This window comes from Nymphaea colorata, chromosome 12 (assembly GCF_008831285.2).
Source record: "Nymphaea colorata isolate Beijing-Zhang1983 chromosome 12, ASM883128v2, whole genome shotgun sequence".
NCBI lineage: Eukaryota > Viridiplantae > Streptophyta > Magnoliopsida > Nymphaeales > Nymphaeaceae > Nymphaea > Nymphaea colorata.
This window is the reverse complement of record NC_045149.1, coordinates 8,600,220-8,663,729: the sequence shown is the minus strand read 5'-3', so window position 1 is coordinate 8,663,729 and position 63,510 is coordinate 8,600,220. Positions and strand designations below refer to the sequence as shown.

The following is a 63,510-nucleotide window of genomic DNA, read 5'->3' as shown; positions in this document are numbered from 1 at the left end:
TATATATATATATATATATATATATATATATATATATATATATATATATATATATATATATATATATATATACATATAGAGAGAGAGAGAGAGAGTAATTGGGATGAAATGTTTCTGAAATACAATCACCTCACACATATACAAGCATAGCTCTCTAAGTAAAATATATCTATTACTAAATTTCAATTAGTGAGAGAGAGCCATACTCACATTTAGGATCAGATATAAGGTACAAACCAAAATCTATATTTTACTGGTAATTGGCTTTGGATAACTACGCAATGTGGTAAAAAAAAAAAAGTAACTCTTGTTTTTCATGTGATTACTATTTACATCACATTTTCTGTTGACTAGTTAAAATAAATCAGGTATGCATGGGACAATACACCAACCATTTGGTACCTGTTATACCCATTCTCTCTCTCTCTCTCTCTCTCTATATATATATATATATATATATATATATATATGTGTGTGTGTGTGTGTGTGTGTGTGTGTGTGTGTAGATTGTATGGCCTGACTATGAGCTATTCAATCAACATAACTGATAAATCACATAGTTTTACATGTAATGCTGATTTTTTTATAAAAGGCAAACGACAAGTTGATTTTAAAAACACACTTCATATGTGTGACTTACGAGTAATCAACCAAATTGATAGAATTGTCCATCATTAATCCACATAATTTACGTTTACTTAGGGCACACATTATTAGAATGTATGTACTAAGCAAATACTAATTATGTGGATCTTTTAGAAATAACTTAAATGTAGTACTATGTGAATTATCACACACATACGTAAGAAAATCAAATCAGATCTTAATAACTTGTTGCTAGGACAATTGGACAACAAACCTATCTTTTTACTTTTTAAAATATCTATTTCATAAATAGAGGCGGGGTCAGAAAATTTTCATGAGGTGGGCCAAGTTACAGTTTCTAAATTTTTATTAGTGTCGAAATATCATTTTTCAAAATTTTTATATAGAACAAGTGAAAATTTTTAAAATTTACATGTATAAAAATTGTTAAATAATGTCTCCACTTCTGTGTCTGCACATATATATGTAAGCATGAGATCGCTCATATATTCTCCTTTTTTTTTAAGAATGATAACTCGTGCAAACATGACTCACATAGCTTTTTTCTTTCGATTTGTATTTCATCAATGGCGATTCTGTAAGAATCTAATATGTGGAAGCTCATGGCTTAAGGTGCTTGGTTCCAATAAAGTAATATAAAAGAGAAACTGCTACATCACTTGAAGAATATTCAAACATGAAGGAATATGCTCTATAAGAACAAGTTTCACCAAACATATTTGATTTTTGTCAATGAAGTAATTATTGTCAGATGCGACGCTTAAATTTATTGATAATGAATTTATTACCATCCTACATATTCAGATACACTTGATTCCTTCCATGTATATCGTCCACAATCAATTATCCAACAGTTTAATTATTCAATATACATACATACATACATATATATATATATATATATACCAGCTAGAAGGTTCGGAGGCAGGTGTGGGCGATTGCCCACACGAACACCAAACATGTTGTGTTCCACTATATAAGTGGAATTGAGACTCAAAAATCCAAGAATGGAACATTAGTCCAAGGTGTTCTTGGTCTGTCCTGGTTGTTCTAGCATTAGAGTTCCACCTAAACAAGTGAAACTTTTGAGAATGAGAGACACGGTCATTAGAGTTCCACATACACAGGTGAAACAAAAAGTTTCAGGTCATTACACAAGATGTGGTAGGTGGAAACTAAAACTTTTATTTCACCTGACAACTACCCGCTACTAAATATAATGCCATACATTTTAATGCCACATATTCAAATGTGGCCCTAGTGTCCACTTATTTCTAAAACATTATGTGGTTCTATTTGTAGGACAAAGATTCTAGAATACATTCTTGGTAATATAAAGCAAGATTCAAAAGCAATCAAATATGAACAAACAGGGTTTACCTTTTTCAATTCTCAAATAGGTGTTTTTATGCTTACATAAAGAAGAAAACGCTAAACACTTATTTTGCTACAATGGGTTACTTTACTGGTTTGATTACATTTAGCAAGCTCCTACTGTTGTCAGTTTTAGTTCAATAGTAAGGTAGGTTGCTTCAGGATATATAGTTGTTCACCAAATTGTAAGCGGTATTGGCTAAAGCTTAAGGTTTTTTTTTTTTTTTTTGATACACATTCAAAAGGTTTGGACATAGTTGGCAAACCCGTGACTCGGACTCGGATTTGCAGTTGGCGGGTCATTGGTGAGTGAGTTGACTCGCCGACTCGGTCAAGTTTTAAAATAACATGAATCGGGCGAGTCATGACGAGTTAAAATCGAGCCCGGGGTGAGTTGAGCTGAGTCAGGCCGAGCCGGGCCAACCTTGACTCGTGGCTAGGCTTTTTTAGCAATCTGAGCTGACTCCGCTCCGGTGGTTCATGGGCCAACAGCATGGATCTCTATATTCATGTTTTGTGTTAAAAATAGTAGACCTAAAGTTGGAGGATCTCATATGTATAGTTAGGAAAGACACCCTAAAGGGTCCTTTGACAATGAGAATAGTAAGAAACAGTTGTGTGAATTTGTCTCTAAAATTAGGGTAGGTTCCCAAAACATTGTAACATAAAATTCTATGAATCTACCGCAGTTTTTGGACAAATTCATGAAACAATTTGTTATTGTTCTCATTATCAAACTTCCGCTAAGATTGCAAGTGGTCTAGATCTGATTTGAAGACTTTATTATCTTTTAATATACTATATATTAGGGCTGTTCAAGATTCTAACTCGCTAGATAAAGTTGACTCAAACTCGACTCTTTTATTAAACAAGTCGAGTTTGAGTTAAGAAATGAACTCGACCACCTGAAATGAACTCGATAACCTAAACGAATCGAGCTCAAGTTAAGTGGGCTCGGCTCGGTTAAAATCGGTTAAGCTCGAGATAAAAAAAATATATATATAAAATACATCTCATAAAATTATCAAAAAATCTAGATTACTCAAATGGGTATACATGTGACTGGTAGTGGGAGGTTCCATATTTAAGTATAGATGTTGTCTCTTCATTAAAAAAAAAAATACTTTTTTAATGAAATGCTTGCCTTGGCTCAAGTCAATCTTCAGCTCGAGCTGAATCGAGCCAAGTTCGAGGTCCTTTCAAGACACGCGAGTCGTGTTCGAGCTGGCTCAACTCAGCTCGAACTCGCTCATGAACAGCCCTACTATATATGTTTTTGGTCCAACCTTTGATTACCCATTTGAAACCCCAGGGAGGCTTCTTTACTAGTGAGAATGGCACCAAAACATGGGTGATGAGGGAGCCAACATGACTCACATGAGAAGGGAATTGACTGTAATTTCTACATTTTTAATGTGTTAATGTGAAACAAATTTTGTTAAACAGTTTATACTGGTTCCACACACAAAAAGACTAAAACCTCCTTCACTAAGCTCTCCTAAAAAGTCCAAAAAGTGAAAAAATGAGACAACACTTTTAAGAACAAAATGAAAAAAGGCACTAAGGGGTGTTTGATTACTGTATATTTGAAATCCAAAGATTTGGTGTTGATCTGTTGTGACATACTTTTACTGATATGGCAAAAACTCCATGCTGAAATCCATAGTTCATCATACTAAAGATCTTAGGTCAGACCTAAAATCCACACATGAAATCCTTATTTGATCTTTTTACATTGAGAAAATGTCTGATTTAAGATTTGAGGGGGAGGATCCGATCTTAAATCTGCAGTTCTCAAATCTTGAGTATTTTAGATTAGGACAATCAAACACTCCTTAAAGACAGCGTTTCTTTTATCCCACCAAATTAATATGGCATATTTTTTTAGGCGAGTAGAAGGAATATCCCACCACTTCAACAAGAGCCAAACCCTCTTTCCCCTGCTCAGGGGTGGAGCCAAAATTTTTTCATGAGGGGAGCTGAATTAAAGTTTCTTAATTTTGATTATGACCAAAATATCATTTTTCAAAATTTTTATATAAAACAAGTAAAATTTTCTAAAATTTACATGTAAATTTTTTTAAGAAAAAAAAGTTGAGCTGGGGCCAGGGCCCATGCCGTGCCTACCTTAGCCCTGCCCCTACCCCTACCCGAAGAGTCCACGACTGTGTCAAGAAATGAAATAACGATTGTGTACATTTAACTTGATATTGCATCTCGTCCTAACCATAAGCACGATACCTATGAGAATCGAACGATCAAATGACCAGATTTTCATCGGCCTGCCAACTCAACTAGCTACATTATAACCATTAAAGCATATGGCTTCTAAGGTCAACCCGAAATATACAAGGTGGTCTCTTGCTATATGCACAAAAAATGGTCACATGAGTGTTAAATGACCATAATGCCCTTCATCTCTCAAAAGTAAAGCCCCCCATAAGGACAAAAAGGTTGGAAATAAAAAGAAAATTTACTTAAATGTCCATTTTTTTTTTTATAAATGGCCAAAATGTACCAAAATGTCTTGGGCGCATATTTGTTGTGTGCACTATGGTGGTGCATGCAACTTATTCAAGGAGAAGAGAAGTGGGACAAGTGAACCGATTCTTCCTCTAGAAAGACAATTTACCTTCTAGTTTAGGTTATTTAATTATTTTTCAACTACCATTCATTTTTTGTCATCCAAACAAAAACCAGGTTTTAACAAATAAAAATCTGCTTTTTGTTTTTGTTGTGTTATCTAAACACTAAAACTAGGTTTTCAAAAACTCATTTAAAGAACAGTTGTACAAAACCATGTTTTGATAAAAACTGTTTTTTGAATAGGTTCATCCAAACGCTACTTATCTATTTTATAGTTTTTCAACGAACAAAAAATATCAAAACTTTGTTTTGGAGAAAATAAATAAAATATAAGAAATAGTCATAAATGACAAATAGCACTCAATCCAATCAATTTGTTGGACAATTTGTGAGTCTATGACTTCTGATAACACTGCTGAAAAGCACGTACGTTAACCATTTCTATCAGTTAACATGCTATTTCTATCGGTTATTGAAATATCAGCCCATGACAGTAAATTATTTTATAACCAACCTCTACTTGTAATTTCTCAAACATTTATTCTTTCTCTGCAAATGCATCCAAACTCAGGTGGTTCCCTATAAATTTCTTAAATGAGTATTTAAGAGTCACAAACATATATTTTTTGAGAAGATACTAAAAGTTGTGGATAGGCAAAAGTATTAAAATTGATTTTTTTTTTTTAATTTTTGAATACATAAACACATCAACAGTTTATAAATAGAAAAATATACAAAAATGAATTTAAAAAATAAGAAAGCCCTTCAAAATAATTAAATATAATTAACAAATTTGGCTTATTCCTCCTCTTTGATCTGCCGCCGGGTCAAATCAATGGGTTTCAAATCAATGGGTTTGCTACTGGTTGGATTCAAATCAGCTACCAGTAAGTTTGAACTCAAAAACGGAGCTACATGGAACTGGTGTGGGCACCTGCCCACACTAGATCACCATTTTTAATATTTTTATAAAGGTTTTTTCAATTACTTATTAATTTTTATTATTGTCATTGGGCATGAAAACTCTTAAAATAGTGTCCGTTAGCTATAAATTTTAACTCAGCGCTGGTTATTTGCGTTATACTGTGTCCGCCAAAAGGAAAATGAAAAGGCCTTTGAGCTTCTCTTCTAGTAATGGATTGTTAACCTCTACTCACCGAAACAATGTTGCTTTCATCTTATTTTTTTATTTTTAAAACTTGCAAAAACTTTTTAGAGGCCTTTGAACTTTGGCGTTTTTTAATTTCTGTTTTAATGAGAAATCGTGAATTACTTTCCATGGCATCAATTTAAAATTGAAACCTACATCTAAGTTCTTAAAAATGAAAAAGTCTGAAGAAAGGGCCATTTATTGTGCTGTCTTTTAAACAATATTTGAGTAACATATATTCAATTTTCTTATAAATCGAAAAAAATTAAATCTGATATGCAAAATAAAATGCCGTTTTTTGCTCCAAACCAACACATCGTCCGGCCGTTAGCTTAATTTTGCCCTTCTTTAAAACTAAAAACCAAACCATAAAAAAACACACACACACACACTAAAAAACAAATCTTACATACCTGAGCGTTCCACTTGTACGATCGGTGGTGAAAAGATTCAACATTAATTTCTAAAACAACAAAATCTTACAGATCTCAGCGCTCCACTTGTACGTTCAGACTTCTTGCAAACTGTTCATCCTCAGGGCCTTGATTTATTGAAGCATTTGCAATCTTGTTTAGAAAGGTCTCGCCTTTCAGTTGCACTCAAGTGCATGTACTTTTATTTAAGGTAGAAGGGAGATAACCTTAAGAGGTTGAAGTCCCGCCCTATTTTTTTTCTGCCCCTGAGATTCAGGGCTACTTTAGGTTATGGGTAGGAAGCGAGATACCCACAACCAACTAGAGTATCATACATCCACCATTTACATACCAAAATAATAACATTCATGAGAATCAAACTTATATTTCAAAGTAACAAATATAATTTCTCGACTCCCAATCAATTGGTTTAGTTGGTGGGTTCTCACACGCACGAATTGATCTTATATGGTGGCACAGTTCCAAGAGAAGCTTGTAACACCACCAATTTTATTTGTCCTGCTTAGTTTGCTTTCTACTACTTTTCTACTTTTAATTATTAATTTTCAACTGGTTGTGGCCATTTTTTTTTTAGTCTATGAGTCATCAGAACTTTTTTCCACTCACATTTGTTTTTTTTTATGTCGTGCAGATTGCTGAGCACTATTTTTCCTTGTGCATTTCTAAATTAATTATTAAAATGTTTTTTATGCCATCCAACCTTATGCATATAACTTTAAAAGTGATTTGATGAGGAAAATAAATTAAGTTATTCATTGTTTGACTTCAATCATGATTTTTCAAGAATAAAAAAAAAATAAACGGCTCTTATAATATCAAAATCTTGGTAGTAGAAAAATCCATTATTTTTTACAAAAATAACTTGAATCAAAACATGATTTATATTGAATTACTGTTTATGAACATGTTAGTATGTTCACATTTTGTGTACAACATTTTGTCATAAAATCAATAATGTTTGCTAGAAAGAATCTTTCAGTGGCTGAGTGGACTTGATGTCCAAACAGCAGCTAGACTGTCATCTTCAACTCCCACTTTCAAAATGTAAATAAGGGAATGACATTTTGGTAATTTCTTAAAAAGAAATGTCCTCCATATTTGTTTTATAATTTTTCATTCTAATTTTGTCTTTACAAAAAGTTTTTTTTACTTGTTAAGTATAAAAGAGGGGTATTTTAGTCATTGACTATACTGATGCACTAAACATCATGTATGACACATATTACCAAGTTCGAGAAATTAAAGGCATTTAGACAGTATTATCGAAAAATGTCTCAATCTTTCTTAGTTCATTTGAACTACAAGATTACTTGCGACTGTAAAAGCAAATTTTTGGGATGGAAAGGAATAAAAGAACTGTAAAAGCTTAAACGAGCTCGACTCGTTGTTCACCCCTAGCAGTCATGATTCAAACTAAGTAAAATGGCACACATCATGAATAAGGATCTTTCTCGCAATGGAAAGCAAAAGAAGTAAATGACTTAAATGTCCACAAAAAAATATAGACAAAAAATCTCAGACAATTATCCTATCACGTCCTTCCATGATAGCCAAGATAACATTAGAATGAAAAGGAAAGTCATGGAACAATTAAGAGGAAAATATTATCATGTGACATGACATAAGAGCTATTACAGAATAATGAATATAAATATTCCTCAAACATCCAAATTGTAAAAGCTTCATAACCCGAAAAAAATTGATGAATCAAATTGCATGGAATAGCTAAGACTCTTGTTATCTTAGGTCCCAATCTGGCCAGGAAAAGGGTGGATGCATGGACATAGAGCTCAAGTCTAAGCACATTCTCGAGCCAATTCCCTTCATTTTAGTTGGTATCAGTAGATCTCATCTTTGAGTATTTGCATATGCTCCCTATCAATTATTTATTTCAAACTTTAAAAAGAAACTAGAGGTGTTTTTCAACCTGAATTACATAAGTTGTGTTTGTTTCACCGGGGTGATATGAGATACTAGGGATCTCAGATCCATAGGTTTAAGGTCGAAGCATCCCCCACCCCCTCGCACCAACAATCCGGCCTTAAATACATGGTTTTTATCATGTAACATGGATTTAAAGTTCATGCTTCTAATCTCTCAAAACACACCTTTTAATGCAGCCCTCGGATCTTAGCAACCGAAGTGAAGTCCACGCTTCAGCAAAGCTAGAGAGAGAACACTGATTAAACCCAAGATTCACACTTGTTTGAGCTTGTACTACTAAAGAATATGGAAAGATGATTAAATAATTAAAGATGCATTCATTGAACACAAATGAGCCAAGCACGAATGAACAAACTGTTGGGGTTCCTATGCACATGCATGGAGAGATCATGAAACAAGAATTAGCGCTAGAAAGCACTTCCCAACAAATAAACAGTTCCAATTTCCAGTATAGGAACTCTTTGTTCAAATGGCAGGAGTAATGGCAAAATTGAAATCACACTAAGCAAGAAAGGGAATGAACTAGAAAGGATATTTTGTAATCATAAAATGGAAACAGCAATACTTTAACTCTGGTTTATAATCACATTCCTGTGAGAAACAACCAACCAAATCTTCAAATAAGATTATTAACAATATGATTCTTATATTTGTCTGAACATACAAATGAGAACCAGTCAAATTAGTGTCCTTTCAAATATGTAAAAGTACCTTTTGCACCAGGACCTAGTTATCCATAGTAATAATAAACTATTTGGCTAGTTTCCTAGTACATGAATCAAGTACAAACATGCATCCATATAAACACTAACAGCAATACTAATTATGCCACCATCTTGCAAAATTTAAAGAAGAATTGAGTTTTGATACTATTATCCATGCAACCACCAAATGAAGTGCACAAAAAATGAATATTGCCATATAGTTTTTGGCTGATTGAAAGTTGCTTCTCACACATTGAACACCAAGAATATTGCCTTTGAGGTTTTAACATATTATAAGATGTGAGATGAGGCCAGTGGCAGGGTCATAATTTTTTTTTTACCGAATTATAGTTTCACAATTTTAACATGGGCCGAAATTTTTCAAAATTTTCATATAGATTAATTGATTTTAAAAAAAAATTACATGCCTTTTTTTTTTGAATTTTTGAGGGGAGGTCATGGCCATGCCTGCCCCTGCTCCGCACCTGGATCAGGCAAGAGGTGAAAGAAAGCACAAGAAAAGATGGAAGAAGATGGAACAACTCACTGGGATGGGAATTTTACTTAAAAAAATCAAAATGATGTGAAACCACTTTCACTGTTCTTGGAGGAGAATAGAAGTACCAAAGTTCCAAACAGCCAAGGAAGAGTCCAATTGAGGAGATATCCACTTCATATTTGATGTTTCACAATTATTTTCACTGATACTCCTTGAATCTCCACCAATTAGTAGATTAGCCCATAAGCAATTTAATATTTCAAATAAAGCAACTTGCTCCATGTTAGGGGACCTTCTGATTTTTCTTATGCTTCTCCTTCTTTGGATCATGATTTTGAGATTTGATTTTAGATTTGAATCTGGTTTTGGATCCAGTGGAGCTCTATATGTTGGACTTTGGATCTGCATCCCCTATGATATTGATTAGCATCACCAAATTCACCTTAATCCCTTCAAAATAGTTCTTATTGGCATGAAATTTGGAAGACACATCCTAAACGCCAAAAATAATGTCATAATATGGGTTGTATACCCCTAAAATGCTGATGAGTGCATGCAAAAATATGCTAAGAACATGATGCACTTCATGCATCATCATCTTCACCTCAATCTCTTATAGTTCTTTCAACTCTTTTGTAAGTAGCTACACGCATAAATCAAGATTTTGTCTTAGACTATTAAAAATAACTGACAGGAGTACCTGTAACAACCCGGCCCATTCACACATCGGGCTAAAGCTTCTAGTTTGGCAGATCCTAACTCGCTCCCTGACAAATTCAGTTCTAACCCCAAAAGGATAGGAATTAAGACAACTAGCTTCTTACAAATCCCTCTTAAAATTGTTGAAGATTTCCCAAAAACATTAATACATGATTAAACTCGGTGTTACAGCCCTCCCCTTCAAGTTACACAAAGTTTGCATGTAACCCCAAGTTTAAGCGTCAACAATATCTCTAATACCAGTGGAACAACTCAACCCCCTAGTAACTTCGGCTCCATCGGCTCCATTGCTGAGAAGAATAAGAACCAAGACAAACAACTGCATAATGAACCTCCTCATAAAATTTTGAAGATTTTCTAAAATTTTCAATACAAGACTAAACTTAGGATGGAGTGTCACAGTAAAGCTAGTATGTATCAACCTATATCAATGACCAAATCAATACAACACAGATACCTAGTCACTCACTTGAAGTTGCATTTTGTTTTTGTGCTTGCAAGCAGTGTGCTATCTCTTTCCCAATTATATAGAAGGTAACAATATTAGACATGTCATATGTACAGCTAAGAATCAAAATATATCCCAACCAAGATATTATAAGGTCCAAGTAAAGGTAACTCCTACATATATGGCAAACAAGTAAGTAGCATGGCTGGATTATGATGGAACATTCTTTTTTCTTGCTTCCTCCTTGCTTTAGTTGCTAGATGGGCATTATCTCAAGTCAACATGAATGATGGCTTCCTTCACAATGATCCTAGTGATGTGGTATACATTTGTTTGCCTCTTGGATTTAGTGAATGATGAGAATATTACATATATATGTCATCTATAAATCTATTTAAGCCTCAAGCAGTCACGACAATAATATTGGTTTCATAAATCATGACAACCTATAATATCTAGCAATTGGTTTTACTTGAATCAAGGTTGGCTGTATTTTTTTTTTTAATGTAAAACTCTTAGTTTGTTAATATATGTGTCAAACATCTACATTAACAACATAATCACCATTGGGAAGCAATGCAATTGTGTATCATTCAAAGTCATCCATACTAAATTTCAGCAAAAGGATTTTGGGCATTTGAAATGCTTCTTAGGGATAGAAGTTACTTCTTCCAAATAAGATATTTTCTTATCCCAAAATAGTATAACCTAGATGTGCTACACAATCCAAGAGACAGTGTTAGGCTAGTTGAGATAATTCCCCTGGATCAACTAAATTCCCAAAGGCCAAAGAGTATAAAACCTCCCCTACTCAAATTTAGACCATGTTTGTTCTATCTCGGACCTCAAATATGAGGTTTTCATCACATAAGTTAGAAAACTCACTGTTTGTTTAGATAGTAGTTCTCGCAAAATGTAAATACGAGATTATCTGTAGAGTCCGATCTAACAAGTATAAAGCATTTCTCGGGCCCTGGCCGAACATCAGGGGCAGAACCAGAATTTCATCTTTACGGTAGGGCTGGTGCATTGGGCAGCTTGGCTTGAGGTTCGACAAAACTCGGGTTCGGAGAGGCACAAAAACCTTGCTGGCAGACCAAGCCCAGCCTACTTAGTTATGTAGCTGGGTCAGGTCGATACCTCGTTCAATGCACATCCTTATTTGAAACCCTTTAACATTTCCTTTTCTAATATCTAGATCCCTTTGGTGACGCATCAAGAGTTTTTAAGGGAGCACGTACAAAGAGTTCTCAATCTGCAACATGCCAAGAGCTTAGAGAGAGAGAAAACAAAATAAAAAATGTGAAGATGTGGGTTTTAAATATATATATTGGGCCGAGTCAAGCCCTAATACCTGACTTGGTCCAACCAGCCCAGTGAGTTGGGCCGGTGAGTTGGGCCGGTCCGAGGTCAAATAACCAGCTCAATCTCGGCCTATCACGAGCCAGGTACCAAATTACTACCCATCCTACCTATCAGGCATCTTGTATCCGGCTCGATGTCCACTCTTACTCGTGAACCCTAGATACTTTGGTGTTTCGACATGGTGCACCAGTGAACCAGCCCAGTTTCATCGTTCCAATGTGCCGCACCAGTTTTTTTTTTTTTTTTTTTCCGGTGGCGCACATGAGACCTGTTTTCTTGGTAGTGACTATGTTACCACCAACATAAATCTCGTAACAAACACTGGATTTTGTAACTGTGGATTTTACATTATGGGCCTGCTCAAGAGTCTCAACGCTCAATGCACCATTAATAAAGTTCAAGTTGCTCAAGAGTCTCATTGCTTCTTCCTTATTTGTTGCAGAGTGACGTATTGGAAGCGTTAAACTAATGCAACTGGAGTTTCCGATCAAGTTGGTAGTGGTGATGGTGCATGATTTGTATTGTCCTTGGAATCGTTCAAAATTATTGCGTCAATCAATTAATAATTGTCCTTCGCTTGCATTATTTCGACAATCATCCCTTACTTTTTCAATGTAAATTGTTTGTCGGCAGTACTTTATAGAGTATATTTAACGCAAGCTTCAATTGGATGAACTTTAGCATCATCTTCTTGCCATTTACTAAAATGCCCATTGAGCGCGACGGAAAAAGTTGTAGCTGTTTTTCCGGCTGAAATATTAAGAGGCAGCAGTAACAGTTTGTTAACAGAATGTTTCATAAAAATGCTTCAACCTTTTTCATAAAAATGCTTCAACCTTTGTTGTGGATTTGTGAAACAGTAAAAAAATTGTTCTCAATGTCAAACGGCCACTAAGTGTTTTAATTTCAATTAATCGTGTCCGTCCTAGTTTATTCAATTGTAACGGACCGGGTTGGGATTTGGATGTGGATTTGAACTTTATTCTTTAAAATCAGTTCAGATATGACTAGCTAGCTAGCATAAGATCTTTGGATTTGTATTAGATCCAAGACTCAGATTCTGTTATGAATCTTTGTTATCGAATTTAATTAAACAGATGTGAGATCAAAACGGTAATAGTAGGATATATCGGATCCAGTTACATCCCTAACTGTCTTATAGCATCGTAACAATTTATGCCTGCTGCACTCATTCTTCAATAGTTAAACATCAGCTAAACTCAAGTTTGTATTGAAGTTTAGTATATCCAAAGAAGACAACGTTCAACTCGTTTTTATATATATATATATATATATATATATATATATATATATATATATATATATATATTTTATTTTAAAGTGAGTAGTTATTTTGAACTAGCAATGCTGCAAATTCACTATGGCTATGTTTAATATTCAAGATTCAAGCCTGCATAAAAATGTGTGTTTTAGGATATCTTCAGAAAACATGTTTTTTTTTTGAAAAAAACACGATAAATTAACTGGTCGTTTAAAATAAAAAAAAAAAACACACACACACATTTTTTCGTGTTTTTTTCTTTTTTTTTAATTTTTTAATTTAAATGGTTTTTTTTTGCAAATCTGCTTATCTTTTGATGTTTGTTATTAGTTTTTTGGTTATTTTATTTTTTATTTTTTTTTGTTTTTAAAATTTTTAAAAATTTACCATATTTTACTTATTTTTTTAAACATGGTACTATATTAAAAAAAAAACGTCATCATTTAAAACTTTAAGACGTTATTTGTTAATATAATTTAAACAAGCTAAGGATTTCAATAGTATCTTAAAAACCTTGTGGGAAGTGATTTGATATGAAATGTGTGGACAAGAGATTCTAAAATCTCAAGTCACCGGAATCTCAAATCTACGATGAAATTGGATTCACAGATTACACTGTTTTGAATTGGCTAATAATTTTATCTTTTAGTAAATAAATGGTTGTAAAAAAAATTAAATACTAAAAAATAGTCAAAAGCTGGCACCCTGGAGCCCACCGATTGTCATAACTGGGTCCGTATATGTTCTGTATAATAAATGGGACCATGGGTCCAGCTGAGTCAGATCTGAATCAGCTGATAATATTATTTCTTAAAATATAAATAAATATTAAAAAAAACTTTAAATATTAAAAAAATAGCTAAAAAGCTGCCTTAAATCGGACCCACTGATTTGACTCGGACAGTGTTTGGGTAGAACTGATGCCCGTTGCATTCATTCTATACTAAATGCGAGGGTGGGTCCCACGGAACGGAACGAGATATTTCCAGCTATTCCACCAAATTGGCGGGAAGGCGAAACGGAACGCGGCATCTTGTGAACGCCGCCGATCTGAGATCCCATCTGACTTTAAATCCAACAAAATTCGTCCAAGCAAACGGCGGATCTTCACATAGGCGTTTGATAACATCGAATTTGGGATCTTTAGAACCGCACAACTAAGATCAACTCTTTCTCATTCCCATCTTAAATCGGTGTTTTTCTCAATTCGAAAAAGTAAAATAATGATATTAAGTGAGATGTTAGGTATCATATGATCTTTATTTCAATGAACCATAGATTTTCTACATGTCAATAACAACATGACATGTCAAATCCACATAGATTCGTGAATTTCAAATGCCAAGTAATCAAACACCACCTAGTAAAGATTAGATTTATCTTTCTCCCAAATGCATTCTGATTTGAGGTTTGATGGAAGGAGGTTTTGCCCTCAAATCTGGATCTTAAATCCCCAAGAATCTCATACTCCTCTGATCCTCCATTTAACAAATACATAGTAGGCGCTGGAAAATTTCAAATTTTAAATTCATAGATCATGTGGATCTGAATCTGAATCTGATGCGATATGCTTTTGTGGAAGTAGTAAAAAAATCTCCGGTAAAATTTATTGTCCATCAAACTAAGCATTTTATATTAGAACTAAAATCCAAACATTTATTTTATCTTTTTCCATCGAGAAAATATCTTGTTTAAGATTCGGGGGAAGAGTCTCATGTTAGATCTGTGTGCTGCACAAGATATTTTCAATCAAGAGCAATCAAACACTCTTAACCTTCCCCGAATCCCTCAACATCGACGAAAGCATGTTTTGATATTTTAATCACACCAACAAAATTGTTTAGTTCAACTATGTATTAAACTAACAAAATTTCATAAAGCAGTGGTATGTGTCAATATTTTATTTAAACCTGCCCATGTATACGGTTTCACAAAACTATGTGCCTCATATTTTATTAGAACAGATCAAGAAACCATTCTAAGGGTTAGAGGTCGTTTGAAAGCATTGGAACACGATAAAACAGAACAAATTGTTCCACTGTCTACATTGCGAACCATAGTTGTCTGACTCGTCAAGTTGGTTTGGAATCACTCGCAAAAAAACCTGTCCACTAGTCAAGGTTGGACCAGCTCGCCCTTACTCGCCTGATTTAGGTTATTTTAAAACTCAACCGAGTCGATGAGTCAACTCGCTGGCCCGGTAACGTAGTCATCTTTCGATTCGAGTCGGAGTCACACGTTTGTCAACTATGTCGCCAACACAAGCATCCGAATGCATGCAGAGACCCCTGTCACTTATAAAATCAAAGAAGGAAGATCTCAGATAAAGAACGAAACCGACCTTGTTAAACCATGGAACTACAGTGGAGGTTGAAATCGAGACCCACAGTTTTAGAATTCCTGCAGATCTATGGCAGGCTCTCATCTGAAATAGGAGGCTATGAAACATAGCCTTTTTGCTTAGGTAAACACACCCAAAGATTCCATAAAAAGCCACCACTCTAAGAAACTAGTCTTTTCACCTAATTAAGCTCAAAATATGTCACAGACAGGTACCAAAATTTTTTTCTTGAGAGCGAATGTTAGTTAATGACATTGACATATCATGTTCATGATTCATTGTATATAGGATTTATGGCTTTTTTTTTTTTTTTTGAGTTTGGATGGAGAAGCACACCATCCGATGCATGATAGTGTGTCTAATCACATGCACCTATACAATAATCACATGCACCTATACAATGTATTGAGCGGCAGTGAGTAGACTCAACATAGATAACTCATAAGATTTCAATTACTTATATATATATATATAATGTTAATCATGTCAAGACTTCCACCATCATCAGCAGATTTTGTCATTTCATTCTCTAAAACAAAGGCTGAGACCCACCTTGTGGGAAATAAAAGATTTTAAAGGTACTGCAAATATTTTCAATGAATTCACTTCATTATTGCTTATTTTTTTAGCTCCATTGTGAAGAAAGAGTTGCATACATTATTTGACATTTTGAAGCCAACACGTGTAGGCACAAAATAGGCTACATGGAGAGGCCATAAGACCAAGTAGAGCCAGCTCGAGCCTGACTTGGCTCAGAAATTTGAGCTCATCATGGAACAAGCTTGAGCTCGACTTGACAATGCAACATTGAGCTCGAGCTCGTTTAACACGTTTCTGTTAAGCATGTCTTGTTTCTTTTGACTCGTTTGACCCACTTAGTTGCTACTAATTTAACTATTCTCATATTATAATTCAACATTTGTGATATAGTGGAGCTGAGCTTAAACGAGTCGAGTTCTTATAACTCTATCTCGACTCATTTAAAAGGACCCTAATTCCCCTTCTTGTGGATGACATAGATAAAAGGGGTTGGGAAAGGGGAGGGAAAACCAGATTTACTCTCGCCACCCTTATGGGCATGTATAGACAGGCCACACATAATTTACTAAAAAGTAAAAAGGTGATGTACTATGGTGATGAAGTCACTAGCAATTGACTGAAAGGTGTAAAAGGAATAGAAGAAAAGGTAATGAGAAAATTATTCAGCGCTGCTAGTAGAAATCGAGTGTACAATACTTGCTGTTGTTTCGGATTTTTCATTTTCTTATAAATTTCCTGCCTAATTAACCCTTTTTTAAATTCATGCTAGCTCTGTCAAGGTTTTTAGATTTATCCCTTTCTCCTAGGAAAATCCATTCTTGAGGTGTGATTTAGTATGAGCTGTTTGGGTGAGTGGTGTCTCCTTTGAAATTATTCAGATACGAGTGCTCGTACAAGTATGGATACAGATCATTTTCAAAAAATTTGGTTACGGCTATATATATATATATATATATATATATATAACAAACAAAACAATTACTCATTCAAAATGTATAGATTGTGAAGAAGAAACCAGCAAACAAAAGTATGAAAGTAACAAGCATACAAAAATTTAAAAACCAAAAACAAAAAAAACCTAATTTTTGAACAAAAATGGATTTAGTCAATGTTGACCGAGTCCAAAAAATGATGGATACAAACTCGATATGTTGATTGCACCCGGTACTGCTTTGACCATACCTGAAGGGTACCCATAGGTCTACAGGTACCCGTTCTCGTGTTGTACTCATATAATGTGGGCACTTCTCCATCAAAGGAGTACCCATGTGACATAAATGGTCAATAATGTGAATGGATCATTAATAGATTAATGATTACGGTATTCCTGTTGCTTACCTCGGTTTGCAAGAAGAAGAGCATATGACTTGTTTTCTTTGAGGGGCTCAAAACAACATTAAGATAGGTCACATCATATCATGGAAGCAATTATATATGTCATCCTCATATGGAAGGCAACATCAGCCTCATAAATATTCTAAAGTATAACAAAGGCATGTTGACCATATTAGCCTTGAATGTTTGCTCTAAGAACCTCTTTTGAAGCAGTTTTAATAATGCCAAGAGATATCCAGTAGTTTAGAGTTTGTGGCTAAACCAAGGAAACCTTTTCTTGGTTTTCCATGGCTTAGTGGCTGAGCCAGAAAATTTTATCAAAGGGGCACTTACCTTAATGGGTTTGGTGCTGCCGTGGGCACCACATATGGCTAGACCTAGATCCAACCCCTTCCTAATAAAAAATTTTCAAAGACTGGTGTGGTTGGCGTGGGCAATAGCCCACACATAGCTTCGCTACTACCATGGCAACTGGAATGAGATTAAGTTGTACATGTATTAGAAACCTGGTGCTGAGAGTATACACTTTTGGCATTACAAATAGTCTAATACATGCTTCATCCAACATATTAGTGCTGAAGAATCAGAAGGCGAAAGTAGGTGTGGGTAACATGCGGGCAGTTGCCCATACAGTACCAAAAAAAAAAAAAAGAACTACACATTTTCATATTGACACCTTAGGGAAATTTTTCTCATTTGCGTGTTCACACCCCTTAAAAAATTAAAATTTATTACTATTGTCTCTTAACTTGAAATTTCTGGTTCCAAACCTTATGAATAATACATGTAATTTGAACCAAAGTTCAAGTCTTCTACCAGGGAAATGTTAGATTCAAACCTCATTATTGTTCCTTCTTTCAATTAACATGTTAAACACACCCTATATGAAATGGTCTATCATTGAAGGTTGCATGGATCAGTTATGATTCAAACAATCTTTCAACTCAACTCGCGTTGAACCATGAGATACGATAATTTAATAGAGAGAAACACCCCACAAAACGAAGTTGAAATTGATTTGGTTCCATCCAGCCCACCCAGGGTCCCACCTTAAGACATAGAGTTCACGGGAATCGAATTAGAGACATGTCTTTCTACAAGTCCCTACCCAACCATTTATGCTATGCCCTCAAGCGAACTCAAATTCAATAACAAAAAAAAAGATGGTATGCCTAAGAAAAACGTAACTTGTTACATCTGTAATAGGCAATTAGATACATATGGACTATTTTTTTCTTGTCACAACAGAAAATCTCTCATTGATTACAAAATTTATTAAACTAATTGAGTTCTTACAATTCGAACTAGATTCGTTTAACATTTCAAGCATAAGTTTAACCTCAAGTTCAACTTGTTTATAGATGACTCGAGCTCGAGTAGAGTCTTCACGAGGAAGTTTGAGTCTGAGTCATTAAGAATGAGTTGGAATTGAGCTTGAGTTGGCTTGCCTCATTGTGCAGCCCTAATTGAATGCTTGGTTGGTATTATGAGGAACTTAAAAAGAAGCTTCATGCCTACCTTACCATAGACTCTCATTAATTACTTGGCCAACATTACACAAAGCAGATACCTATGTTCAACTAATGTCAGCTGAAGCAAATTTCCCAAATGAACAGGAGTGCTGCTTGCATCCAATAAGAAGGGGTGGACAAGATGGTTAAGCAAGCATCTTGAACTAAGCCTGGGCATCAGGTGTCGGGCCGGCTCGAGCTCAGGTTCTTATCGGGCCGGCCCGACCCATAATAAATATTATAATTATATATAAAATAATAAAATATATATTAAAAACGGTTATCGGGCCCACCCGAGCCTGCCCGGTACCTTTTTTTTAAGCCTAGGCCCAGGCCCTAGTCGGGTACCCGACGGCGGTCCGGCCCTGCCCAACCTTATCTTGAACATCTCAAATACATTCAATAATTGTTGTATGAGCCTTATGAATGTTGGAAGGACAACTGAAATGACTAATTACTACTTTCTCTGTGTCCAAACAATTTATCAGTTTCCAAATTAAAGGAAAAAAAAGGCTATCATGGTTATAGATTCAGATGGCACGCACCCATCTCTAACCAAGTTTTGCAAAAAATTTGGTTTTTTGCAAATAAAATCTTTTAATAAGTTTTCAAATTGTGGTTTGCTTGTTGAGTGACACACCCAAAACCTAAATTTTTATGAATAACGTGAGAGGGTCTGATTTTCACTTCGTTTTTACAAAAGAAGGTTTTACCAAAATGGGTTTTTTTTTTAACTTTTAGTTTTTAGTTTTTGTTTTTTTACCTAATATTTTAACTTTTTATTTAAAAAAAATCAAAATTTTCTTGACATTTTTTTTTCAAAAATAAACAACTTTGACCTTGCTGATAAAAACCCATCACAATATTTGTGGCTATGATCCAAACACCTCCTTATCTTTTTGAGAGTGGCACGTGTCCTGTTGTGGATAAAACAAAATTAAAAGCAAGAAAGCAAAATAAAAACCCTATCACAATATTTGTGGCTATGATCCAAACACCTCCTTATCTTTTTAAGAGTGGTACGTGTTGGATAAAACAAAATTAAAAGCAAGAAAGCAAAATAAATAATAAATAAAAATTTTCCCGTACGAACCACGTGGTTTACATATTTGTATAATTTTTCTTTTTGTCCGGTCTAATCCTATAAGTTCATAACATATCCAACTCTCTTGCAGTCCCAATCTAATCGTAGGTGACCCACTTGAAACATCAATGACTTCATGTTTGTATCATCTTTTTTTGGGTGAGCAAGAGGTTAATTCCACCACTCGAATGACTTCATGTTTGTATCATCTTTTTTTGGGTGAGCAAGAGGTTAATTCCACCACTCGAGTGAAGCCGAAGCACCGCTCTCCCCCCAAGAGTGCACTATTTATATATCGGTGTCTTCCCGTTTGCAACACAAAAAGTTGACACCACCAAAAATCGAAATAGAGACTGACTGCCTGCCAGCCATTACACCAACTTGCTTGAGGATTGGTGGTATCATTCATTCACATCCATTTAGGGTTACATACCAAATAGCCCCAGTGAAAGATTGTTCTTCTTGGCATTGGCCCAGCCAAACCAACCAAATGGCACACTTAGGACTGCAGAATGAGTCGAGCCAACTTGAATTCATTGGCTTTACTCAAACTCACTTGAGAAAACTCGAGTCGAGGTTGATTTTAAATTTATGCTCGAAATGTTAAACAAGTCAAATTTGACTTGCAACAGTTTGACTTGTTTAAATTTGGCTCAGCTTGACTACATCATACATCATGAATGAGAGATTTTCTGGTGCCAACTTTTTTTCTTTAAATGTTATTTAGATGCAAGATATGAATATTTTTCCTTTCTTTGGATTTTCTGTTAGATGGTGGTTGTTCATAGTTGAATTAGTTAAAAGAAATGAGCCATGTTGAGTTAACATAAATGCGTCAAACTAGTCGAGCTTGATTTCTTGAATTGTCGAGTCGAGTTCGAGCTTATTCTATAGAGGTTGACTTGAGTTCCAGTCAAGTTTGAACTCAAGATTGAATTTTTTTTAGTTGAGTCAAACTTGAGCTGGGTCCAAGCCGGGCCAGCTCAAGCTCAACTCTGCTTGTGTGCATTCCTAAGTGTACTTATGCAAGGGTGGAGCCATCAATTAAGAGCATTCACTTAATGAAATCTTAGATATAGTAAAATTTTTAAGCGGCACTAGGCAAATATTTAAATGGCACATTATATATGATAATATGAATGAAAAATTTTTGGCAACCGCTAATATGGATATAAATAAAATCTGTGGGATTGTGTGGGCAATTGCCCACATATGGCTCCAACCATGAGTGCTTGAATGATGGAGAAGAGTGTTTGAGATGAACAATGTGTCTGCCACTGAGGCCGCTCACTCATGTTTGTTATGGGTGTCTTCCAATGATGGAAACCAGTGTTTGAGATGAACAAATTTGTCTCGCCCATGCTTTGATCCATCGATGTTCCCTCAGTCTTGGTCTCTTTGCTGTATTTTGTGGTGCAACATTGAAATTGACCTTAATAAGTGGCGGTTTGATATAGAAGAGCATAATAAATGGAAATCCATAGTATGCATGCGCAGGTCAAAATTAAACAAATAATGAAATTAAGCTTGTTTGCTCTGTTCAAGCCACATATGGGTTTTATTTGCCGTTTGCATCATATGATCCTATGGTTGATATGGGGCTATCTTATGTTTAATTTTAAATTAAGCTAAAATATCTTAAATTATTTTTAACAAAAAAATTAGTTTGCAACAATGTGGCTCATATAATGTATCCATAGTCAAGTTAATAGTAAAAATATTGATCATGAAGTCAAAGTTATTGAGTTAAGTGAACAGGAGGTGTATTTCATCGTACTGCTTAATAAAAGAGGCAAAACCCTACTTTTTTTTTACTCTTTTTAAGGAATGTACAAGACATGCTTTTGGTGTTCAGGATGATGCTTCCGCTATATTTCAACTTGCATATTGGTGTTCTCCTATCTTTTGCAGTACCAAAAATTGATGCCCCAAATATTCGAAACAATGACTAATAATCTGCCAACCCCATTGAGAATAAAGTAATTGAATTTAAAGAGTTTGTCAGAATGAGAGTGAAATCAAAGGGATGGTTTAGCAAATGAAACAACAATGATAAACCCATCCAAAAGCTCAAGGAAGCTGAAAGTAAGGCTGGGCATCGGGGTGGCCTCACTTGATTCAAAGTTGGCCTTTGGGCTAACCTGGGGTCCGTGTACGGTATGGACTCAGCCAAGCACAAGCGGGTTCTAAGAAAAAGTATTTAAAATATATAAATTCAATATAAAAATTTATATTGAAAATATATAAATATATAATAAAACTATTTTTATAATATATGTATTACCGAGGTGAGCCAGGGCCGACGCCTACTGCAAAGGGCCATTGCTTTTTATGGTACTTTGAAAAAATAATTTTTTCCTCTTTTTTTTTTTAATTATGACCACTGTAAAATTTTTGAAAAATTATGGTTGGCCTATGTGACAATATGCTTCTGAAACGTTTTTAAAAATATATGTGTTCTAAATTATTCATGATTTAACTCAAGCCCATGACATAAACCTCCTGCCGTGGCCACTGGTATAAAATATTAGGGAATTATATGCTGGATTTTGTTAGATGATTAAAACTTAAAAATTTGTCACTAAAAAACAACCTCACATAAACATTACCGACCATTTATAATGCACTTTTACCAACAACTGATGCTTTTAGCTATATGGCTATCACAACAGGATATATATATATATATATATATATAAAAGGAGAGAGAGAGAGAAAAAGAACTTCATTAAAAAAAATTCATGCATTTGAAAGCAAAAATATATATATATATATATATATATATATATATATAAAGAGAGAGAGAGGAAAAGAACTTCATTAAAAAAAATTCATGCATTTGAAAGCAATTGTTTATTTTTATTAAAATACTATAAATTAACTATTAAAATAAAAAAGTAGCTTAGCCAATACGACTGGTACGAGCTTACGTGTCCAACAAGCTCTGTTGGTAAGCAAACGGATTCTGTGTTACGTGGGGATGGGGTTAGATATTGGACGCAACTGCTTCAAAAGAAGTTGAACATGGAAGAAAACTCATTTGGATCTTATTCAGATTTAGAAAATGACATCCGATTGGATTGTGATTGAAATTTGTTTTTACAGGAATGCTATCCGATTACATGATAAGTATCAATATGACAAGTTAATTTTTTCCTGCATTCAATATCTTATACAGTTCTTAACATATCACAATGCAGTTCGGATTCAGTTAAAAATCGAATCTAAGTTTATTGTGAATGTAAAAGTTGTGTCTGAATTAGATTCAGAAGGTTGGGTTTTTGCTCCCATTTGCATTTGAATCCAAATTTGAATGTAAATTCTAACATGAAATTATTCAAATCCGATATAGCAAAAAGTATATATGATTCTAATACGATTCATAAGGCATCCAGATTGATATGAGTATTATATATTTTACTTTTCCTTATTTATATCAATATGTAATATTTTTAAATTAATTTTTAGATTAAAAATTAAGGTGATTAAGACAATACGGCAAGGGCACCTTGATAGCGATATTTATTGCATTACTCTGCCAACTTAGAATGAAATATTGAACCACTTTTACGTGAGCCGCTAGATTTGGTGACTAGTTTAATATAGAAAAGTTTTTGGAATACAAGTTTCATAACATTAATTGCCAGGTCTTTTTGTGGAAATCATGTTTATTTAAAGCTTTTAAGGGCATATATAATATGCCCAAATGGTTGGCATAATTGGTGGGGCAGATCTGAGAGGCAAAAAGTTTTTTTTTTTTTTTCAGTTTTAACTTTTTATGTTATAAATATAAAAGAGAGATCGATATAAAAGAGAGGGAAAATGATAATTGCTTCCGTTTTCATGTTGAATGGTAGACTAAATTATTTTGTTTGAAATTAGTTTTTAAAATATTTTTCACTTGTAAAGATTTTTTGAAATGCAACATGATTGGCACCCTTAAAACCATATATTATGTTTTTTGAACATGTAACATGAGTCTTAACAGTTGAAAAATTTTCAATAGTTGGTTTTAAACAATTATAAAATCTTACCTACAGTTATTTTTATAAACTCATAAAAGTCTAAATCTATGCCCAAGCCTTCAAAGTAAACTAGTGAAAAAAAGCCAACGGTACGAATAGAGATCAGTTTCGAAGGAGCTTGTTGAGTTTAATCTTTGGTTGGAACTTAGCAGCAAGATCTCGAGCTCGAACTGAAGAATTAAGCTTGGATTACAGAGGTAGTTTTTTTTTTTTTTTAAATTTAGCCTTTCTTTTTTTACTGAAAACGAAATTAAACATAATCTCTTGTGAATAATCACACATGAACTTTTTCCTAATTTCTTTTACCGATCTCATGTGAATCTTCTTGCACACATGGATGATGGTAGTTCTCTCTCTATTCGATCTTCTTTACCACCCTAAAAAAAGGAAGGGAAGACACTTTTTCGGGTGAAGCAGAGGATCTGAAACAGCGCCACAGTAAAGAACAACGTTTGATAGCTGAAGATGCCAAGCATATTCGAACTGCATCTCCCGACTGCCATCCATCAATCATTCGTTCCTCACGCGCTTGTGCCGGACGGTCTCACCATCACGCGCTCCCTCACTGGCAGTCGGTTTTGAGAACATCATCTTCCATGAATAGACGCTGTTTATGCGTTACTGTTAAAGTAGAAACTGCAACTCGCTGTCGTCACCTGAAGGTGGTGAAAAAGAGGTGGAAGAAGAAAGCAGTAAAGGGCAGAACAGATATCGGTTAGAACGTATGGTAACAATGTCAACGTCCACCAGCACCACCATCATCATCATAAATGACATGATCCATGGTGCCATGTCGAAGAGTTGATAAAAAGGAAAGCAAGCAAAAAAAAAAAAGGGAGGAGAGAGAAAGGGGCCGAGTCTGCTCTCGTCTGTTCTGGACAAAAAGCGAACTACACGTCCCTTGCCTTATCATTGTCCACAATCACTTCTCTCTCTCCAATTTTTTTTTAATTTGTCGGCTTTCTCTCTCTGTGTCTTTTCCTCGAAGTTTCAAGGCAAGGAGAAGAAACCATCAATACCCACGAGGGATTGATCCAAAGGGAGGGGATGAAAGGGCCTCAACTTCATTAACTCCACCCTTTAAATCTCATCGATTGCGTTCGTTTCTTGGAACCCGTCGCTTGTGTTGGAGGCCTGAGGTCTTAAGGTGGTGCTTGAGGAACTTCGGCCTTGCTGATTCCTAGTGGAGAGTTTGAGTCGTGAATCCTGAGATTTTGCTTCTTCTTTGTTGGTGTAGTGGTGAGAGTGATGTGGAGTTTGTGTTCTGCTTTGGATGGGACCAAGTGTCTTCCAGGAGGCGTGGATGACGCTGCTTTTGCTCTCTCCCATGACCACTCTTGTTCTGTTTCTTCTTCGGTGGTGATACCGACGAAGCGTTACACGTCTTCTTCCTCTGTTTCTACTACCACACTGAAATCTTCCATCAATGGAACCATCGAGTACTATTTGCGCATAGTAGGGATTAACAACGCGTGATTCTTCTTCTTCTCCTTCTTCTCTCTCTCTCTCTCTCTCTCTCTCTCTCTCTCTCTCCCCCTTCTTTAAGATATGATCGTGTCTCTGCTGCGACCGATGTTGGCTGCATGCGTGCATCCGACGAAGGAGGGGAGCTTGCCCCTAAGGTAACGACTGGAAGATCGAGTAGAACCCTTTTATGATTGTTTGATTATGTGGGTATATATTGTTCTTTTCCCTTACGAGTTGCTGTTCCAACCCTTGGTGGGATTCTAGTAACAACACGATGGCAACGCCTGCGGGTGAATTCTCGAGTAGAAGAAGACGAATAGTTCACTTTAGGCCGCTCGCCGCCGCCTCTGCCATCCGCGATCATAGGCAGACGGGCAATTCTTACGCTGAGGTCCCTCTCTCTCTCTCTGTCTGTCTCTCTCTCTGGTACCTTTTTGACTTTACTTTCTTGTTCACACTGTCCTTCAGCCCCTCTGAGAGGACCTATGGTTCTTCGTTTTGCATGGGAAATTTCAGGTTCTTAAGATGGCGAGACACAGGTTCACTCAGGAGATCTCCTTTACGAAGAAAGACTCCGATATTTCGCTTGCTAAGGTATCGTTTCTCTGTGTGCGTGTCAATTCAAGTGCATTTCGTACTGCGTTGGCGAGTACTTGTTTCTTTGGCTTTCTCTTGTTTCCTTAGTTCTTTCTATGTACTTTGGTCTGTCCTCTTTCCTGAATATTGCGGCCTCCACTGTCGGAGTCCACGGTCCCCTTCCATTATATAGTTATTATAGGCCTGCGTAGGACGATTCTAGTAAGAGATTCTGAATTTCTGTAAAGTGGTTTTCGCATTTGATTGTGCCAAATGGTTGAAGTTAAAAGTGCTGCCTTTTCATGAATGCCTCTGGAACTAAGGACCATAGGAAACATATAATTCGTTCTTGATAGAATATCCATTTTAGGATTTAACGTAGCATGTTCCCTGAGTTCGATTTTGGGTTTCCAGTATCTGAGGTAGAGAAGTTTTTCCTCTCAATCTTGTACAGTTTGGGGCGCTGATATGATTTTTTTTGTATTTTGCACTGGTGATCAATGGGGCTATCTATTTTCCTGTCTAAACTGCTGTCTGCCTTTTTGTTTCCCGCTGAACTGACATTTTGAAGTTTTTCAGTTTCTTGTTTCCTTGACTAAAATGATGCACTTGGTTCTGTCTATCCCCATTTGCTCATCTTGGCAAGGATGTAATGTTACTAAAACATTTTATCGTAGTTTGATTAGATTGCGCATCTCTTTACATGCTCCAATCCAAATGTTTGGTTGTTGGTTGTAACTCTAGTTTCAGCAAAACTTTAACTGCTTTCACAGTATCCTTGATATTTTTGCCACCAGAAGTTAGAATGATATCCTTTTACATTCCTGTAATCATCATGGATCACAATATTCTAATTGTACACCTTGTCAGGCAGTCTGATGTGGCTATTCAGTCTTTCTTGAAATTGACTTCTTATATATTCATCTCGTCTCTCAAGCTTCAAGTATCTTTTGGGAACTGCAGTGTTTGGATTCTTTATGATATCAAGCTTCACATTATTTCAATGGCGATGGATCTTTCTGTGCTTGATGTGGCAGCATTAGATCATTTTTTGAGTTTCCTTTAAACTTTTCTCACAAATAGTTACATTATATCACCGAGGAGTATTGTTATAATAGGTGGAGCCGTGGAGGCTGTGTCAGAGAAAAGCATAGAAAGAAAAGAACTCGGGTGGGGGTGGTTGGGGTTGATAGAGATGGTTGTTTACTTAGATGTGTAAATTGGTAAATATGTGCATGAGGTTTGAGTAAGAAGCTCCAATGCTGCCTTTCACTGTCAGTCAAGTGGTTGTTTTCATATTTTTTGTGTGTTTTTTGTACTTCTTCTGAAGTTTCCCTGTTGAAAATGGTTAACGATTTAAGGAGCACAATTTTGGTGTTACACCGGTGCCTTCTTATAGATGAGTTTTAATCGTTAATTCGATCTTTTTGTCTGTAAAGGAACACTGTTAAGAGTTTGGAGTTATTTAGGACATGCTCATGTTGCCAGTACTTAAGCTAGACTGTAGCCTGATAGCTGCACATTTTTTTGAAGTGACTTGTGGGGAAGCATCTTAGACTGAAGAGTGAAGACAGTTCGTGCTGTCCATTTTTACTAAAATTTGGCCCATGGGAATCATCTCAGCCTGGAACACTGTTGTTGTTCTTCCCTTTTCATTAAAATTTAGTGCAAATGAAGACAATGTGGACAAACAGATAGAAGAGAAAATGGTAAACCTTATGTAAGCCATTAAAAATGGTCCAAAACTGCTTGCCTGTAGAAACACTTTTCTATGAACCTTTTTTTTTCATGTTTATGATGCAGTGTGACCTTTATTATCAGCTATTTTGCAAGCATCCTTTATCTAATTTTGTCCCTCATGTCATAAATGTCATTTTGAAAAGATAGGGACACGCTAAACAAATTAATCGATATTTTTGTAAGCATGAGGCATCGTCCACTTAGGAAGACCATAGAACTCTTTGGTTCTGTTTTTTGTTTTTTTGGCAAGGTGGATGGTTTACATTGCTTTATATAAAAGGCCATGCAGAAATTGCAAAAGCTGTTCCTTATGAGATATAGGCAGCGATAGATTTCATGTAGAAGTCTTCTGCAAGGGATAAGAGGGCTGTCTCGATTGCACCGGCTCTCTCTCTCTAGAAATATCAAGTTATAATGGCAGTGGATGTTAGGGAGTATGACTATCCTGCTCCGTGATTACTTAATAAAAGAAGTTGGTTGGTGCCGCACGGACTGAAGGAGTCAGCCCGTGACAGGTTGGCAATCTCAGTTTATTTTTCACATTCATCCATCTTAGTAGCATGTTGGCTATCTAACAGAACATTTCTGAACTTGTGAGGCTTTTTATTTTTATAGCTTTGTTAGTAATGTAGGTGCATCTTTTGAAAAATGATAACTGCAGAATCTTGTTATGATTTTTTCTTTTAGTATGAACGACGACAAGTCTATAGGCTTCACTTGTCAAATGTTGAAGCTTGGTGCTGCAATGATTCACTTGCAGCAGCTACTGGTCGCAGAAAATTTAATGTTCTTCAAATCTTCTGTCCATTGCAAGGTTCATGCTAATTGACATTTTCCTTCATTTAACCCAGATAACCTTTGAAAGCCAACTATTCCCTCTAGTTGCTCAAAATTTGAAGTTCAAACGGAATCATGTGTTCTGTTTCTCGTTGGCTGTTTGATCCTTAATAAGAAAAGAGTTCCTTTTTTCCTCTCTTCTCTGCCAGGATTCATGGTTATGTAAATGTATGGGAATTTTCTTCCTAGTTTCCAAATCATTCATGTGTTTGTCTTCGTAACATTTATCTTTATATGGATTTGCATCTCTTTTTTCCCTCCAACTGACAAGGGGTTTCAGCAACGATCATTGAATGGAAAATACCTAGAAATGTTGGCTAATCTGGTTAAGGGTTGTACCGCACCTCGATTGTTCTGTGACACTGACTTTTGTATTTGGTGGGTGGTGAGAGGTGAGCAAATCCTGCTCCAGTTGGGGCTTCTTTTAATTGAGATACCAGATAGGCAGGCAACTGGAAGCAAATGCCACCAGTATTTCCACGATGCCAAGCCAAAATGAAGGGTTAGATTTATCATCCAATTCATCCTTCATTTCTGGTGATGGTGGCCTCTGAGTGAGTTGGGTACAAATTAGAATCTGATATCTTAGCGACCGGGGTACTTTGCAAGCGTGAAGCTGCTTTTGTATGAAAATTTTGGAGAAGTGGGCAGGAGGCAAGCATATCTGATATGGATGAAACCTCATTGGTGCTGGTCTGAGATATTCTTTTGCTGCCAGAGAAGCTTGGAAGTCATATTTTGCTGAAGAAAACCCAACTATAGCCCACTAGAAGCCATTTTTTTCATAAATTCAAACTTTTTGCTCATGCATTTCCTAATAGAGGACGCAATTTGGATTTTTCATGTATACAGGTTTTCTAAGTTCTTGAAGATTAAGGGCTCATGATATACCAAAGTTTAATGAGATGATAAATCATATTTTTACGTTAAAAAATATGATCCCAAGGTATGGTTGACATACTAGAATGCAGGTTGTGTCTATGAGATCCATTTGGAAAGACACAGCCTACACCCATGGTTTTTCTGTGTGGGTACAACATACAGATTAATTGAGCAGTAGGAACAGGAAGATGCATCTAGATAAGATAGAGACTTGAGAATCTATTTGCCTATATTCAGGTTGTTCGGTACTGCCTAGTGCCTACCTACTCTTCCTTATGTAGCACTTCAACCGATGCTCCATCCATAAAGGCATCTTCTAAGCAGTTTCTGTCCACTTCCCATGTTTTTGGATTGCTTCTTGTGACCACTTATTATTTTGGCAACTATGGAACACTGCCAAAGAATTGTCATCTTAATGTGTTAAGCTCTCAACCACTGCAACGATCATTATCATTTGTTATTATTGTTATTGTTAGTTTTATGTTATTATTTGATGTTAGATGCACATTAATATATATATATATATTATGTATGTATATTTATTTATTTGTATATTTATTTATTTATAATTCGCATAACTGTACTATGATATATATTTATTTATAATTCACATAACTGTACTATGGGTAGTTATTTTGTTATTTAAAATTAATTTTACTTTTGAAGTTCTAATTTCTATATCTTTTGGTATTTTGATTTCATTTTCCTTGGGAAAAAAAGTCATTTAAAAATACCTTATGATGACATTATCTTACTCGCATATCCTTGGAATGATACCTGTGGCATTTTATTCAAACCCGTATCATGTAGTTTATTGACCAGATAAGAAGGATTATGAAACAAGCATTCTGAATAGCATGATATCATCTTAATTTGGTAAAGGTGCACAATAGGTATGGTCAAACTGTTAAAGTTTAAATCAGTCATATGCAAGCAAATCACTTGATAGGTGGAACTGAAGGGTGATTCCAAAAACAAAAAGGTTCTAAACTTCAGAAATTGATCAAATTATTTTGTCAAATATTGTCCATCCATGTTCCTTTTATTTTGAGATACTTTATGATTTTCCTTTGTTAATGAACCTATACATCTTTGAATTTCACACGTTTCTACTGATATGTTTCAACAGCAAATAATCACTTGAACACGTTTTGACTTTTTTTTAGCTACACTAATTCCCTTCTCCTTTTCTAATCTTTCTAAATCATTTACCAAATTTTGCTATTGCAATATGAATGGGAGATAACACTTTCCAATAGCTGAGGTACTTTTCAAAAAGAGAAAGGCAATAAGAAGCTTCAAGTGAATTGGTATCCTTTTCCCTTGAAATGCAATTTAGACTGGCAATGGACTTTAAGCCTTAAGGATTCTCTTTTGAAACTGTTTGAATCCATGTCCTCACCTTTTTGGTCTCTCTATAAGTTAATTCAGTATTTTTGGGACTATCTCCCTAGAAACACTTCAAAGCTTATCTGCAGTAATGTTTATGACAAATTTCTTGATGTAACATTTTACTGTTTCAAAAGTTCTGTTTGAATCTGTTTGATTCAATCAATTGAACCCACACGCAAGCAGGCTGAAGCTCTCTTCAGATTTCACAACATTGCTTCAATTCCAAAAAAGGTAGGACCCCCTAAAATTTATCTTCATGCCAAGCAATTTTAGAAAAATTAAGAAAGAGTGTTATTTCATAAATTATTTGATGGTAAGTTGATTTCCTTTTCTGTTTTACTCCTTCCAGCTTTCTAAAGTGCAAACAGCTGAGCTTTTTGAAGGAAAATGAATGATTTGGTGAAAACCCTAGGTATCAGTCAGAAGAATCTCTTTTCCAATACAGAGGGAATGAGCTGTTCCGAAGGAAAATGTAATGAATTGGATGAAAATCCTAGGGTTTGAAAGAGTTGGAAGAATCTCTCTCCTTCCACATTGGGGATTTAATAGAGTAAAGGGCAGCCTGATGGTAGGTCTATATCTATTTACTTGATTATGTTTTAATATTATTTGGTGAAATTTCTGTGCAGGGTTTTGGCAAAATGGCTGGAAATTGAAACTCACGACCATTTTGCTTGCTATTATTGGCTTCACTGGTTATATATTTGATGAATCATATCCTACAGAATCTTTTGCACCTGGAAGACATAATTGCTGAACGGTGCAACGTCTTGTGCAGGCCTTGTTGCTTATTGCAGCTGAAGATGAAGCTTTCGTTTCTTTTAACCGAGACATGGATGCTTCCTTTCTTTCAAGTGAACGGGAAGATTCTCCATTTCCAGCTGAAATGAAATGTGGATGGAATAGTGTTGAAGATATTCCTATGGCTGGCAAGAACATTTCTGGCTGGCTGGATGAACTGGACATTATTGCGAAGGAAGTAGAAGCAGAATTAATCTCGAGAGATATTGGTTGCCATTTGGTGCAGGTTTTAGAAGCTGTCAATGCTGTTCTTTTTGAATCAAGGAAATTTAAAAGGTTTCCTGTTTCGATGGATTCAAAATTTTCCTATTTGCACACTGCGTTAAGCACTGGTTTTAGCAGCGGTATGATCTTATATCTATTTGTGTGTAATTCCCTTTTCCATTTTCTGTTTACTTGGATAGATAGTGAAGTGGCTTGATAATTTGACATTATCAGCTTTTCGTAAAAGCTATCCATTCCTGAATTGTTAGAGCTTTATTCTTGTTATGCTTACCTAGTTCTTATATCGTTGGCAGCTATCGTGCTTAGCATAATCTACATTGAAATTTGTCGAAGACTAGGTGTTAACATGATCGGAGCTCGAGTTGGGGAAGATTTTTTGATATGGCCCAAAATCGAGACCCTGGAGGTAGGTTGCTGCAAAATTCAATTTTGTCCATACCACACATATTGGTAAAAGGTTGTCCATGTGCTCTTCTTCCATTGCCATCACTTTAATAATCCTTTCAGAGTTCAACTCTGGATCTGCTTGACATTCCAAGCAGAGAAATAGTATTATTCTCTGTCAAGAGTCAAAAACGATATCTAAAGCAGTCTCAGTTCCTGGTTTCTTGTACTGTGGACCCACCTATCTGACTTGTTAGTTTGCATTGCCCTTGGCTCGATTTGCTGAGGCTATTGCATTTCATGTGATGCTTAACCAACTTTTGTTACTTTTAACATTACGGCCCATTCTTTGCTTCCGTGTTTTTAGGCCTCTTTTCTGAATTGTTCTCGTTCCATTTTATTGCTTCATGTTGTATTGAAATTACTAAATGCTATGTTGGCAGGAGCTTTTCATGGCTTCAACGGGACATAGCTTGTTTGCTGTTATAAACGGACAATGTGTTGAAGATCCTAGAGCAAAGGCCTATGACTTGGACAGCAAGTCACTTCTAGGACTTGAAATCGTGACTAATAGAGACATCATTGGGATCGCATTGGCGAATTTGATTGTAATTCTAATGATACAAAAACAACAGTCTTCATGAGATAGCAATATTAACCTAATTTTTGCCATTATCATTGCTTATGGTATCCTTTTACAGAGGCTTTACTGGAAACGTGCTTCAAGGATGAATCACGGATTGATGTTGACTTCTCCACTCAGACCTGTTTATAGTATTGATGGCTCTTGGCCACCTTTGCTGCGGCCTCAAGATATGAGGTATGCAGTACTATCCTAGGCACCCTAAATTGTTTACTTGTATATTGCTTTTTTGGCAAACACAGACAGTTCCATCTGTTGTATGATAAGGAGTTTGAAGCATAATTTCATCATGGAACTCAAAATAACTTTTCTGCAGGTATTGATCTCACAGCAGCTGTGTTTGTGAATGATCAGGTCCATACGTGCTTATGTTGGCTGCTATGTGATGCAGATACCAAGTCAGCATGTCATGAGACACTGTCACTAGTCATCTCATGACCTTTGTTCCTTTTTGGACCTGATTGGACACCATTCACAGGATACGTCCTAGCTTAATCGTGTTTTCTTTCTGAATTTAAACTTCTATTATGGTAGATAATAAAATCCACTACAATTAACAAAACCAACCCCCTCTTTTAACAATGTGATAGGAAAATAAAAGTTCAGGTTATTTTAGCTATGTGATCTGGGTCTAAAATACATATTAAACGTGACAGGATGTGCCTAAGGTTAAAGGAAAAAGACAGGCAACTAAATAATTATGACAGTCATGAGGTTCCTATGAAATTACCTGATAAGTTCAGGAGTTCTTTTATTTTGCCATTTTAATCTAGTGATTTTTTTTTTAAAAAAAAGATTCTCAATGATCAAGTGAATTTCAACCGAAATTTGGATGCACAATCTAATTGTTGTAAGATTATAGTCTTCCTTTAATTCTTTTTTGAATTTTTAACCTCTAAAATCATGTGATACACATGCAATGTTAAGAAAAGAAAGCTCTAACTAATTATCAACTAATTGCATGTTTTCAACTTACGCTTTTCTCTTGCATTTTCAAGAAGTTCCTAGTTGAAGGTTGTTCTTTTCTTTTCATCTATTAGCTGCTTTTTACCTACTGAGTTTTAAACCTCAGATTGGCTATCATGGCATCTGAAAGGCTGCTGATTCTTCAACCTGACAATTGGGCTTTGAGGAGAGACCATGGTTTGCTTCTCTATCACAGCAGGTAATTTCCCCCTTCTGTTCCTGCTCTTTCAAGACAGTGGGAAGGCCACAAAGAGTCTAAATAGGACATGAGTCTACTGTTAGCAATCATTTCATATTTGTTCAGGAGATATGCAGAAGCAGTCCAAGAGCTTAGCATATGCATGGTGTTTGCGCCAGCAGAAGAGGCAGAGATTTTGCTAACTTTTGTGGAGAAGTTGCATCTTCTGAGAATCGAGTCGTCCTGGAAATTGTTGGAGCAGTCCAGCACTTCACCTGTTCCTTGATGTTAAACTACAAATTTTAAGCCCCGCCCTGAGTGAATGGAATCTACCTAACGTTTCTATCTAATGTATAATCCTTTCTGCGCCTTGGGAGATGAGGCTAGTTTTGGAGTTCATTTTTCCCTGCTCATATATGTGCCCATGAATACGAATCGTTGGTTGGTGGGAGTGGCATGAGCTTTTCTTTTCCATGGAGGCTTATTGTCTCTTCGCGGAACTCCTGTTATTTCCCTGCGCTTGCTTCGAGAAACCTGTTGAAATAAGTGGAAGCTAAGTAGGAAGGCTCGGAGAAAAGAGAGAGGGAGTGAGGGAGGGGGTGAAACCATTTCCGAAATTGATTTTCAGCTTGCAGAGAGAGACATTCTTTTGTGAATATGCCAAGGCACGGGCTGCCTGAATTTTCACTTCAGGTAAAACTTCTTTACTAGCATGTTAAACCACATGAAATATCGTAAAAAGTTTTTTTTTTTATCATAAGTTTAATAACTTAATATATTTAAAAGGTTGTTTGGCAGGGTTGTTTGGCAGCAAGGACATTATTGAATGTCCCATGAATTTGTTTTAAATGGTGTTAAATTTAGGGCAGATTTATGGAACACTTTATAGTATTCTGCGAGTGAGTGTTCTGCTGCCTGGGTTGTGGTAGAAGCTAAGTCTCTTACGTTCTTTTGTTCCTAGGGTTTGAAGATGTGTTGGCTTCGGCTGGAAGTTTATGCTTAGATAATCAAACCAGGAAGTGTCTTGTACCAGTCACTAGTCCTAGTCTGGCTACAACAAAATTGAACTAAGAACAGTGTTCTACCAGTCACTAGTCCAGCTACAACAAAATTGAACTAAAGTGTTCTACCTATCACTAGTCTGGCCAGCTATGCCAAATCCTTTGGACAAAGGCATCTTTATTAGTTGCCCAAGTGAATGTTAATGAAAACATGGTGCTAATAGTTAAAAAAGTTTTAATTAAGGTGTACACTTCCTAAGGGTATCCTTGATTCAGAAAGCATTTTTTCAAGGTGTACTAAATTAATTTTTTTAGCATGCCCACTGGATCAAATTTGGTGAGACAATTTTCGTTTGATAGAGACCAAATCAGCCAAAGTGAAGTGAGTGTGCTTTGAGATACCTTGATAGCCTCTCCCTTTTTTCCTTATTCCCATGCTTTAGGACTGTTTCGGTACTTGGGTGAGAGCGATATACTCGTGAACTCCATGTGAAGGGGGGTGCACACCAAGATGTCATCCCATATAAACGACTTAAGTTGCATCTTTCATTTGCAGTCTAGAGAAATATTACACATGAAAATCGAACTGACGATCGGACTTTAATTGGTTTGTCAATAAGACCAGGTATGGTAAGCCTTTCCAGCCTATAATCATGCAAGTGTCTAACTAGAACTGTCAGTATTTTGTAAAATACCTATTGACATAGTGGTCTTTCTATAATCACTAGATTTTGAAAGTTGCGTGTGCGTTTTTTTTTCCTTTTTAAGTTTTCACATGGTCGTATAGTTGCCTGGGATAAGACATCTTGTGTTGTGGCAGAATTTGGTTCTAATCTCACGTATCCATCTTTCCCTTCTCAATTTATTTCTCCTTCTTTTCACATGGCCTTTGAACGCCTATGATATGATAGCACAGGTTATGTGAGATTTTGGAATCTAAGACCTCGTTATTTCAGGTCCACGGATTCAAACAGGATTAGAGAATTTTCCTTTCGAAGGATGCACATATTACAACATAAATTTGTTGCTTATACATATATAATTTATGAATTCTAAGTCGAATCCTTCTTCATCTGACTATATATTATGAGTTTAGTGGATAATCGAGATCTTAAATCCATGGTTTAAAAATCTAAAATTCGACAAAGCCATAATGGACCCTATAACAACAGACGCAACAGACTGTAATAAGAAGTCTGGTCGTAAAGAATATAAAAGCATACGTGATAGACCGGGAACCAAATTGCTGGAGGATGCGCCTCCGTCCGTTCATTGACCTCAAAAAACGACATTACAAGCCCCAAGAAAGAAAGAAAGAAAAAACTGCTGAAACAAGAAAGACTAGAAAAGGGAGTAGATTGGGCGCTGCCTCAGTTGAAGGATTCCTCCAGAAAAATAAGCAGTTGAGGAGCAAAACTACGAGTACAAAGAGTTGATCTACAAGGAACCCCTTCTTTTCTTCAATTCAATTCGAATGGTGATGATGCATTATCAGTTAGAATTTCATAAGTAATATTGAGCTTGACTTTAAACAGTGGTATACACACGATACTTTAGTTAAAAGATGTATCATAAGACTACTCAAGTCCTTGAAATATAATTTTCATAAGTGATTGAACTTAATTTTAAATAGTGACATACATGACACTCTAGTTAAAAAGTGTATCGTAACACCACTCAAACTTGAAGTAGACTTGGTCCGGTTGCTGCCCTTGAAAAGAAAGGAGTGGCTTCGCCTCTTACAAACCGCTATCCACTTAAACTAACCGCATTAGTTGGGATGATTTTCATCCAGTGAGGGATTGATCAATAATAATTCTCTGTGAAAACAGATTCGGGCTTGTGTGGGCCATTGCCTGCATGGTCTCACAAAGTTACCTACATATTGGTGCTTCATAACTATTTGTTTGTTTGTGTATTGCTACCAGATAAAGTTTTTCGAATGAGTACATCTAAATAAAAACATTTTCTACAAGATAAGCTAAAAAATAAACTGCCGTGGTTTCAAATTCCTTTTTCTCAAACAAATCATACCATGTCCTATAAGATCTAATTTAAAGAGCTATAATATAGCTGATTAGATTGATAGGCTTGGTATGGAAGAGAGGACAATTTGTTAATTGTTATTAAGACATTTTAAGGTGTAATAGCCTAACAGATGTACTTTATTGGCATAGGAATTAGTATGTAGAAATGTTTTACTTATTTTCTTTTAACAAAAAAATGAGCAATATGCTGATAAGTTCCCACGTTTTGTTAAAAGAATATTTTAAGAATTTTATTGCTAAAAAAAAAAATTCGAATTTCACCTTTACATTTTAGTCCGTTCCAATTATAAGACCAAGTGCTCCAGCCTCTTTATCAACAAAATCGGATGGTGCACGTATTAAGAATTATGATCAAAATGGAAAACCATAGCAGAAAAACTCAGTCGAACTGGAAGCCTGCGTTGGGATGCCCGAGGCCCGCCCTGACTGAACGCCGATAGCGACCACGGCAAACAAGTCGGCGGCCGCCCACCGGAGGAGGAGGTGGGAATAATCCGAGGGTTGGCAATTGGCAGGCCTTGTGAATGCAACGAGAGCAGTCTCCATGAGAAGAAGACGCTTTCCTTCATCCTAGAGCTCCAAGACGACGAGGGAAGAGAGGGATGGCCGCCGGTCTCCACGCTAGACTGCTGCTGGGTGGTGGCCCCCCTCACCTCCCTGCCCGTCCGGCGCATTCTTTCAGTTCGAGAATCAAACAATCGCCTTCTCTCCTCCAAGCTTCTTCCCGCTCTTGCTTCATTTTCGCTTCCTTATCTCCTTCCGTTTCTTCTTCCGCTCCACCCATCTTCGTTTCTTCTTTCCCCTCGAAGAACTCTTCTTCTCCCTCCTTCCTCTTCCAGTACTACGCTCTTCGCTGCACTGACGGAAGCGGTGGTGGTAACAATTGGAACAATAATGGCCACGGTGACGATGGAGGCGGCGACGGTGAAGGCTCGTTCGGATTTGGTGACGAGAGGTGGGATTTGAAATTCTGGGGACTCCTCATCCTCGCCGCCGATATTTTCAGGAACAAGGACAGTTGGAAGAGGGCCATTCTCTTCTGCATGGCCTTCATGTGTTGCCACCTCCTCTATTTTCAGAAGCGTTGTGCCTATGCACAAGTGGGGGTCGACGTGCCTGGTTCTGTGTGGGAAGTGAAGGGAGGAATGTGGCTGAGACTTGTGCCTGATGCATCTACGGACGCTTTCCTTGTTAACGGGAGAACCGGTATCAACCGGCAGACCAAGAATGACGGGGAGGATGAGCTTGGTTCTTCATCTGCCTCTTCTGGATTTCGAGCTGGTGCTCGTCGTGAGGAATTCAGCAGAATGGTCACGGATTGTGTAAGTTGGTGTAGAGGTTTCGTGCTCAGATTGATGCTTCCAGAAGACTATCCAGAAAGTGTGAGCAGTGACTATTTGGAATACTCGATTTGGAGGGCCGTTCAGAGCATTGCCAGCCAAGTCAACGGCGTTCTTACAACCCAGGTTAGACTCTGCTTCCTTTTCATTCTTCTTTTCTTGCCTCCTCCCAATTAAAGTTTGGCACAGTTGCTTGGTCCTTGTGAGTGAATTTTATGTTGAAACAAATTACTTGCGCTTGCTTTCTCCGATTGTTCACTAGCATGTCCGTGTTGAACTAGAGCTGTTACAATAGTAGTAATGCTCTTAGTAAGCTCGAGTACATGTACTGCAAAATCCTGTAAGTCATGCGCGACTGTAAGCTGGCGTACTTTAACGTACCTGCATAAGCTACTCTTGGTTTGTACCATCGTCTTATATCCGGACCAATACAGTTGCATTTACACCACCTTTGGTGCACATAGCCAGCAAGCTGTCCAACGTATGCAAGAAAAATGGATGCAACAATCAACTCCAAGCATGGTTCAATATCCTGATGGATATGTTTCTTTCCGCTGTTATAGTTACATGTTGATGCACCACTGTTTCCATGTCCATGGCTTATTTATTAGGAGGATTAAACATTTTAAATTCCTGAAAAGGATCATCTGATATCAAAGATTACTTGTATGGATGTGTTGACCTACTGTAGAATGTTCGTGTCCTCAAGTTGTTGGATAGTGCGTAGCTAATTCACAGGCGATAATTAGAGTGGATCATCTGCTATATGTTTTTGTCTATATTTTGGTTTTTATTGATTGAGTTAGTAGAAAAAGCAAGAAATGGCTGCTAGATCAGCTATGCCACAGAGAATATCTGCGAGGTCCTAGTTATGAAAAAGATATTTGAAACATCCATTTGTTTATCGATCCAGGACATGTAACATTTTGTTGATTTATATTTTGATAGGAAAGGTATAGAAAACTATTCTCAATAAACAGTTTAGCATAAAGAAATTAAGCAGACTAAGATGGACAAAAAATTTTATGCATGAAATCTGCAAAGGCAAAAGGATTAAAAACTGGAGACAGAAATGATTCCTATGCTCTGAGTACCCATACTTTTTTGTAATATGGCATGTTTTAGAAAGTATATCTGTGCCTTGATACCCATTATAATATTTATAGTCAGGCCTATGGTGCTGAAACTTAATCACAAATATAACATCATGTTATATGATCATTTCATGTGGCATGTTTTAGAAAGTATATCTGTCTTGACACCCATTATAATATTTATAATCAGGCCTATGGTGCTAAAACTTAATCACAAATATAACACCATGTTATATGATCATTTACGGAAATATTCCTGCTATTAGTTTTTCTTATATTTCAAAAATTCACACACACACACACACGAACATATATTCATCATATTTTAGATACAAAAAGTAGTCTACTTCTGAGCAACTTGTTTCTTGCAAAAAATTTTCCTTCCCTTTTTCAGTTGTTTTCTTCTTCACTTCATAGAGTTGGTTATATCATATGTGAGTTGCATTAATTCTGGTAAAAAGCCAAACTTTACACAGAATACTTTCTACAAATTACTCTACTCTTCATGTACTAGCACTAGTAGTGGTGCCGGATTAGCACATCTCTTTTAGTCCAGTCAGCGCACTTAAGTGTGTGCCTTTTGTTTATCATTTGGTGCTGTTCTACGCTGTTCAGTTATGGAGATTCTCTTTGAGCTTTCTTCTGCATCTCACCATGAAATTTCCTTTTGACAAACACAGCTTCCTCTTAACTGTTTGCATTGACACATTATCCAGTGGATTTGATGTCAACTGCTAATGACCACCTTTTGTAGGCTTTACTTTATGCTGTCGGATTGGGGAAAGGTGCTATTCCAACCGCAGCAGCTGTCAATTGGGTAATGAAAGATGGAATTGGTTACCTTAGCAAAATTATGTTGTCAAAATATGGCCGCCATTTTGATGTTCATCCAAAGGGGTGGAGGCTATTTGCAGACCTTTTGGAAAACGTTGCCTACGGATTGGAGTTGTTGACTCCTGCATTTCCTCAACTTTTTGTGCTGATTGGTGCGGCTGCAGGTGCTGGTCGTTCAGCTTCTTCAATGATACAGGTATAGGAAATCTTACATGGCCTTGAAGTTTGTGCTTGCAGTTTTACCTTTTGAAAACTATGGTAATTATCTTACGTTATTTCTGTTGGATAAATATGTGCACTGGAGAAATCACGTGATAGTTTTCTGAGTATTCTCATTTCTCCTAGTGCAAAGATTTCTAGGTCATGTGCATGATGTAGAAAGAAATATTTATCTTCAAGAAACTTCACTAAAGTCAAGTAAAATTATGCCAAAAAATATGTCATCCATTTTGTTTCTAATGACTTTATTCTTAGGTTCATAAACTTAATTGACCTTATTTGGGTGCAAGGTCTTGTTTAATGCTGTGGTATGTCTACAAAGTTTCACTCCACTTTGTTTGTGGTGGTCATGATGTTTAACTTATTCAAATATCCAAATATTCTGACCTGACTTCATACTGACTGCTTATAAAAGCTTTCTTGGAGCTTTTGACAGCTTCTTTGCTTCTGTAGAGAATATTCTGTTCACTTAGAAATGTGACCAATACTCATATGTTGAAGAGGCTCAAGAGTAGGAGGTTAGCTGTTGGCTGGCTGCTATACATCTCTCCACAACACCCACCCCCACCCCCCAGATTCTTTTTTAAATTTTACAATTGCTTTATGATAAATTTTCTGTGAGGTGTTGGAGTAAGATAATGTCCTAGGGAATATTTGACTTGGCTTTTGGGTAAAGTTATTGATCAACTTGAGCAATAACAGAAAGGAAAACGTTCATAATCATGTTTCACAAATGTTGCAGTTCTATCATGATAAATTAGAATTCACCAATTTTATTTTACAGTAATGCGTAGGCTAGTAAGGCACAATGTCAAGTTTCCCATGATGTCATGATGCCACCTGTAGAAACGAGGGATTTGTGGAGTACAGCAAAAACAAACATAATATTTTGGAGGGAAAACATTATTCATGTCTGAATCAGCCTGTGTTATATTTAGATTCTCATGTTACTCAGAAATTCATTTGTTTTGGAGAATCATTTTGAAGCAATAATTATTTCTTGCAGTACATGGGTCTTCGAGATGGTTTCTTGCATGTTTGAACCGATAAATGACTATACAAATATACAGTAGTCTCCTTTCCCTTAAGCAAAACTTTTCATAACATGGTTATCCTTGAAATTTTCTTGAACCAGGAGTCTTTATCTCTTATTCATTATGTATCTTTCTGTGTTATTGACAGGCTGCCACGAGAAGCTGTTTCTATGCTGGCTTTGCTGCACAGAGGAACTTTGCAGAGGTTAGTCACATGAATTTTTTCCATTGGAGCATTGTTTTATCAAGCAGAAGTGTGTAAACATGTTTTTTATGGTCTAGAGATAAAGCTGGTCTATACTCAAGAACAAGACTGGGTTCTTCAAGCTTCTCTAGTTCTAGTTGAAACTGGGAGCGGCAGCATTTGAACTTAACCCCAAGGAAGTTGGGTAGTGCTAATAGGTGGTACCATCAGATGGGTGGTTGGTTTTTGGCTCCTTGAAGTATCATATTGTTATGGAGCTGATGCGGTAAACAAAACAGAATGTCTCACCAGGAACTCAAGCTCTCACACATGTGGACAGAAGACTACTTGATTAACAGTATCTCAAAATAGCTCTCAAAGAACTGCAAAAAGAAAGAAGAATAGCCTACAATAAATAGGGAAAGTGAGAGGCCTGTTGGAGTCTCTAACGGCTGGAAATCTAGCTGTTGGAGAGTCTAGCGTAGCGCTCTCTTCAGCTGAGCTTATTCAGATGAATATAAAAGATAAAATTACCAAAAAAAAAAAGAATAAAGAATACAGGCAAAGAAGAAAGAAAATGGAAAATACCTGAAGAAATACACAAAATACACAAAGAAATACAAAAAAAGTTACAATACAAAAAAGTACATCCCCTCAAACTTACTGTGGTATCACTGGAAGTTTGATAAAAATAGAAGAGAATCTAGAGGCTTCAAGCCCTTTGGTGAAGAAATCTGCCAATTAAAATTCAGGAACGTAAGGAAGTTCAACCTTCCTCTTAAAATATTCCTCTCATACAAAGTGACAATCCATTTCAATATGTTTGGTTTTCTCATGAAATGTGTGATTACTTGCTATATGGATAACACTTTTGTTATCACAATACAATTTAATTGGTTTCTCAGTATTTGTCTCCGTATCTTTGATAGGATTCTTCAACCAAATGATTTCTGTAATGGTAGCCACCATTGCATGATACTCTACCTTAGTGGAAGATAATGATATTTTCTGTTGCTTATTGCACCTCCACTAGAATAGAAAATCACTTAAAAATACACAGAAACCAGTATCTGAGTGTCTATCATTAGTGTCTTCTCCCCCAATCTGCATCAGCATAAACAATTAATTCTAAAGAAGATGATGAAGATAAGAAAACTCTCTTATTAATAGTGTCCTTGATGTATTTGATAATCATCATGACAGCTGTTATGTGAATTGGTAAGCGCATGTTGGAATTAAACTAGCAACATGCATTGGATGGGCTATGTCAGGCTTCGCAAGAGTCAAATATGAAAGAGCTCCAACAAGTTGTCCATGTGGTGTGGGATTCTCAAGAGGTTTTTATCATTGAATTCTCATTTTCATACCAAGTGCCTCAGGTGTCTCAACAACTTTATTATCTGTCAGCCTTGACCTATTGTCATCTGCATCAAACTTCATTCGTCACAAACCTGTTGGCAACTGTTTGAGCTGAGTTAAGCAACTGCAACAATCATATGGTTTCTTGATTTTCTTTTTTGATGAATTATGGGAGGCAAAAGGAGCCTGATGCAAACATGTCACTCATATCTGCAGGATGCTAGCATAGTTCTGCATCAAATGTTCTCTGCAGTCAAGTTTCCACTGCAGGATTCCAATGTTAGTGGGTCATGTCACCTGGAGCTCACCTTGTTTAAATGGGGTCAATGTGGGCTTGAGCTTGGCTTGATGGAGCTCATCATGTGAGATTTAGTCAGCCATGCACAAGCCTAAGCTGCTCCCAAGCATGTCCTATCATTAACACCAAACCTACTTCTTGTTGAACAATGACAGTAACCTTTTTTGTTATGCCCTGCGTCTTTCTGTTGAGTAGCAGATCATTTCTAAGTGCAATATGTTCAATGATTCTGAGGTTGCTGGTGTTCCTTTTTCTTTTGTAAATATGGTATAGCAGTATGGCTTTCTTAAGTTTCATCTAATATAGCACTTTTATCAGGTGATTGCGAAAGGAGAAGCTCAAGGGATGGTGAGCAAGTCTGTTGGTATCATCTTGGGGATTGCCTTAGCTAATTATGTCGCATCATCTGGGACATTAACTGCTATTTCTTTTGGAGTAGTTACTGCACTCCACATGTTATGCAACATAAAGTCATACCAATCCATTCAGCTGAGGAGTTTAAATCCATACCGTGCAAGTAATCTCCTCTGCAGCTTTTTAAAAATTTACTGTAGCATATTGCTGATATTTTTTCGCCTTCATTTCTTCTTTAGGTAGTGATGAATGGGCAAAAGTAATGGTTTTCAGATTTTAGATTTTGTTCTTTCTCATTTCTAGTGGAGTCTATGTCCTTTATGCAAGATACTGTTTCTGTAATATCTGCCTACTCTGCTGACGACAATGTCAACTGGTTTTCTGCATTTTTATTGGGACATATCATTGTTATGGCACATTCAATTGCTTTTTCTGTTGGTGAAATTTTGGTTGGCATAATCTGACGTTTTAGTGCTTTAACATGCATCTCAAATGTCTACTTGACCATCCTAGGTGTTAGGGTAACCTATTCCACAAGAATTTCCTTTGCTGGTGATAATTGAAAATACACGAGAATTTATGGGCTGTAATGTAATGTTAAAATAAAAATTTGAGGCATAAGAAAAGAGATCGGCTTAAAGGTTTTTAAAACCTTTCTATTGTTGAATTACCTGGTAGCCAATTCTTTGAGAAAAATCTTTTCTCTTGAAAATGATTTGAAGCTAGTAGATGAGGTTTAGACTTGTAACACGTTATCGGAATCCTGAGAATTGGCATCCACTAATTTTGGTGGTTTGTCTTTTAGAACTGGCTAATATCATATGCATGGGCATGCATGTCATATGTCTGACTGAATCTCCACTTTTCATGCACTTTCATGTTGGTAAAACCATCTGGTGTCTGGATATTGTTGGCATGGTCCATTCTGTATGATTTCTTTTACCACCTAACATTTAGATGTGCAAAATGGGTCTATCTACCTGGTGATACAATCTGCTTGTCTCATTCTTATCCCTCCTTAGAAAATATTGTGTCTAATCTTATTCTTCCAAGCGCTTTCTGACAAAAAAAAAAAATGCATTTTGGGAATTATATTTCAAAGCCACAATGCACAAGTTATGCCTGGTAGTTTGCTTTCTTAATGGCTGGTAGTCGCACATTGCACCATACAATGGTGAAGAAAGGTCCGTGCGTGCCTGCTTCCCATTACATAACAGAACTGAGAGATGCTTCTAGTAAACGAGGTTGATTTTATTTCGCTCATCCTTTTCTTGGAAGATCCATTCAGGTCAAATGCATAGTTCTGATGTTTAAACTGCACGCAAGGACATTATGCTCAAAATCATGTCAAAGATTGGAATGGGAGTCAAAAGGTAGTTTCGTATGATTGTTGCCAAAGCACTGCCCTTGGCTATGGCATGAGCTTTCTTAAGCCGCTAGTTGAGAGATAACCTTCTGAAGTTGCAAGGAGCATTTTTATTTCAACTCGAACATCAGAACTATGGTAGGTTCAGAAGAAATAGTTTTACACTTGAACCAAGATGTAGGAAGACATGATCAAGAGCAAAAACATGCTACTTTATACGAAGGTCCACGTACCCGTGTTGCTGTACGCATGCCCAAAATGGGTACTTTTTAAATCGAAACTGCTTAATTTTACTTGATTTAGTTTTTTTCAACTCGGTTTTCATTTTGTTTTTAAAGTTATTGTTCATTAACATATAATGTTTTTATTTATGTCACTTGTTCATTGCTTTCTTTTTGATATTTTTTTGTGTTATTTTGTATATATATATATATATATATATATATATATATATATATATATCTTGCAGTACCCCCGTACCCACATTTTCTAAAGTTGCCATGTCTGTATCGGTGCCTCTACCCGCACCTGAACCATACCTCTACCTATGTGATTTAGCTTTTATATTATGGTTGGCTTACTGGACAGAAGTACTACCTTGTCATTTGTCTCTTTGCAGGGATTAGGAAATCATGGATTACTTTTGCACACTTCTAAATAGACTTGTAACTAAGACTTTTACTGTGTCATGCACGAGTTTTGTTGCTTGCTGTAGGTTCTTGTAGCTGCGAACATGCATTTGTACTGTACTTGTTCATTTTCTCAATCAGCAAAGTTTCTATGATATATTCTTCTATAATTTTTACTTTAGAAGGATCTTGAACTAACATTAAATACCCTACAGGTCTGGTCTTCAGCGAGTATCTCCTTAGTGGTCAAGTACCACCTATAAAAGAGGTCAATGATGAGGAGCCACTTTTTCCAGGCATACCGAGTTTGAAGATCAAGTCCATACAACAAGTAATTTCTCTGCAGAAGAGTTCTGTCAAGTACAATTTCTCTTACAGTAATACGGGCCATACGCAGGACTCATTGTGCCTTGTGGTGATAGGTTGATGATTGATACCAATTGAAACTGGGATAAATTTCCAGTTCTGTTTGCTATTCTTTTATGCTTCAATATGAAGCCAAAATTATTAGGAATTTCCAATTTTTGCTTTGCACCATATAAATCTTTTCTAGCTAATGCATTAAACCATTTTCATTGTGAATTTTTCTACGTATGGCAGGTTATATATGGAGTATTATGTGCTTGTATTTAATACCCTCAAGTTATTCATTGTAATCAAGTTTGATAAAATGTCCAACTTCTCGCCTCTCTTTTCTTGGCTTTTCAGATATTCTAAGGATAATCCTATCATCGTTTTATTGGTCAATGTTTCTTCCAAATTCAGTAAGTAAAAAACATCTAAACGCATAAAAGATTGGGGTGGTGTTTACACTTCTACTGCGCCAATAATTCGTGAGGTAATCTAGTCTGCTTTCTCTCAGAAAATATTTAGCAGGTGTCTTACATAAAAAATTGTACTAAATGTCAAGTGTCACCTACATGTGGTATGTTAATTAAGCACTCGTTTTGTGGTAACACAAAATTGTCAAATGGTCCTGTAGCTTGAAGAATGTTGGTCTTTAACCGATGAATTTTGTAATTTTCCAGTTATTGTTATCATTGCTAGGATTGTTATTTCCATTACTCTTTTGTGTAGCTATTAGTTGCCTCATATGCTAATGAGCACAAACTCTATATCGTGCAAATCGTTTAAGTATGAAGTTCATAGAGTTCAGAAAAAATGTATTCCTAATCTGGCTACTTGAAATTCATTAGTACTATTTTTCCTTTTAGCCTCTAAAAATTAAGTTCCAGGCTTCATATGTAACACATAAATTTCCTTCCCTGCAGGAAAAAGACCAAGTGCTATCCACTGAAGCCAAACAAGCAGCCGCACAAATCAACTACAGGCTGCAATTAGGTACCAAGTTCAGTGAGGTGGTAAGAAGCAAGGAGGACGCACGTGCACTGTTTGGACTCTTCAGAAACGAAGGCTATGTTCTTGTTGAAGAGGGAGGAGGATTCTTTGTAAGTATGAAAACTCCTATAATTTGCCTTTAATGGTTTTATGTGTTATCTTACAACGAGGAGGAATCCCAAGACAAGCCTCAGCGTTGTGGTAATCTGGCTGAATAGGTGACATTGAAAGAAGGCTGCACTCCCAGAGACATGCTGAAATCACTATTCCATGTTTGTTATATGTATTGGCTTGAGCAAAATGTGGGAATTGAGACTAGAGGAGCCGTTGAGGATTGCAAACCAGGAGGAAAGTTGCAATTGTCATACGAGTATGTGCAAAGGGAATTTAGCCATGTGAAGAGCGATGGACAAGCAGCTGGGTGGTATACTGATGGGCTTGTTGCTAGGCCACTGCCATACAGGATTCGTGTCGGATAGACAGTTCTTGCAACTGAAGACGGTTCTGTAGCCTAACAATGTTACACCTACTCCTTCACCTGCTACGCCATGCGTCAAGCCAAATTTTGGCATGTGACACTCCTACAAATTGTGGAGGTGAGGACAGAAAATAATGGCTGGTTATAATGAGTGGATTTCTAACCATATGCAGCTCATTTTTATATTCTTTTCAGGAAGGATTATTTAGTTCCTGATGGGAACAGAGCAACTTATCAGCCCCAATGTCATCTTCAGTTGTTTAAGTTCTTTAATGAAAGCAAAGAGAGCAATTGGTTAGCTGCAGATGCAAAACGGGACCATTCTTCAGTCGACAAAGTTCCTTCGTGAAAGGTTACAATCTCAATTAGTTAGCTGCAGATACAAAATGAGACAAGATGTAGCTTCGCCGTGCATCTCAATTTTGTCCTCCATCAGGAAAGTCCATTTTTTGGTAGGAGTGGTGATTGGGACTTTACTGATCATTGTTTATTAGTCTGCATTAACAGTTTCAAGCAAGGGTACATATAACAGAGATTCTTGTGTCTTACACAACCTGCTAAACTAGCAACAGGTTCAACTGCAATTTGTTGTTGGTCTCTGAGTGTTGTAAGGAAACTAACAGAAGCAATAGAGAACGAGTATTTCTGCCAGTCTTTTGTATCTTGATTTTTTTTTTTGGGTGGTTCACAAATTTTATTTCTTTGTAAAACAGAACTGAATCCTCGTATTGCCGCCATTTTATCCTCTCGAAAGTACAAGAGCTAGAAAAATAAAAAATCCTCATAATTCCCATTTTTATCCTCTCCAAAGTACAAGAGCTAAAAAAATAATAATCAAAATTGCAGGACTCATCTGTTTCCACGACTCGCCTGTGGCAGCCTCGAATAACCACGAGGCTGACTTAGCTACGAAAAACCACTTCGCTGATTGTAGGAACTCTCGGGCATGATTAGGAACTCCCGGACACGATTAGGAACTCTCGTTGCAAATCATGCGTTTGCAGGTCTTCGTTCTTGTCATGGCACAACTAATTTAATGTCTGCTGCTATGACAGTTGCTCTTTTGACAAAATCTCTCTGTGAAGCAGCGTGGCAGATATTCTCAAGATTCGTTTATCACCCAATTGATTGCAAAAAGTTGAAGTATGCATACTTGATATCAAACTGCATATCGTACCCTGTCAAAAAAGCACATAAATCTTCACTAACCAATCGGAGCGCGTGAGTCTCGTCACATAAATCCACAGAAGAGCTGAAAAAACACAAAAGATAACACTCACAGTAATTGATAGCAATTGTCCGTCCCTCTGAATCGGGGGTCTGTCTTACATGATGGAACCACATGCTTGGACTGTAAAACACACGACATAATCTTAGTCTCCATGGTTTGGTTGAAACATGTTGGTATATTTTCTTTTCTTCTCGTAACATGATTTTAGTATGTGATTTTCTGCAGCTGCTATAATTACGATGAAAGCTTTTCAAATAAACCAGTTCCTCATGAAATACATATTTTAGCGCGACCTTAATTCGACAAAGCATGCTTTTGTTTTTTGATTTTCCATATATATTTTTTCGAAGAACCATCGTATCCAGATTGCTGATCGTATTAAACGCGGCGAAAAGTATTTTTTCCGGATAAACAGAACATCCCGAAATATCCAACATTTCCTCAAGCGTGAGAATGATTCACGATGCCAACTGGAAACTCCCGGTGCAGATCATATACTTGATGTTCCCATTGGTCCATCGACGCTTCCTCTGTCTCACACGGCGACATGCGTGATGGAAATTCAGAATGAAATGGTGAAAAAGAAGAATCAAGCGACGACGAAGAGGAAGGCTATCTTACAGATAAAGAACCTCCCCAGCTTTCACAGTGCAAGAAAATGGTTCAGGCCCGTTGTAGTATCGTGGGTACAATGAGATCTGCTCCTGCCTCAGGCAATCTGTTGTTGGGTAAGGATCCACGCTACACCAGGGCACATACCTCAACGGTTCATCCAGCTTCAGCGTGAACTCTCCGCTCTCCTGACAACCAGAGCAAACCCCCATCAATTGATCAGATAGGTTACCATGCTACTTCCCAAGTTACCTCAGTTTTGGGATATCCTCCAGAGAACACTGGGCGAGGGAAGGGAAGAAGAAGGATTGAGTGACCTTAGAGTAGTGGTAGCGAGCAGATGGGTAGTCTCTGATGTACATCCTATGGACGTCAGTGGGTGGGAGGAGGAGGAAGTGCTTCTCGCCGGAGAGGACGGCATAGAGATTCTCATAGTGGTCCTTGTGGAAGGAGGTGTGAGAGAGATGGTTGCCGATCCAGAGGTTAACGGCTTCAGGGAGGCAACCAAGAGCTTCCGTCGCCCAGGGGATGTGGGTCTCAACGTCGGTGACGAGGGGAGAATACTCGGAAATAAAGCAATTGTTCTGCTCCTGCGCGTAGGCCACCAAACCGCCGCCATTGCTGCTGGCTATTACATGGCTGAGGGCGTCCGGAAAGAGCATGCGCTCAACATGCGAGGAGGCAAAGCAGAGGTCCGAGGAGGAAGAGGATATGGGGGCGAGGGCATCGGCGCGGCCACTGGGAGTGAGGTGGAGGGAGACGGTGGAGTGGCGGAGGGCGTTGGAGAGGTAGTCGTTGGTCCAGCGGTTGTGGGAGAGGGCCGGCCAGTGTGAGATGGCGTTGGAGATGATGCAGGGTCTGTTAGGGGAGACGAAGTGGCGGAGGAAGTCGAGTGGGTAGGGCGGGCACTGCAGGCGTTCCACCGCCGGCGTTGTCCCCAAGCTCACCTCCCTCACCTCCTCCCACAGCCCACGGAGCGCCTCTTCCTCTTCCATCACGCGCTAGAAACTCTTGCTGCGCCTACTGTTTTGGCGACATTAGTGGATTCACCGTGGTTGATTAGCTGGTTGACGAATACTGAACGTGCCGGATACACTTGCTGTGAGTTTCTCCCATGAACATGTAAACTAACCGTGAAACGTGCTTTAAAATTGTGTATATGCATCTAATGATCACCGGGTTTGGTTGTATCCTTTTAATCCATCCTTATGATTTCATTTGGAGATCTTAACCTGAAACAACCATCACCCTCCTTTGTTCTCCTCCAGGAGATCTTCCAATCTAGGACAAGCAGAAGGAACATGAAAATTTGCTGCACACCACACAACATTTAATCTTGCATTCATATTTATTAGATTCTTCAAGGAAAGAGTCATCAAGAGAACCTCAACGACACACATCTCGGAAAATAATCTATAGAAAAAAAAAAATTGGAATTGGTAGTTTCTTGAAGCAAATGAAAAGAAAAATGAAGCATAAATCATGGAGCAACTAAAGCCTTTTTGGGGGCTTGCTTATGAATAACAAACATGAATATCGTGAAAATACCATGAAGTAAGGTTTTGATCCTATTCATGGATTAAAGAAAATGTGCAAAAGCTCTATTGGTTTCTGCCATAATATCAATATAATAGAAGTAAGTGGATCAATCAAGTAGCCGAACTTAAAGGAAAAATCACTAGTGATCCTTGGATACCATAGAAAGTCATAAGTTGAGCTACCATTTATTTGCTGGATCGCCAACTTGGTGGAAATTTTTTGTTGCTGTTGAATGAAGCAGAATTTGCAATCCTAACATAGTAATAGACGGAACGAAAGATGATTTGCTTATACTTGATGGGATTGATGGATTCTTATTTCTTTATATGAATTTTCTGAATGATTTGCTTTCTGAAGTAAGTTTGAGGTTCATCCGTGTGGTGCTCTCCAACCATTTATGGCCTCAGTTTCATGAAGAATTTATTTTCTGCTCCTGTACCTATTTATTAACTGCAAGTGGAGGTTCTACTTCTTTTGGGACAGTCTTTCTTCTCCTTGATATTCCTAGGGGGAGAGTTGGAGATTGGGGACCTCAAGATTCTGATCCGTAGCTGGTTCATGATCTTCAATTTCTGTATAGCTCTACCTATTCTTTATATATTTTTTCTCAATTCCGATCTAATTCATTTGTTCATATGTTCGTCTAGACACATTTTCACTAGTCCATGGTCTCGTTGTTAATAAAATAGTAAGGGGCCTTTCCCTCCTACAGCCGTTCATCGATAGAGCAGACCATCCTTCATGCTTGGCATTCAACACTCCTTTCCTGTATTTGGATCCATACCATTGGCAGCACTTGCAGTCATTTAGTATATTCAAGGGGAGAATGGTGGAAAGGTTCCTTCTTAATGAGGTTCTTACACGAGATGTTCATTTGGCAAGTAACTCAATATAACGCATTGGATCCGTACAGATGCCCAAATGACAATCGTAAATGCAAGAAGAAAGAAACGTCTTTCAAATGCTTTCCCTTAACTTGATACTTCCTTTTTTTTCCTTTTTGGATTATGCATTTTCTCCTACAAAATTTATACAAATAATATATACATCTCAGCTGTCCTCTACAGTTTGAAATTTGAATCCCATCAATATGATGGTTTACAAAACAGGTAAAGACAGCAAAAGAGTTTCCATAAAATTTGAGATATTTGAGCCATTTCTTTGGAGCAGCAAGCTACTATGACGATGAAATGAACATTACTTACTGTACTAAGGTAATAGAAGTGTAGCAGTGCTGCAGGATCATGATATTGAAGGCAACATCGGATTCATGTTCAGTCCAGAATCGCCAAAAGAACCGGGTTCTGCATTTTTCACTTTTCCGAATGACCTGATATGGCGCAGGAGCCTTGCCAAGAATGCATTATGGCATATGGTGGAGCTATCACAGACAACTGCCACATGCTTTCGCGCTCTTGTTATTGCGACATTCATTCTCCGACTGTCACCTAAAAACCCAACAGCTCCTAAAGCATTTGACCGGACCTAGATAGGTGCCAAAATGCAGTTAGTGCAACAAATAAATACAAAGTTAAACAAATGACCGGGAAAGCAACAATCAGTTAGAAATCTAGAAGCCTTCTGAGAATTATATGCATGTCTTTAAGAAGATAATCTATTTAGTGATGAGTTATCTGGTATCAAGTGACGTACTTTGATTCTTCCATCATCGTTTCAAATTTTCTTAGTTTCTCTTTACATCATGAAAAAGGAAATTTTGCCAAAATGCAGGAGAGTAACAATTAACTCTTAACAATTTCAAGACCACAGTTATCTGAGTGTGGAAACCATAAGGCCTGTGCAAATTTTGTTCTATTTGTAGGTTTTTGTGTGTGTGAGGAATGGAAATATGAACACTGAATATGAACATTTGTCTACAAGCAATGATTTGGGCAAATAATCCTAGGGTTAAAAACGTTCTGTTGCAGTATGCATTTGTGCATGCATGAGCGAACCCCAAATACCTAAGAGAGAAATGATCACAATAGTTGATAATAAAATAATTATTATTAATAATACAAGATTTTCAAGTGGCAATAAGAAAATTCAACAAAGGGACTAGAGAAGGAAGGAAACAAAAATAAAAAGCAGTGAACGAGCAAAAGAAGGATGAAAATAGTAGGTTTACACTTCAATGTCCATTAACACATCTAACTAATAATTACATGGCATAAATGATATTTTCTTTATATGTGTGTGTGTGTGTGTGTGTGTGTGTGTGTGTGTGTGTGAATGTATATGTGACAATGGTTTCCAAATTCACATTTCTTACTGTCATTAATTTTGGCTTGACTACTTTGTGGGAAATTATGATTCTTCAAAATGAAGAAAAGAGTCCCATTAGATGAAACTATGATAGTCAACTCCTTCACGTCCATCTTAGAAATGAGCTGCCTCATGCTTAAAAGCAGGTACACATAAAATCCAAGCACTTTTAATCCATACTTGTTTACAAAACATGTTCTGATGAAACTGATCATAGGCACTATTTAGATTATTTGCACTCCTTTTTCCTCCCTTTAACCTTTACTTTCAGAATCACAGACGTAGCATAAAATTCTGATGAAAATTGGAAAAAGAAAAGCAAGTAAAATTTTTATTTTTTTATTTGTTGACTAACTAATGGGGAAGTGGATCTGAACGTCTTATAGTGACAACTATCCTTTATAAAAGGTGGACGAGTTCAATAGTCATACCATTGAAATAATAACTGCATCAGCTTCTCGACCTTGAAAGCTATCTATGGTGGAAACCTCAACACCTGAGGCCTCTGGCAGTTCATCGAGTCGGTCCCTTAGAAGCTGCACTTGAGCAACGTAGGGAGACTGAACTGCTATAGCAGTAGGAGCCACACCTACAAACAAGTCAGAAAGGAAAAACATAAGATGACAGCAGAACTTCAGGTGCAAGAGGAAAAAAAAAAAAATAAAGATGGTGCATTTATAGAAAGATGTCGCAGACTTGGTATAGGGTCCGTTTCATTAGCATGTGATTTACCTAGTTAATCTACAAAAATAAACCAAATCAATGGTATCTTTGTACAGAAAGTGAAATTGTTCAAATACCACACTACAGTAACCTACAATATCCAGGGATGTGCCATTGTCACAGGCAATGATCAAGCATAGTGCAATAGCAAGGACAGAGTTAGAAGATACGTAGTAGAAATTTTCACTGGGAAAGCTGATGGCAATTGGATTGAACCGTTAAAGGTATATTTCGTGTGTCAAAACAATGAAGAAGGAACTTCAACACCTCAGTCTACATAGTTTTCTGTTACTGGCCGTCTTCTTACATGCATCATAATTTTCATTGCAACACATGTTGTAAACACATCCCATTTGGAAAAATAGAGATTAATCAGAAATCATTTTTTTTTCTTTTGGACAAAGCAAAATTTAAAAAAAAAAACACAAAAGGTAAGCATCAAATGATAAAAATCCTTCACAATAATGGAGAATAAGGCTGTCATAGAGCATACATGAATACAGAGATTAACACACAAGGCTCAACGGGGTTAAAATAAGATGTAAAAGAAAATAAAATTTTTCCCATGTTGACTTGCAGGACATTCCCAAATTTTCTCCTTTCGTCTATATTGAAAGTGCCACTAACCATCCTATGGGTCCATGCATGCAGTAGACTGTGAACAACACGAGAGTTTAAGGAAAAGATTTTTGCATGATTTATCATAATATATATATATATATATATATATTTATCTTAGCTGCAAGTGTACATTATCGTGTGGTACCATTCCAAAAATGGTTAAGGTACACACCTGCAGAGACGAGGGAAAATACATGTTGCAGGACAATATCGGCTTCTCCTTCATTGTAAAAGGAACCTGTTCCAGCAGGATCAAGATGCTCCTCACAGCCAGGTGACAAACTACCACGAGGCATTCGTGTATCAAGCAAGAGCAGAGGGCACATTGTTATCCATGTAGCCTGAAAACAACTCATGTTTCATTTCAAGCAGAAGAAAGTATAATAATACAAGGCAAACTTGTTGACACAGATGAGATGCTGCTAACGGATCCTGCTGATTAAAATGAAAGCATGGGATTCATATAAAGCTCTGTTTGCTTTATTTGAAACAGAAAGGAATTGATTCCCATGGTACTCTTAGTGCATCTAAGTTGTTCCCTTATCCCTTCAGTCACAAACATGCAAAGTTGCAAACTACTTTGTTTCCATATCTGTGGTGAAAGTGTATCATATAACACTATGGGACATGCTTATCTAAAATGTTTCCAGTATGCATGCATGCAGAAACATTGTTTTCATTCACAGGTAGACACTGACACGGGATTTCGTCTACACCACATAAATATGCAGTTGCTATGCAAGTAGGAATGGCACATCACAAATTCAGGAAGAGAGAGTTCAGTTGTTTCAAGGATTTTTAAAGAAGCTATAAAGAAAGTTAAGTTGAATTATAAGGTCCTTAGATGGAGAAATTCTAAATGTTAAATCTGTCATCACCAGGGTTATTAATATCACTAAATCATGAAAAAGGGGCAATATGCAATTTGTCCTTTGACAAAAAAATAGAGGATGCCTTTTGTGCTCTTTATTCTTCAGTAACATGAACCTACATTTCCATATCTATAACCCTCTTATTATCCACTTGGGCTAGCTTCTTAAGGGAGAGACACAAATTTTGCTGTTCCAGCTAGGTTCCCATGCATGATCCACTCAGGCTTAACAGATAGCAGGGCAAGAAATAATGTCCAAATTTCTATTTCCAATCCATGCAACAGAAAGTCTGAATACCCCTGCACAGATAATGTTTGTGCAGAAACAGGACAATATTTTACACTTTCCAGGGCAGAATTTATATGGGAACATACCTTGACAAATGGAGAATCTACAAGCAGATGAGCAGCCACAGTGGGTGAAGACTGTAGGAGCCCATCATACATCTCCTTTGAAGCCCAGCTTGCTATTGCATCATGCATCCGATATTGGACTTTTAGCTTGGTGGTTAAGAGACTTCCATGCAAGTTTGAAGCTCTTTCCATTAGAGAAACTGAAAGTCCACCATCTAGAGCTTTTTTGGATAAAACTACTGGTGCAAGCTGGCATTGGTCACCAGCTAAAATTGCACGTCTCCCCTGCAACATGGGAATCCAGCAAGATGGTTCAATTGCTTGTCCAGCTTCATCTATAACAACTAGATCAAATTTGTCTAGCTTCCTGATTAAGGCATCAGCCGCACCAGCATTTGTGCACAGAACAACGTGAGCATTAGCCAGTACTTCTTTTACTGTATCCCTCTCTTTTTTCTTAAGTGCCTTTCCTAGTTGTTTCAGAAGCTGACGGATGCCTGATGCCAATGAGTCATCTTTCAAACATTGCCTAAGATCTCTCCTCAAATCTGATCTCTTTCGCTCAAACTCTTTCAAATAACCTGCAAGTCTGTCATTGACAATGGTTCCCAAGGACATAGAGGCCACAGTTGGAGATATCCGTGCTGGATTTCCAACACGAACAATGTTTAGCCCAACAGAAGCAAGCTTCTCTACCATGTTATCTATAGCAGCATTAGTAGGTGCTGTTACAAGCACTCGTTCCCCACGTTGAACAGCAAGTGTAATCAGTTCCTTGAGCAACCCTGTCTTCCCCGTACCAGGAGGTCCTTGAATAATCAGAACAGGCCTGTTCTTGTTCAGACCCAACGAAATTGCCCTTGACTGGGATTCGTCATACCCAGCTCCCTTGAGGATTTCATTCAAACTAGATTCTTCATCCCAATTTACCATATTATTCCGCTCAAGGCATTTAATATGCTCAGATTCTCCAAACAACGTAGCAACAACCGCCAGAGCAGGATTGTTTTTATGCAATCCATTCTTCTGAAGTAGCATCAATGCTTCACAATTTCGCTGCAAAAGAATACAATATAACAGAACAGCTGGTTAGAGGAAACATTGAAACATAAGTTTATAATGAGTCTTCTAAGATCATAATTGTCATTAAATAAATTGTGTACTGGATATCTTTTAAATCCATATCAAGAACAAATGTTCACCATTTAGAGCCATGAAAAAGGTAATCTGGAGATAAATACTTTTACATGGAAATCATAAAACTTGGGATTGATGCAGTCACTTCTAACTTTCTAAGTCAACTTATTTTGACTTATAGTCCAAGAAGAGAAGAAAATCAAATGTTGAATTGAAAAATTTAAGATGACTTGGCAAGCATGTTATATTTGAGCAAACCTTTTCAATTCTGTATTTTCAAAAAGTTTGTGAAAGAGAGCAGTTAACACACGAAAAAGAAAGCATAGGCAACTGGAATTTGAAAGTCCAGCTATGAGATACACTTCGGGTCCTACTAGTAGTTGCAATCACAGGATCCATCCACTAAATAAGATATGACATGGTGCATACACACTCAGACACATGCATATATAGGGAAATTAGAACCTGGCCAATCCTAATAACCTGACTGTTGTGTCTAGATCGATCTTCATCTCCTTATTAAATCACATTAAGGAAAGAAAGATAGAGAATGTGAGAGATAGACTAAGTCGGGCTTATCATGACTGTTGTTCATAATCTAGTGCCTTGTTATGCATGGGTGTGTGTATGCGTGTGGTGATACTTCTGCAGAGCAAAATGGCATACACACTTCTATGTAGAGATTGTGTTCAGAAGATACATTTCTTTTACATACTTTACAAAAGCTCATCTTGTAGACTTGCAACATCAAACAGATTATGTATACATACATACATACATAGACACGCACGCGCACACGCAAATATATAAGAATATAGGGAAACTGAATGGTGACTTAAGAGGGTTGTTTGATCCATCGTGATAGATTGTCGAAAGAAAAACAAGGAGAAAAACGTGATGCGCATTTTCGTCATATAGTATTATTTCATACATTTTTCTCCTTGTTTTTCTCTCAGCCGTCTATTACAATGGATTGAACAGTCGTTGTGAGTGAGGCGAGTCACTCTGAATAACTAGAGCCACCATTCACGCACTCTATAAGCGTGTGTGTATTGTTTGGAAGATGCATTTCTTTTACATTTTCAGAAATGTCAGGCCATGTTTTAGACTACAAAACCAATTCAATTTAGAGTCTTCAAGCAGTAGGATCGTCAATAAAATAATTAAAGAGCAAAAACAAGAGGGCGCACACAGAAGGAACGAGAGAGAGTAAACAGACACGCTAACTACAAAACAAGCTACGATATGTCCAAGGGGATGATAATCATGATACCATGCTACAGATTTCATGTCGCTCTAATAGTTTCCTGTCCAGACTAGCACAAGAAATAGAAGAAGCAGTATCAATCATACCATACCTCGTATGTAAGTGCATCAGCTAATCCGTGGATTCGATCAAGGCGCACATTTTTACCAAAAAGTTTGGAGAAGGTAGGATCCCCATGGCGAGATTCAAGAGCCACAGTGATGCTGCAGCCATCTTCTCCCAGGCTGTTGACAAAGCCTTGCATGCAAGATGTTGCACCGGCGCCCCGACTATCGCACACACGGATACACACCATGTCTCCAGGAGAAAGAGTGGTAGGAGGCAACCGATGGTTACCATCCACTTGGAATAACACAAGATGCATTCCACCTAGCCCTGTATAATGCAAGAGACCTTCCATTTTATACCACAGAACCTACAAACGCTTGTTGGTTAAGAACAGAATGTAGTATTGGAATCAATTCAAAGAAAGCAGAATCAATATCAATGACCAAGAAGTAGAATGTGACGGAAATTCTAGATTGGTGTAAAAAAACACCAATTTCAAGCTGACTGGTTAAGAAAAGCCAACGTACCTATAGAAGAACTAACTGCACTTAGGTTACAGAGGGTGTCACACTGCTCCTGCTGAGCCTGTCCATGGCGGACTAAGTATTCGATTGGCTTCGACTGATCCACATTCTCGTCTGCAGGATTGGGCACTGCATTCAGCTCCTCTTGGGTAGCTTCCAGCTCTGCATCACGTTCGATTCGAAGAAGCTCAGACATTTGCTCGACGAACTTGTCAATTCTCTCCTGAATTACCTTGGCCTTCTCAATCTCCATCCCCAAACCACTGTGCAATATCTTGGGCTTATTAGACCTCCGGACTATAGCCCGATGCTGAGCTGCGCAAGCAGGGGAAGGCAATTGGAATCAGTTGGCGTGACTTCCGGAAACGAAGTTTGAGAAGTAAAAAATGAAGAGATTAAACCTGAATTTGCGAACTCCTTGAGCAGCTTCCATGATTCTGTCTTCCTCCAGTCTTTAATCAGTGAACCGGACGATTCGGATGCATTCTTAAGAGCGTCTCTAAGCTCCCGCTGGAAGTGATCGAGCAGGGTGGGATAATGTGTGGAAGCCTTTAGGCAGGCAGACTCCATGCCCTTGGGCATCGGAATAGCGTTGAGATAACGCTGAGCTTGGGAAACGAACGTGATGCCGCTTCCCATCCTCTGCCTAACCTCCTGGAACTCCCCTTGAATCTCCGCAGACACCAACTCGGACGCCATGGCCTTCATAGCTTGGGATACCCACTTAACCACGCCTTTTCCGACGTCCTTCCGGCCTAGTGGGTTTGCTGCCCCGTTCTCATCACGAGCCGGCACCTGAGCGGCACCACTAGCAGAGGAGGGGGCTGTAGAAACCAGAACAGACCTACCGCACATCACTGTTTTTGCCCTTCTCCTGTGAGCGTGAATCCAATGGGACCCATTGGTGATGTTGGTGGTGGAGGAAGTGGAACAGGATGAATCATGGTGGAAAGGGAGGCCAAATGCGAGAGAAGAAGAAGAAGAAGAGAAAGAATTTTGACTGTACAAATCCTTTGAAGGGGAAGGGAATGAAGCAAAGAAAGGTGGGGAGGGGAACAAGGAGGAGGAAGGTGAGCAGCTAGACCACAGGGTGGACGTGGGAAGGACATGGAAGCAACAAGTCGATGCTTCCATTCCTTCAAAAGATCCTCTCCTCTTTCTCTCTCTGCGTTTCTTCTCTCGATAGCAGCTAAAGAATCACACCGGGCATGACGAACACGATTGAAATATCTCAAGGGGAGAATTTGAAAGGAGAAAGAAAGACAGAGAGTGAGGCGTGGAGAGGGGCCGCGTCGGGCGTGCTGGGAGCCGCGAATTGAAGTTGTGGACCGGAGAGAGGAGGCAACTGTTGGTTGGTGCACAGTCAGTAGAAAATTGGTGTTTCTCTTTCTCTGTCGAGAGTGGAAGGAAGAAAAACAACTACCCCTCTCCCCTTTCCTGCCTTGGCTCCATCTCTGCTATCAGCCACGCTTGACGTAACTTTCATCCCAGATTCCCGAAATGGCTGGCCATGAAGCCACGGGTTGACCAAGCTCGAGCAGACACTTGGTTCTGTTTGATTGCTTGATACCTTTCCTGTGGACGTCAAGCTGATGACAGAGAGAGGGAGAGAGAGGAATTTTTTAACGGAATGAATCACGAACCTTATCACCGCATCATGGCAGTCGAGTGAATCTTGGTGGAACTCTTCCATTCGTTTATAAATCTACAAAACGAATAAAGAAAAGCAGTCAGCCCCCCCCGAGGGAGAATGTTGGTGGAGTGAATCACTGGCGAGCCACAATTTTTTTGTTAGGGGACATCTTATAAAATTTTTTATTTTTGAGGGGCACATCATAAATCATAAATAAATAAGTAAATAATTATAAAAAAATATATAAAAATAAATAAAAATTTTGTTGTTGATATGGGCAACTGCCGGTGCCAACCTATATGCAGCTCTACTATTGGTGCGGATCTATTTCATTTATAAATGTAAAAAACGAAAAAGAAAACCAGCAAGGGGGGTGTTTCGATGCCATTTAGTTTGGTCTTTAAAACCATTTTTTTTAAAATTTTTGGATGACAAGAAAATGGTGTTTTGTAAAACAGTAAGGATTTACCTGGTAGTCCAAATAGCTAAATTAAGTTTTCAAAAACTTATTGAAAAGTGAGGTTTATGTACAAAAACCTCATTTTGTGAAAACCAAGTTTTAGAACGTGACATCCACATGCATCCTAAAGCTTAAACAAACAAACAAAAAACTAGGAGCACTTTATGTGGCACATCTCTAGTTAGGCTCCTGAGATTTATATTCACCTAAGTCTTAGGTAGGGGTGAAAGGAGGTGTGGGCTACGTATGAGCAGTTGCCCACACAAGCCCCAATTTTTTTTAAAAGTTTGTATTGATATTTTTTATTCATTTTTTTATTTACATATTGGCGTTCCTTAAAATTTAAAATTTTACATTTGATGCTTTTAGTTAAAATTTTCTGGCTACACTCTTAGTCTGAAATGCTATCAACTTTTTAGATCCATAAAACAAACAAGGAAAAGGAAGACGGGCAGATGGGATTAATGATCCCACTCATCGACCAAACAAAGGAAAAAAAACAGTCACATCTTTGGACTGGGAATTTAAGTTGATACGCAGCAAATATGCCTGTCCACGTTGATTTGGACTGATCACATGAGTTTTCTTTTTTAATGCCGCTTTCTGAATTCTAAATAACATAAAAAAAAAAAAACAAAATCAATCTGAATCGACTGAGTTGAAAAAAGTCCTTCCAACAACGATTAAGAACCCCCCTTCAATGGTGCCACACGTGAATCCTATTATTTATGCATTTGTTAATTTTGTTGATGTAGCACTTTCAAAAAATATGACATTATTATTTTAAGTATAGTAAATTCAGCGGATTTGTTACAATTTTTAAGTTTTTTAATGTTTTTTAAAGAGAAGATGCCGACTTAAAATTCTTAAGAGATATCCTTATACTCGGGATGCAATTGGATTTATGGTACATCTTTCAATCAAATATAGCACCTCATATGGCACCTGTAATTGTTTTTGCAGCTCATGCTGCAAACTCTTTCATTGGTGCTACTTATAAATCAAGTTTCCTCACCGACTACTTGAATAAAGCATCCTTTTAGAGCTCAAGGAACCAAACTCTTTCATTGGTGCTACTTATAAATCAAGTTTCCTCACCGACTACTTGAATAAAGCATCTTTTTAGAGCTCAAGGAACCAAACTTTCTCATTGGTGCTACTTATAAATCAAGTTTCCTCACCGACTACTTGAATAAAGCATCCTTTTAGAGCTCAAGGAACCAAACTTTCTCATTGGTGCTACTTATAAATCAAGTTTCCTCACCGACTACTTGAATAAAGCATCCTTTTAGAGCTCAAGGAACCTTCACCATATAAAGTTCTATGTTATTGAGAAGGGCGTTCAGCCAGGTCATCCTCCCAAAAAAACTACTATTTTTTATTATGAGAAAAGAAAAAAATTTTAATGGCCATAAAGTTGAGGAGAAACTTATTCCCAAAATATCAAATTTGTCACCATATTAACCGAAGAACAACAAATTTTCTTTTCCTAAGTTATTCACAATTTTTATTTTTATGTCTATATGCGATCTATGTGCTGATATTTCCTTAAGTTTTCTCTCTGGTGAAAATTCTCAACCAGTGGTGTACAAATTCTCAATCGAATCAACAAAGCTGCCAATTTTGTGTGATTCCTCGATTCAGCTGAGTTGATTGAGAATTGGCCAAAAAAATATTGAAAAATCATTGACAAACAAAAAATATAAAAAAATCATTTAAAATAAATAAAGAATTAAAATAATTAGCAGCTAAAACATGACACTTTTGAATAAGTCACCCAATCAAATTGTTGGCTACCAAATACTAATTCGATCCCAACGAACTAATTAAAAGCCCATATTTTGATACCAACGAGGGGTTTAACCAGAAAATTTTTATGAGGAGTCGAATTTAATAAAAGTCAAAATATAATTTTTTAAAATTTTTATATAAATTAAATGAAATTATTTAATTAATTATTTATTTTTTAAATTTTGAAGGGCGGCCAATGCCCTCGGGGGATCCCCTTGCAAGCTCACTCCTGCTGTGTTACACAATTTCAAAAGTTATTTCCATACGGCTTCATTGGAAACGTTGCTATCATTGCAGTCTGAGCTATACACAATCTTATCCAATTGGCTCAGGCTATTGTTCATTTTAAAATAATAAAAACACAACAAGTTAAAATAAAAAAAAACAAAATTCGTATCGACCTCATGTGCATTCATTATGACAATACCATTTAAGAAATTTTTATTTTCGGGCTGATGTTTTTTCAATAATTTTCAAAAGGAGACAATTTTCCATTTTGCATATGAAAAAACTACATTTTGCAAGAAAAAAACATCAAATAGAATTTTTCCGACAACCCAATGAACTTAAAAACATCCACTGCAATTTCAGTTTCAGCATTATTAGTGATTTCAACAAATCAGATTCGAATCAGCTATACTGTATCCGTCTTTTTGAAAATTCATATATTCCAATTCAAATGTGAATAAAGAAAAGTCATATCCAAATCCAAATCCAAAACCTAATTTCACAATCTGAATCTGTTTTTGACATTCATATCTGTATCTGAATCCTAATTTTGAACCAGAATTTTGTCAACTTTCAAAATCTAAGAGCATG

At 37.1% G+C, this 63,510-nt stretch overlaps 4 protein-coding genes across 7 annotated transcripts; 2 read left to right on the top strand and 2 right to left on the bottom strand.

Annotated features, from left to right (window-relative positions):
- Positions 1-24,858: 24,858 nt before the first annotated feature.
- LOC116266395 (uncharacterized) lies at positions 24,859-34,452 on the top strand. Of its 4 annotated transcripts, none has more exons than XM_031647597.2 (10): positions 24,859-25,095; positions 25,186-25,570; positions 25,680-25,806; positions 25,932-26,009; positions 31,621-31,987; positions 32,162-32,274; positions 32,696-32,860; positions 32,954-33,072; positions 33,968-34,060; positions 34,166-34,452. In XM_031647597.2, exons 2-10 carry the CDS (start codon positions 25,497-25,499, stop codon positions 34,323-34,325), a joined length of 1,296 nt encoding a protein of 431 aa, XP_031503457.1. In that variant the 5' UTR covers positions 24,859-25,095; positions 25,186-25,496; the 3' UTR covers positions 34,326-34,452. The 4 variants fall into 4 exon arrangements, with proteins under 4 accessions (XP_031503457.1, XP_049936706.1, XP_031503459.1 ...); XM_050080749.1 differs by adding an exon at positions 28,247-31,410 and having other exon boundaries at positions 24,860-25,570; positions 25,932-28,207; XM_031647599.2 differs by adding an exon at positions 31,192-31,410 and having other exon boundaries at positions 24,860-25,570; positions 25,932-31,073.
- Positions 34,453-37,293: 2,841 nt separating this feature from the next.
- Positions 37,294-48,266, top strand: LOC116266394 (protein root UVB sensitive 1, chloroplastic). The gene is made up of 8 exons (XM_031647596.2): positions 37,294-38,554; positions 40,277-40,552; positions 41,758-41,814; positions 43,769-43,967; positions 46,015-46,130; positions 47,071-47,247; positions 47,356-47,733; positions 47,811-48,266. Exons 1-7 carry the CDS (start codon positions 37,691-37,693, stop codon positions 47,614-47,616), a joined length of 1,950 nt encoding a protein of 649 aa, XP_031503456.1. The 5' UTR covers positions 37,294-37,690; the 3' UTR covers positions 47,617-47,733; positions 47,811-48,266.
- Positions 48,267-48,386: 120 nt separating this feature from the next.
- LOC116266396 (uncharacterized) lies at positions 48,387-50,705 on the bottom strand. Its single transcript, XM_031647600.2, has 4 exons — positions 49,776-50,705; positions 49,468-49,646; positions 48,896-48,966; positions 48,387-48,793 (listed from the first exon to the last, which is right to left on the bottom strand). Exons 1-4 carry the CDS (start codon positions 50,451-50,453, stop codon positions 48,732-48,734), a joined length of 990 nt encoding a protein of 329 aa, XP_031503460.1. The 5' UTR covers positions 50,454-50,705; the 3' UTR covers positions 48,387-48,731.
- A 1,232-nt stretch (positions 50,706-51,937) lies between these two features.
- LOC116265988 (uncharacterized) lies at positions 51,938-60,286 on the bottom strand. Its single transcript, XM_031647018.2, has 7 exons — positions 59,209-60,286; positions 58,811-59,122; positions 58,327-58,610; positions 55,853-56,887; positions 54,779-54,947; positions 53,694-53,851; positions 51,938-52,482 (listed from the first exon to the last, which is right to left on the bottom strand). Exons 1-7 carry the CDS (start codon positions 59,939-59,941, stop codon positions 52,240-52,242), a joined length of 2,934 nt encoding a protein of 977 aa, XP_031502878.1. The 5' UTR covers positions 59,942-60,286; the 3' UTR covers positions 51,938-52,239.
- Positions 60,287-63,510: the final 3,224 nt, after the last annotated feature.

Excerpts from the sequence above, each read along its gene's own strand:
- LOC116266395 (XM_031647597.2), top strand. The coding sequence starts at position 25,497 with ATGATCGTGTCTCTGCTGCGACCGATGTTGGCTGCATGCGTGCATCCG. Across the intron at positions 25,571-25,679 it reads GAGGGGAGCTTGCCCCTAAG|TAACAACACGATGGCAACGC; the intron begins GTAACGACTGGA and ends GTGGGATTCTAG. Across the intron at positions 33,073-33,967 it reads CTGCGGCCTCAAGATATGAG|ATTGGCTATCATGGCATCTG; the intron begins GTATGCAGTACT and ends TTTAAACCTCAG.
- LOC116266394 (XM_031647596.2), top strand. The coding sequence starts at position 37,691 with ATGGCCGCCGGTCTCCACGCTAGACTGCTGCTGGGTGGTGGCCCCCCT. Across the intron at positions 41,815-43,768 it reads CACAGAGGAACTTTGCAGAG|GTGATTGCGAAAGGAGAAGC; the intron begins GTTAGTCACATG and ends CACTTTTATCAG. Across the intron at positions 43,968-46,014 it reads TTTAAATCCATACCGTGCAA|GTCTGGTCTTCAGCGAGTAT; the intron begins GTAATCTCCTCT and ends AATACCCTACAG.
- LOC116266396 (XM_031647600.2), bottom strand. The coding sequence starts at position 50,453 with ATGGAAGAGGAAGAGGCGCTCCGTGGGCTGTGGGAGGAGGTGAGGGAG. Across the intron at positions 49,647-49,775 it reads CTCGCTACCACTACTCTAAG|GAGAGCGGAGAGTTCACGCT; the intron begins GTCACTCAATCC and ends TCTGGTTGTCAG. Across the intron at positions 48,967-49,467 it reads GCTGGGGAGGTTCTTTATCT|TCCAAGCATGTGGTTCCATC; the intron begins GTAAGATAGCCT and ends TGTGTTTTACAG.
- LOC116265988 (XM_031647018.2), bottom strand. The coding sequence starts at position 59,941 with ATGGAAGCATCGACTTGTTGCTTCCATGTCCTTCCCACGTCCACCCTG. Across the intron at positions 53,852-54,778 it reads ATTTTCCCTCGTCTCTGCAG|GTGTGGCTCCTACTGCTATA; the intron begins GTGTGTACCTTA and ends ACTTGTTTGTAG. Across the intron at positions 52,483-53,693 it reads ATGCAGTTATTATTTCAATG|GTCCGGTCAAATGCTTTAGG; the intron begins GTATGACTATTG and ends GCACCTATCTAG.